At 46.1% G+C, this 72089-nt stretch overlaps 2 protein-coding genes across 2 annotated transcripts; both read right to left on the bottom strand.

The window, feature by feature from the left end:
- Window positions 1-33981: 33981 nt before the first annotated feature.
- On the bottom strand, window positions 33982-47087 carry LOC142913406 (heterogeneous nuclear ribonucleoprotein L-like; the record flags this gene model as incomplete). The annotated part of the gene is made up of 14 exons (XM_076060947.1): window positions 33982-34727; window positions 35184-35279; window positions 36130-36187; window positions 36799-37000; window positions 37679-37800; window positions 38156-38412; window positions 38900-38986; window positions 39379-39576; window positions 39831-40018; window positions 42239-42303; window positions 43721-43817; window positions 43947-44032; window positions 44427-44664; window positions 46897-47087. Coding segments are annotated over 14 exons (1941 nt in total), but the record flags the coding sequence as incomplete, so codon positions are not given.
- Window positions 47088-52734: 5647 nt separating this feature from the next.
- On the bottom strand, window positions 52735-57308 carry LOC142913376 (uncharacterized). Its single transcript, XM_076060917.1, has 4 exons — window positions 57232-57308; window positions 56851-56916; window positions 55996-56064; window positions 52735-54900 (listed from the first exon to the last, which is right to left on the bottom strand). The coding sequence occupies exon 4, from the start codon at window positions 54877-54879 to the stop codon at window positions 53632-53634; it is 1248 nt and encodes a 415-aa protein (XP_075917032.1). The 5' UTR covers window positions 54880-54900; window positions 55996-56064; window positions 56851-56916; window positions 57232-57308; the 3' UTR covers window positions 52735-53631.
- Between the last annotated feature and the right edge of the window lie 14781 nt (window positions 57309-72089).

Genomic DNA, 72089 nt, shown 5'->3' with positions numbered 1-72089 from the left:
TCGGCAGTGACCCAAGCGGAGGTGACGTCACGCTCATCCACAAGAGTGTGGATTCCTGCAGTCACGAAAGCTTCGAATCAAGATTGCCTACAAACTACACAACCGAGATGACGCATCAATCATCGCCCCCTACTGACAGGCTCTTGTCCACATGCAGGACGGTCCAGGGCCACCACCTTGTGCCACACAGGGGCAGCTGCTACTTGGGGATGCTCTTCGAGTGTTTCAGGCGAGGTACGACACAAAACTCCGAGTTGCTGAGGCGATTAAGCAAGCACCGTGTAAAAGCAATTATTATAACAGTGAATGCTTGGGAGCTTATTGGCTCTTGCTCCTGGTTAGAGATCTACCCAACCCACAGGCCCACAAAGTGTTCAACTTCACATTCTTGTCATTAAAGGCCTGTGAAAAAGGTGCATTTATTGTAGCGACATCGTCTCTGGCTTACACATCTACCGGGTCTCCACTTGACTTTGGATTGTCTCGGAGGAAGTCCACCCACACCTCCACTTCCACAAACTGCTGGGAGTTTCCTCGCTCTGCCTCACAGTCAGAATTCTCTTCCTGCTTCACGTTGCCTCCATTGATGTGAAGGTCCCATTTTGGAGTTGAATCTTCATCTTCACATTTCACCTTCACTTCTTCGCTCTTCACCATCACTTCTTCCCTCTTCACCATCACCTCTTCATATTTCACCTCGATACCTTTAAAAGTGTCCAAGCTGAGATTTTTGTCCGGTTCTTGTTTCATGAGGGATGGGCTTATTGTGGCACTTTGACTTTCACAAGCTGATTTCAGATTCCACTCCTTGCAGATCTTCTGATGCTTCCGTGTTCTCTGGTGTACTTGAAGATTTTATGACTGTGCAAACGCCTTCCCGCAGAGTGCACCTGAAGGGTCTCTCCCCCGTGTGTGTTCTCTGGTGTACTTTAAGATGTGATGACTGTGCAAACATCATCCCACACAGAGTGTACCTCAAGGGTTTCTCTCCTGTGTGTTCTCTGGTGTACCTGAAGATTTGATGAATGTGCAAATGCCTTCCCGCACACACTGCACTTGAAGGATTTCTCTCCCGTGTGTACTCTGGTGTTTTTTAAGAGCAGATGAATGTGAAAATGCCTTCCTACAAACACTGCACTTGAAGGGTTTCTCTCCCATGTGTGTTCTCTGGTGTGATTTAAGACCAGATGACTGTGAAAATGCCTTCCCACACACACTGCACTTGAAGGGGTTCTCTCCCGTGTGTTTTCTGGTGTGTTTTAAGAGAAGATGACTGTGAAAATGCCTTCACACACACACTGCACTTGAAGGGTTTCTCTCCCGTGTGTGTTCTCTGGTGTTTTTTAAGAGCAGATGACCGTGAAAATGTCTTCCCACAAATACTGCACTTGAAGGGTTTCTCTCCCGTGTGTGTTCTCTGGTGTTTTATTAGATGAATCTGGAAATGCCTTCCCATACACTCTGCACTTGAAGGGTTTCTCTCCAGTGTGTGTTCTCTGGTGTTTTTTAAGAGCAGACGAATCAGAAAATGTCTTCCCACACACACTGCACAAGGGTTTCTCTCCCGTGTGTTCTCTGGTGTGTTTTAAGAGCAGATGACCATGAAAATGCCTTCACACACACACTGCACTTGAAGGGTTTCTCTCCCGTGTGTGTTCTCTGGTGTGTTTTAAGAGCAGATGACCATGAAAATGTCTTCCCACACACACTGCACCTGAAGGGTTTCTCTCCCGTGTGTGTTCTCTGGTGTTTTAAGAGTAGATGAATCTGAAAATGTCTTCCCACACACACTGCATTTGAAGGGTTTCTCTCCCGTGTGTGTTCTCTGGTGTGTTTTAAGAGCAAATGAACCTGAAAATGTCTTACGACACACACTGCACCTGAAGGGTTTCTCTCCCGTGTGTGTTCTCTGGTGTTTTTTTAAGAGCAGATGACCGTGAAAATGTCTTCCCACAAATACTGCATTTGAAGGGTTTCTCTCCCGTGTGTACTCTGGTGTTTTTTAAGAGCAGATGAATGTGAAAATGCCTTCCTACAAACACTGCACTTGAAGGGTTTCTCTCCCATGTGTGTTCTCTGGTGTGATTTAAGACCAGATGACTGTGAAAATGCCTTCCCACACACACTGCACTTGAAGGGTTTCTCTCCCGTGTGTGTTCTCTGGTGTGTTTTAAGAGCAGATGACCATGAAAATGTCTTCCCACACACACTGCACCTGAAGGGTTTCTCTCCCGTGTGTGTTCTCTGGTGTGTTTTAAGAGTAGATGAATCTGAAAATGTCTTCCCACACTTCATTTGAAGGGTTTCTCTCCCGTGTGTGTTCTCTGGTGTTTTATTAGATGAATCTGGAAATGCCTTCCCATACACTCTGCACTTGAAGGGTTTCTCTCCCGTGTGTGTTCTCTGGTGTTTTTTAAGAGCAGACGAATCAGAAAATGTCTTCCCACACACACTGCACAAGGGTTTCTCTCCCGTGTGTTCTCTGGTGTGTTTTAAGAGCAGATGACCGTGAAAATGCCTTCACACACACACTGCACTTGAAGGGTTTCTCTCCCGTGTGTGTTCTCTGGTGTGTTTTAAGAGCAGATGACCATGAAAATGTCTTCCCACACACACTGCACCTGAAGGGTTTCTCTCCCGTGTGTGTTCTCTGGTGTGTTTTAAGAGTAGATGAATCTGAAAATGTCTTCCCACACACACTGCATTTGAAGGGTTTCTCTCCCGTGTGTGTTCTCTGGTGTGTTTTAAGAGCAAATGAACCTGAAAATGTCTTACGACACACACTGCACCTGAAGGGTTTCTCTCCCGTGTGTGTTCTCTGGTGTTTTTTTAAGAGCAGATGACCGTGAAAATGTCTTCCCACAAATACTGCATTTGAAGGGTTTCTCTCCCGTGTGTGTTCTCTGGTGTTTTTTAAGAGCAGACGAATCAGAAAATGTCTTCCCACACACACTGCACAAGGGTTTCTCTCCCGTGTGTTCTCTGGTGTGTTTTAAGAGCAGATGACCATGAAAATGCCTTCACACACACACTGCACTTGAAGGGTTTCTCTCCCGTGTGTGTTCTCTGGTGTGTTTTAAGAGCAGATGACCATGAAAATGTCTTCCCACACACACTGCACCTGAAGGGTTTCTCTCCCGTGTGTGTTCTCTGGTGTGTTTTAAGAGTAGATGAATCTGAAAATGTCTTCCCACACACACTGCATTTGAAGGGTTTCTCTCCCGTGTGTGTTCTCTGGTGTGTTTTAAGAGCAAATGAACCTGAAAATGTCTTACGACACACACTGCACCTGAAGGGTTTCTCTCCCATGTGTGTTCTCTGGTGTTTTTTTAAGAGCAGATGACCGTGAAAATGTCTTCCCACAAATACTGCATTTGAAGGGTTTCTCTCCCGTGTGTGTTCTCTGGTGTTTTATTAGATGAATCTGGAAATGCCTTCCCACACACACTGCACTTGAAGGATTTCTCTCCCGTGTGTGTTCTCTGGTGTGTTTTAAGAGTAGATGAATCTGAAAAAGTCTTCCCACACACAGTGCATTTGAAGGGTTTCTCTCCCGTGTGTGTTCTCTGGTGTTTTTTAAGAGCAAATGACTGTGAAAATGCCTTTCCACACACACTGCACTTGAAGGGTTTCTCTCCCGTGTGTGTTCTCTGGTGTGTTTTAAGAGCAAATGAATCTGAAAATGTCTTCCCACACACACTGCACTTGAAGGGTTTCTCTCCCGTGTGTGTTCTCTGGTGTCTTTGAAGATGAGATGAATCTGAAAATGCCTTCCCACACACACTGCATTTGAAGGGTTTCTCTCCCGTGTGTGTTCTCTGGTGTGTTTTAAGAGCAGATGAATCTGAAAATGTCTTCCCACACACACTGCACTTGAAGGGTTTCTCTCCCGTGTGTGTTCTCTGGTGAATTTTAAGAGCAGATGACTGTGAAAATGCCTTCCCACACACAGTGCACTTGAAGGGTTTCTCTCCCGTGTGTGTTCTCTGGTGTTTTTTAAGAGTCGATGAATCTGAAAATGCCTTCCCACACACAGTGCACTTGAAAGGTTTCTCTCCCGTGTGTGTTCTCTGGTGTTTTTTAAGAGTCGATGAATCTGAAAATGCCTTGTCACACACAGTGCACTTGAAGGGTTTCTCTCCTGTGCGAGTTCTCTGGTGCTGTGTCAAATTTCCAGTCCAATCCGTGCAGTATGCATGCTGGTCGCATTGTTGACTTGTCGTCCCGGCTTGCTGTGCTGAGTGCATTTGCTCCATCAGACCAGCGTGAGCTGCAGACAGAAAATAAGAATATCCACACCATCTACACGTCAGTATCGAGCCATGGAGGAATGAATATATACAGTCACACGTGACTTACACGTCTATATTCATTCATGTATTCATGACTAGGTGTACTACCCGGCTTCGACCGGGACTTGGATCCACCACGTCCGGCCGCCTTTGTCTCCCCAGTGGCGATGTTCACACCACGACAGTTACTCGTTTTAGGCTGAGTCTACCTAGGGGAGGCCCAGAAGCTGTTCAAATAATCGTCGCCGGTGGTGGCCGTGAGCGGGAATCGAACTCGGGTCGCCGGGTTCATAGCGCGGCGTAGCGCTAACCGCTACACTACAATGCGTTAGGCTTCCACACACACACAGACACACAGACACACACACAGACACACAGACACACACACAGATACACACACAGACACACACAGACAACGCTAACCGCTACACTACAATGCGTTACTCTTCCACGTGCGAGGGTCACGTGACAGATTTGACGTCACAGCTCACTTGCCGTGCAAAAAATCTATACATTATTGAGCTCCCCTCCCCCCCCCCAATAAAAACTAAAAGTGTATTTGTATAATGTTTGCACGGTGTACAGTCTGGAAAGTACCCACATGGCAAATTTCCAGTTTGTTGTATGTTGGGAAGTACGCTAAACATTTTGAACAGACACACACAATCACAACTTTGCCTTTTATATATATTTGGAGATGCAGTGAAAAACTTTCCCAAAATTCATCACGCGGTTTCAGTTTTTTGATTTTCAGTTTGATTTATTTTGGTTATAGTCCCGTGAGCCATTCGGCTCTTGAATCGGGTGCAACCACAACAAGCAACAAAACAAAAACACGACCAAGAAAAACATCTTACAGTGACTATGTGTGACTGTGCAAAGAGCACTGTCATGGCACGCAATGAGAGGGCAAATGTCATAAATATTCCTGTAAGCCCTCGCATCTTCAACATTAATGTTGCCATAGAAACGTTGTGGGGTTTTTTGCTTCATTGTAAAAAAGAAAAATTATTATCTGTTATTTTGTTATTTAATTTTCTATCTACGTGACTTTACCGAATAAACCAAGAATATTAATTCCTGCAGTCACCAAAGTTTTAAGTCAAAACATTCACACACGTTGACAAAGCCTCACCTTGTGTTGTTGTGGGCAGGTCGCTTCTGATAACAAGAGCGGTATAGCAGCTCAAGCGGGCTTGGCCTGGTGAAAACAAAAGAAAATAAAAACTGCGTGAATATTTACAATAAAACAAAGTTACAAAGTGGCGAGCCGGGTGAAGACAAATTCAACTTAAGCGAGATAATTAAAGTGAATGCAATCAGGCGAGGGCAGGAGGCAAGGCCCCGCGTGGCTAGGCCCCGCGTTGTAAAGTTCCAACCTGGACATCGATTCCCATGCTCGCTGCTACTCAACTGACATCCCTACGAGAGAGAGAGGCTCTACCTTGGTAAACAACAACAACAACCACCACCACCACAACAACCACGACCACCAACACGATAATAATTTTTCACCTCGGATTTCAGTGCAAGAGCGAAGCGATCGCTTCCTGTTACCTCGTGACGTCACGCAGCAGCAGAAGGTGACATGACGTCACGTCCGGGGTACAAGACACTCCCCTCCCACGAGCGGCTCCGTAACTGAATAAATTATGTTAATGAGCCAGGGCCATATGTTGGGATGGGGGCGTGGGTGCTGAACCCGTCGCAATAAACTCACGACGGCTTTCACGAACTCATTATGTTAATGAGCCACCAGTCAATGGGCGTAGCTTTGCCCAAATAAGGATTTTACCGGAACAGATATCAGCAGTGACCAAGCAGAGGTGACGTCACTCTCAAGGGCGCGGTGGACGGGGGTGGGGTGAATACCTTGCTGACATGACGTCACTATCGAGGCACACCTCCCCCTGGCATTTCAGACCGATGAGGTCATGCTGAGTGGTGATGTCACAGCAGGAATGGAGTTTAAGTTGATTTAGAATAATTTTCCATTGCTCCATCTCTTGAACAGAGACCCTTGCGTGCGTGAGCTCAGGAACTACAACGTGGACATTATTGTGTGTACACAATGTTTCTGTGTGTACACACTGTTTCTGTGTGTACACTGTGTGTGTGTACAGACTGTGTGTGTGTGTGTAAACTGTGTATGTGTGCACAGTGTGTGTGTGCACACTGTGTGTGTGTACACACTGTGTGTGTACGTACACACTGTTTCTGTGTGTACACACTGTTTCTGTGTGTACACACACTGTTTCTGTGTGTACACACTGTGCGTGTGTACACTGTGTGTACAGACTGTGTGTGTGTACACTGTGTGTGTGTGTACAGTGTGTGTGTGTGTGTACAGTGTGTATACACTCTCTACACTGTGTGTGTACCTGTATCTCTGTGTTTGCCTGTGTCTCTGTGTGTGTGCCTGTGTGTGACACCTGATGATGATTGCTTGTGTTGCAGTCGAAACGTCGTGAGAATGTAATTGTTTTATATTTTTGTTATTTTGTTTCCCTTCTACGGTACTTTACCGAAAGAACAAGAATAAATATCAGCTCCATGTTTTCAAGTCAATGCAGTTTGGGTAGTGAATAAATTATAGTCTAAATAAGCTACACATGACGAATTGTAGGCAATTATAGTTATAATCAAAGACATTTTTAAACAATCACGTGGTCCCTGTATTCTTAACTCTTTCGGTAAAGTCACGTTGAATGGAAACAATAAACACAAGATCCAGGTCCGTTTCAACACATTACATAAAATCCGTGATCTGGTTCCGTCTGTAAAAGATGTGATTCCGGACATACAGTACCCTGGCGTCTACAAACTAAGTTGCCTCTGTGGTAGTAGTTACATTGGAGAAACCAAACGACATGTCTCGGACCGCATTCGTGAACACAAAGCAGACCTGAAACACGGTAGGACCAACACCTCGGCCGTGGCAGATCACTGTTATAATTCAGTAGGCTCACATGACATTGACAGAGGTTCTTTGTAAGCCATCTGGCTACCATGAGAGATTCGTTCATGAGGCTATCCACATATACAAGCACAGAGACAATTTCAACCGGGAAGATGGATTCTGGCTTAGCAATCATTGGAAGGATTTGATAAACCATTTCGGGTCTTTTTATTTTTCACGCTTACGGTGGCTTTCAGGCAGCATACATTAATTTTTCGTCTCCCCCCTCCTCTTTTCAGAACATAGATGGACTAGTCCTTCTAAATAAACTGCCAAATCGCTGCGTGTAGCGCTGACGTTTTTTTATAAAAAAATACACCGTTTAAAAATAAATAAATTAATGCAAACCGACACACCTGATGACGACCGTTTGTGTTATGGTCGAAACGTCGTGAGAATTTTTATTGTTATATATATATATTTTATTGTTTCCCTTCAACGTAACTTTACCGAAAGAGCTAAGAATACGGAATATCATTTGGGTCATTTTTTTTGTAACTCAGATGAGATTTCTGATATTACCGCGTTTCATAAATATTTACATAACCAATAACTTTTTTTTTATTTTTTTATCAGACCGCGCTAATACCAACGCGAGTGTTTATTGTTGATGGTGAGTTTTGTAAATTCATCATACGGTTAAAAAGAATAAAGTTTTCCCGTAAAAAAAATAAAAATCTCTCCGCCTTGGAGCCAATCAGGTTCCAGTTTCTCCCCTCCCACGTGACGCGGAGTTTTCTGGCTCCTCTCCCTCCTCGCTCGCCGCCATTTTGAGAGTCGTGAGGGAGGTGAAGCCTGCGGCCTTGATAACGACGAAGATTCACCAGGGTCAGTGACAACCTCACACTCACACACACTGTGACAACCTCACACACACTGTGACAACCTCACACTCACACACACACTGTGACAACCTCACACTCACACACACTGACAACCTCACACTCACACACACTGTGACAACCTCACACACACACACTGCACTGACAACCTCACACACACACACTGACAACCTCACACACACTGACAACCTCACACACACACACACTGTGACAACCTCACACTCACACACACTGACAACCTCACACTCACACACACTGTGACAACCTCACACTCACACACACACACTGCACTGACAACCTCACACACACACACTGACAACCTCACACACACTGACAACCTCACACACACACACACTGTGACAACCTCACACTCACACACACACTGATAACCTCACACTCACACACACTGTGACAACCTCACACTCACACACACTGTGACAACCTCACACACACACTGTGACAACCTCAAACTCACACACACTGACAACCTCACACTCACACACACACTGACAACCTCACACACACACACTGACAACCTCACACTCACACACACTGTGACAACCTCACACACACACTGACAACCTCACACTCACACACTGACAACCTCACACTCACACACACTGACAACCTCACACTCACACACACTGTGACAACCTCACACACATACACTGACAACCTCACACTCACACACTGTGACAACCTCACACACACCCACTGACAACCTCACACTCACACACTGACAACCTCACACTCACACACACTGTGACAACCTCACACTCACACACTGACAACCTCACACTCACACACACTGACAACCTCACACTCACACACTGACAACCTCACACTCACACACTGACAAGCTCACACTCACACACACTGTGACAACCTCACACTCACACACATTGACAACCTCACACTCACACACTGACAACCTCACACTCACACACTGACAACCTCACACTCACACACTGACAACCTCACACTCACACACACTGACAACCTCACACTCACACACACTGACAACCTCACACTCACACACTGACAACCTCACACGCACACACTGACAACCTCACACACACACTGACAACCTCACACACACACACACACTGACAACCTCACACATACACTAACAACCTCACACACACACTGACAATCTCACACTCACACACACAGTGACAACCTCACAATCACACACACACACACTGACAACCTCACACTCACACACACACACTGACAACCTCACACTCACACACTGACAACCTCACACTCACACACACACACTGACAACCTCACACTCACACACTGACAACCTCACACTCACACACTGACAACCTCACACACACACACTGACAACCTCACACTCACACACACACACTGACAACCTCACACTCACACACTGACAACCTCACACACACAGTGACAACCTCACACTCACACACACTGACAACCTCACACTCACACACACTGACAACCTCACACTCACACACTGACAACCTCACACACTGACAACCTCACACTCACACACACTGACAATCTCACACTCACACACTGACCTCACACTCACACACTGACAACCTCACACTCACACACACACTGACAACCTCACACACACACACTGACAACCTCACACTCACACACACTGTGACAACCTCACACTCACACACTGACAACCTCACACACACACACTGACAACCTCACACTCACACACTGACAACCTCACACACACACACTGACAACCTCACACTCACACACACACTGACAACCTCACACACACACACTGACAACCTCACACTCACACACACACTGACAACCTCACACACACACACACAACCTCACACTCACACACTGACAACCTCACACTCACACACTGACAACCTCACACTAACAAACACTGACAACCTCACACTCACACACACTGACAACCTCACACTCACACACTGACAACCTCACACGCACACACTGACAACCTCACACACACACTGACAACCTCACACACACACACACTGACAACCTCACACACTGACAATCTCACACTCACACACTGACCTCACACTCACACACTGACAACCTCACACTCACACACTGACAACCTCACACTCACACACACTGACAACCTCACACTCACACACACTGTGACAACCTCACACACACACACTGACAACCTCACACTCACACACTGTGACAACCTCACACACACACACTGACAACCTCACACTCACACACTGACAACCTCACACTCACACACACTGTGACAACCTCACACTCACACACTGACAACCTCACACTCACACACACTGACAACCTCACACTCACACACTGACAACCTCACACTCACACACTGACAACCTCACACTCACACACACTGTGACAACCTCACACTCACACACACTGACAACCTCACACTCACACACTGACAACCTCACACTCACACACTGACAACCTCACACTCACTGACAACCTCACACTCACACACACTGACAACCTCACACTCACACACACTGACAACCTCACACTCACACACTGACAACCTCACACGCACACACTGACAACCTCACACACACACTGACAACCTCACACACACACACACACTGACAACCTCACACATACACTAACAACCTCACACACACACTGACAATCTCACACTCACACAGTGACAACCTCACAATCACACACACACACACACTGACAACCTCACACTCACACACACACTGACAACCTCACACTCACACACTGACAACCTCACACTCACACACACACACTGACAACCTCACACTCACACACTGACAACCTCACACTCACACACTGACAACCTCACACACACACACTGACAACCTCACACTCACACACACACACTGACAACCTCACACTCACACACTGACAACCTCACACACACAGTGACAACCTCACACTCACACACACACTGACAACCTCACACTCACACACACTGACAACCTCACACTCACACACTGACAACCTCACACACTGACAACCTCACACTCACACACACTGACAATCTCACACTCACACACTGACCTCACACTCACACACTGACAACCTCACACTCACACACACACTGGCAACCTCACACACACACACTGACAACCTCACACTCACACACACACTGACAACCTCACACACACACACTGACAACCTCACACTCACACACACACTGACAACCTCACACACACACACTGACAACCTCACACTCACACACTGACAACCTCACACTCACACACTGACAACCTCACACTCACACACACTGACAACCTCACACTCACACACACTGACAACCTCACACTCACACACTGACAACCTCACACTCACACACTGACAACCTCACACTCACACACACTGTGACAACCTCACACTCACACACACTGACAACCTCACACTCACACACTGACAACCTCACACTCACACACTGACAACCTCACACTCACACACTGACAACCTCACACTCACACACTGACAACCTCACACTCACACACTGACAACCTCACACTCACACACACTGTGACAACCTCACACTCACACACACTGACAACCTCACACTCACACACTGACAACCTCACACGCACACACTGACAACCTCACACACACACTGACAACCTCACACACACACACACTGACAACCTCACACATACACTAACAACCTCACACACACACTGACAATCTCACACTCACACACACACAGTGACAACCTCACAATCACACACACACACACTGACAACCTCACACTCACACACACACACTGACAACCTCACACTCACACACTGACAACCTCACACTCACACACACACACTGACAACCTCACACTCACACACTGACAACCTCACACTCACACACTGACAACCTCACACTCACACACACACACTGACAACCTCACACTCACACACTGACAACCTCACACACACAGTGACAACCTCACACTCACACACACACTGACAACCTCACACTCACACACACTGACAACCTCACACTCACACACTGACAACCTCACACGCACACACTGACAACCTCACACACACACTGACAACCTCACACACACACACACTGACAACCTCACACATACACTAACAACCTCACACACACACTGACAATCTCACACTCACACACACACAGTGACAACCTCACAATCACACACACACACACTGACAACCTCACACTCACACACACACACTGACAACCTCACACTCACACACTGACAACCTCACACTCACACACACACACTGACAACCTCACACTCACACACTGACAACCTCACACTCACACACTGACAACCTCACACTCACACACACACACTGACAACCTCACACTCACACACTGACAACCTCACACACACAGTGACAACCTCACACTCACACACACACTGACAACCTCACACTCACACACACTGACAACCTCACACTCACACACTGACAACCTCACACACTGACAACCTCACACTCACACACACTGACAATCTCACACTCACACACTGACCTCACACTCACACACTGACAACCTCACACTCACACACACACTGACAACCTCACACACACACACTGACAACCTCACACTCACACACACACACTGTGACAACCTCACACTCACACACTGACAACCTCACACACACACACTGACAACCTCACACTCACACACTGACAACCTCACACACACACACTGACAACCTCACACTCACACACACACTGACAACCTCACACACACACACTGACAACCTCACACTCACACACACACTGACAACCTCACACACACACACACAACCTCACACTCACACACTGACAACCTCACACTCACACACTGACAACCTCACACTAACACACACTGACAACCTCACACTCACACACACTGACAACCTCACACTCACACACTGACAACCTCACACGCACACACTGACAACCTCACACACACACTGACAACCTCACACACACACACACTGACAACCTCACACACTGACAATCTCACACTCACACACTGACCTCACACTCACACACTGACAACCTCACACTCACACACTGACAACCTCACACACACACACTGACAACCTCACACTCACACACACTGTGACAACCTCACACACACACTGACAACCTCACACTCACACACTGACAACCTCACACTCACACACACTGACAACCTCACACTCACACACACTGTGACAACCTCACACACACACACTGACAACCTCACACTCACACACTGTGACAACCTCACACACACACACTGACAACCTCACACTCACACACTGACAACCTCACACTCACACACACTGTGACAACCTCACACTCACACACTGACAACCTCACACTCACACACACTGACAACCTCACACTCACACACTGACAACCTCACACTCACACACTGACAACCTCACACTCACACACACTGTGACAACCTCACACTCACACACACTGACAACCTCACACTCACACACTGACAACCTCACACTCACACACTGACAACCTCACACTCACTGACAACCTCACACTCACACACACTGACAACCTCACACTCACACACACTGACAACCTCACACTCACACACTGACAACCTCACACGCACACACTGACAACCTCACACACACACTGACAACCTCACACACACACACACACTGACAACCTCACACATACACTAACAACCTCACACACACACTGACAATCTCACACTCACACAGTGACAACCTCACAATCACACACACACACACTGACAACCTCACACTCACACACACACTGACAACCTCACACTCACACACTGACAACCTCACACTCACACACACACACTGACAACCTCACACTCACACACTGACAACCTCACACTCACACACTGACAACCTCACACACACACACTGACAACCTCACACTCACACACACACACTGACAACCTCACACTCACACACTGACAACCTCACACACACAGTGACAACCTCACACTCACACACACACTGACAACCTCACACTCACACACACTGACAACCTCACACTCACACACTGACAACCTCACACACTGACAACCTCACACTCACACACACTGACAATCTCACACTCACACACTGACCTCACACTCACACACTGACAACCTCACACTCACACACACACTGGCAACCTCACACACACACACTGACAACCTCACACTCACACACACACTGACAACCTCACACACACACACTGACAACCTCACACTCACACACACACTGACAACCTCACACACACACACTGACAACCTCACACTCACACACTGACAACCTCACACTCACACACTGACAACCTCACACTCACACACACTGACAACCTCACACTCACACACACTGACAACCTCACACTCACACACTGACAACCTCACACTCACACACTGACAACCTCACACTCACACACACTGTGACAACCTCACACTCACACACACTGACAACCTCACACTCACACACTGACAACCTCACACTCACACACTGACAACCTCACACTCACACACTGACAACCTCACACTCACACACACTGACAACCTCACACTCACACACACTGACAACCTCACACTCACACACTGACAACCTCACACGCACACACTGACAACCTCACACACACACTGACAACCTCACACACACACACACTGACAACCTCACACATACACTAACAACCTCACACACACTGACAATCTCACACTCACACACACACAGTGACAACCTCACAATCACACACACACACACACTGACAACCTCACACTCACACACACACACTGACAACCTCACACTCACACACTGACAACCTCACACTCACACACACACACTGACAACCTCACACTCACACACTGACAACCTCACACTCACACACTGACAACCTCACACACACACACTGACAACCTCACACTCACACACACACACTGACAACCTCACACTCACACACTGACAACCTCACACACACAGTGACAACCTCACACTCACACACACACTGACAACCTCACACTCACACACGCTGACAACCTCACACTCACACACTGACAACCTCACACACTGACAACCTCACACTCACACACACTGACAATCTCACACTCACACACTGACCTCACACTCACACACTGACAACCTCACACTCACACACACACTGACACTGAGTGACAACCTCACAATCACACACACACACTGACAACCTCACACTCACACACACACACTGACAACCTCACACTCACACACTGACAACCTCACACTCACACACTGACAACCTCACACACACACACTGACAACCTCACACTCACACACACACACTGACAACCTCACACTCACACACACACTGACAACCTCACACACACACACTGACAACCTCACACTCACACACACACTGACAACCTCACACACACACACTGACAACCTCACACTCACACACTGACAACCTCACACTCACACACTGACAACCTCACACTCACACACACTGACAACCTCACACTCACACACACTGACAACCTCACACTCACACACTGACAACCTCACACTCACACACTGACAACCTCACACTCACACACACTGTGACAACCTCACACTCACACACACTGACAACCTCAAACTCACACACTGACAACCTCACACTCACACACTGACAACCTCACACTCACACACTGACAACCTCACACTCACACACACTGACAACCTCACACTCACACACACTGACAACCTCACACTCACACACCGACAACCTCACACGCACACACTGACAACCTCACACACACACTGACAACCTCACACACACTCACAACCTCACACATACACTAACAACCTCACACACACACTGACAATCTCACACTCACACACACACAGTGACAACCTCACAATCACACACACACACACTGACAACCTCACACTCACACACACACACTGACAACCTCACACTCACACACTGACAACCTCACACTCACACACACACACTGACAACCTCACACTCACACACTGACAACCTCACACTCACACACTGACAACCTCACACACACACACTGACAACCTCACACTCACACACACACACTGACAACCTCACACTCACACACTCACAACCTCACACACACAGTGACAACCTCACTCACACACACACTGACAACCTCACACTCACACACACTGACAACCTCACACTCACACACTGACAACCTCACACACTGACAACCTCACACTCACACACACTGACAATCTCACACTCACACACTGACCTCACACTCACACACTGACAACCTCACACTCACACACACACTGACAACCTCACACACACACACTGACAACCTCACACTCACACACACACTGACAACCTCACACACACACACTGACAACCTCACACTCACACACACACTGACAACCTCACACACACACACTGACAACCTCACACTCACACTCACACACTGACAACCTCACACTCACACACTGACAACCTCACACTCACACACACTGACAACCTCACACTCACACACACTGACAACCTCACACTCACACACTGACAACCTCACACGCACACACTGACAACCTCACACACACACTGACAACCTCACACACACACACACTGACAACCTCACACATACACTAACAACCTCACACACACACTGACAATCTCACACTCACACACACACAGTGACAACCTCACAATCACACACATACACTGACAACCTCACACTCACACACACACACTGACAACCTCACACTCACACACTGACAACCTCACACTCACACACTGACAACCTCACACACACACACTGACAACCTCACACTCACACACACACACTGACAACCTCACACTCACACACTGACAACCTCACATACACAGTGACAACCTCACACTCACACACACACTGACAACCTCACACTCACACACACTGACAACCTCACACTCACACACTGACAACCTCACACACTGACAACCTCACACTCACACACACTGACAATCTCACACTCACACACTGACCTCACACTCACACACTGACAACCTCACACTCACACACACACTGACAACCTCACACACACACACTGACAACCTCACACTCACACACACACACTGTGACAACCTCACACTCACACACTGACAACCTCACACACACACACTGACAACCTCACACTCACACACACACTGACAACCTCACACACACACACTGACAACCTCACACTCACACACACACTGACAACCTCACACACACACACTGACAACCTCACACTCACACACACACTGACAACCTCACACACACACACTGACAACCTCACACTCACACTCACACACTGACAACCTCACACTCATACACTGACAACCTCACACTCACACACACTGACAACCTCACACTCACACACACTGACAACCTCACACTCACACACTGACAACCTCACACGCACACACTGACAACCTCACACACACACTGACAACCTCACACACACACACACTGACAACCTCACACATACACTAACAACCTCACACACACACTGACAATCTCACACTCACACACACACAGTGACAACCTCACAATCACACACACTGACAACCTCACACTCACACACTGACAACCTCACACTCACACACCCTGACAACCTCACTCACACACACTGACAACCTCACACACACACTGACAACCTCACACACACACACTGACAACCTCACACTCACACACACACTGACAACCTCACACACACACACTGACAACCTCACACTCACACACACACTGACAACCTCACACACACACACTGACAACCTCACACTCACACTCACACACTGACAACCTCACACTCATACACTGACAACCTCACACTCACACACACTGACAACCTCACACTCACACACACTGACAACCTCACACTCACACACTGACAACCTCACACGCACACACTGACAACCTCACACACACACTGACAACCTCACACACACACACACTGACAACCTCACACATACACTAACAACCTCACACACACACTGACAATCTCACACTCACACACACACAGTGACAACCTCACAATCACACACACTGACAACCTCACACTCACACACTGACAACCTCACACTCACACACCCTGACAACCTCACTCACACACACTGACAACCTCACACACACACTGACAACCTCACACACACACACTGACAACCTCACACTCACACACACTGACAACCTCACACACACACACTGACAACATCACACTCACACACACTGACAACCTCACACACACACACTGACAACCTCACACTCACACAGGCTGACAATCTCACACACTGACAACCTCACACTCACACAGACTGACAATCTCACACACACACTGACAACCTCACACTCACACACTGACAACCTCACACTCACACACACTGACAACCTCACACTCGCACACTGACAATCTCACACTCACACACACTGACAACCTCACACACACACACTGATAACATCACACTCACACACACTGACAACCTCACACACACACACTGACAACCTCACACTCACACACTGACAATCTCACACTCACACACACACACTGACAACCTCACACTCACACACACACTGACAACCTCACACACACACACTGACAACCTCACACTCACACACACACTGACAACCTCACACACACACACTGACAACCTCACACTCACACACTGACAACCTCACACTCACACACTGACAACCTCACACTCACACACACTGACAACCTCACACTCACACACACTGACAACCTCACACTCACACACTGACAACCTCACACTCACACACTGACAACCTCACACTCACACACACTGTGACAACCTCACACTCACACACACTGACAACCTCAAACTCACACACTGACAACCTCACACTCACACACTGACAACCTCACACTCACACACTGACAACCTCACACTCACACACACTGACAACCTCACACTCACACACACTGACAACCTCACACTCACACACCGACAACCTCACACGCACACACTGACAACCTCACACTCACACAGGCTGACAATCTCACACACTGACAACCTCACACTCACACAGACTGACAATCTCACACACACACTGACAACCTCACACTCACACACTGACAACCTCACACTCACACACACTGACAACCTCACACTCGCACACTGACAATCTCACACTCACACACACTGACAACCTCACACACACACACTGATAACATCACACTCACACACACTGACAACCTCACACACACACACTGACAACCTCACACTCACACACTGACAATCTCACACTCACACACACACACTGACAACCTCACACTCACACACACACTGACAACCTCACACACACACACTGACAACCTCACACTCACACACACACTGACAACCTCACACACACACACTGACAACCTCACACTCACACACTGACAACCTCACACTCACACACTGACAACCTCACACTCACACACACTGACAACCTCACACTCACACACACTGACAACCTCACACTCACACACTGACAACCTCACACTCACACACTGACAACCTCACACTCACACACACTGTGACAACCTCACACTCACACACACTGACAACCTCAAACTCACACACTGACAACCTCACACTCACACACTGACAACCTCACACTCACACACTGACAACCTCACACTCACACACACTGACAACCTCACACTCACACACACTGACAACCTCACACTCACACACCGACAACCTCACACGCACACACTGACAACCTCACACACACACTGACAACCTCACACACACACACACACTGACAACCTCACACATACACTAACAACCTCACACACACACTGACAATCTCACACTCACACACACACAGTGACAACCTCACAATCACACACACACACACTGACAACCTCACACTCACACACACACACTGACAACCTCACACTCACACACTGACAACCTCACACTCACACACACACTGACAACCTCACACTCACACACTGACAACCTCACACTCACACACTGACAACCTCACACACACACACTGACAACCTCACACTCACACACACACACTGACAACCTCACACTCACACACTCACAACCTCACACACACAGTGACAACCTCACTCACACACACACTGACAACCTCACACTCACACACACTGACAACCTCACACTCACACACTGACAACCTCACACACTGACAACCTCACACTCACACACACTGACAATCTCACACTCACACACTGACCTCACACTCACACACTGACAACCTCACACTCACACACACACTGACAACCTCACACACACACACTGACAACCTCACACTCACACACACACTGACAACCTCACACACACACACTGACAACCTCACACTCACACACACACTGACAACCTCACACACACACACTGACAACCTCACACTCACACTCACACACTGACAACCTCACACTCACACACTGACAACCTCACACTCACACACACTGACAACCTCACACTCACACACACTGACAACCTCACACTCACACACTGACAACCTCACACGCACACACTGACAACCTCACACACACACTGACAACCTCACACACACACACACACTGACAACCTCACACATACACTAACAACCTCACACACACACTGACAATCTCACACTCACACACACACAGTGACAACCTCACAATCACACACATACACTGACAACCTCACACTCACACACACACACTGACAACCTCACACTCACACACTGACAACCTCACACTCACACACTGACAACCTCACACACACACACTGACAACCTCACACTCACACACACACACTGACAACCTCACACTCACACACTGACAACCTCACATACACAGTGACAACCTCACACTCACACACACACTGACAACCTCACACTCACACACACTGACAACCTCACACTCACACACTGACAACCTCACACACTGACAACCTCACACTCACACACACTGACAATCTCACACTCACACACTGACCTCACACTCACACACTGACAACCTCACACACACACTGACAACCTCACACACACACACTGACAACCTCACACTCACACACATACACTGTGACAACCTCACACTCACACACTGACAACCTCACACACACACACTGACAACCTCACACTCACACACACACTGACAACCTCACACACACACACTGACAACCTCACACTCACACACACACTGACAACCTCACACACACACACACTGACAACCTCACACTCACACACACACTGACAACCTCACACACACACACTGACAACCTCACACTCACACTCACACACTGACAACCTCACACTCATACACTGACAACCTCACACTCACACACACTGACAACCTCACACTCACACACACTGACAACCTCACACTCACACACTGACAACCTCACACGCACACACTGACAACCTCATACACACACTGACAACCTCACACACACACACACTGACAACCTCACACATACACTAACAACCTCACACACACACTGACAATCTCACACTCACACACACACAGTGACAACCTCACAATCACACACACTGACAACCTCACACTCACACACTGACAACCTCACACTCACACACCCTGACAACCTCACTCACACACACTGACAACCTCACACACACACTGACAACCTCACACACACACACTGACAACCTCACACTCACACACACTGACAACCTCACACACACACACTGACAACATCACACTCACACACACTGACAACCTCACACACACACACTGACAACCTCACACTCACACAGGCTGACAATCTCACACACTGACAACCTCACACTCACACAGACTGACAATCTCACACACACACTGACAACCTCACACTCACACACTGACAACCTCACACTCACACACACTGACAACCTCACACTCGCACACTGACAATCTCACACTCACACACACTGACAACCTCACACACACACACTGATAACATCACACTCACACACACTGACAACCTCACACACACACACTGACAACCTCACACTCACACACTGACAATCTCACACTCACACACTGACAACATCACACTCACACACACTGACAACCTCACACACACACAAACTCACACACACTGACAATCTCACACACACAGGCTGACAATCTCACACTCACACAAGCTGACAATCTCACACTCACACACACTGACAACCTCACACACACACACTGACAACATCACACTCACACACACTGACAACCTCACACACACACACTGACAACCTCACACTCACACACTGACAATCTCACACTCACACACTGACAACATCACACTCACACACACTGACAACCTCACACACAAACTCACACACACTGACAATCTCACACACACAGGCTGACAATCTCACACTCACACAAGCTGACAATCTCACACACACACAGACTGACAACCTCACACTCACACACACACACTGACAACCTCACACTGACACACTGACAACCTCACACACAGACTGACAATCTCACACACACACACACTGACAACCTCACACACACACTGACAATCTCACACTCACACACACACATTGACAATCTCACACTCACACATTGACAATCTCACACTCACACAGGCTGACAATCTCACACTCACACAGACTGACAATCTCACACACACACACACTGACAACCTCACACACACACTGACAATCTCACACTCACACACACATATTGACAATCTCACACTCACACATTGACAATCTCACACTCACACAGGCTGACAATCTCACACACACACACACTGACAATCTCACACTCACACACACAGGCTGACAATCTCACACTCACTCACACAGGCTGACAATCTCACACTCACACACACAGGCTGACAACCTCACACACACACACTGAAAATCTCACACACACACACACTGACAATCTCACACTCACACACACTGACAATCTCACACACACACAGGCTGACAACCTCACACACACACACTGATAACCTCACACTCACACACACACTGACAACCTCACACTCACACACTGACAACCTCACACTCACACACACTGACAATCTCACACTCACACAGGCTGACAACCTCACACACACACTGACAATCTCACACTCACACACACTGACAATCTAACACACACACACTGACAATCTAACACACACACACACTGACAATCTCACACTCACACACACTGACATCTCTCAGGGACATGATCTAACCCACGACCTCCTGTAGACCGGGCGAGGTAGTTAACATCTCTCAGGGACATGATCTAACCCACGACCTCCTGTATACCAGGCGAGGTAGTTAACATCTCTCAGGGACATGATCTAACCCACGACCTCCTGTAGACCAGGCGAGGTAGTTAACATCTCTCAGGGACATGATCTAACCCACGACCTCCTGTAGACCAGGCGAGGTAGTTAACATCTCTCAGGGACATGATCTAACCCACGACCTCCTGTAGGCAGGCGAGGTTGTTTTGTTAACAAAGTAAATAATCTCCTCATCGTGTACATGTACACACACGTGTGTGTAGAGAGAGAGTGAGAGTCACGAGTGATAGATAATTAATAATTAAGCTGAAGTTAGCCGTCCAAGTGGGAACGTGAAGAGTTTGCGGTGTTGGTTTTGGTGACGGTTTGTTTTTGGCGGGAAAAGTGGAAACGGCTGCGCTGGGGGCTCGCGTGAGGTAAACTTTTAATTAAACACAACTCTTAAATTACTCGCCTAATGTTTATTTTATCATCGTAATATACACGGCCTTTAATGTTTGCGCAGGTTGAGCACGTTTCGGGCAACGGGGGGAGCGGTGGCACAATGGTTAGCACGCATTGACCAGAGTGGTGAAGTATGGTCAGTACACATTGACCAGGGTGGTGAAGTATGGTCAGTACACATTGACCAGCGTGGTGAAGTATGGTCAGGTCACATTGACCAGGGTGGTGAAGTATGGTCAGTACACATTGACCAGCGTGGTGAAGTATGGTCAGTCCACATTGACCAGAGTGGTGAAGTATGGTCAGTACACATTGACCAGGGTGGTGAAGTATGGTCAGTACACATTGACCAGCGTGGTGAAGTATGGTCAGGTCACATTGACCAGCGTGGTGAAGTATGGTCAGGTCACATTGACCAGCGTGGTGAAGTATGGTCAGTACACATTGACCAGGGTGGTGAAGTATGGTCAGTCCACATTGACCAGGGTGGTGAAGTATGGTCAGGTCACATTGACCAGGGTGGTGAAGTATGGTCAGTACACATTGACCAGCGTGGTGAAGTATGGTCAGTCCACATTGACCAGAGTGGTGAAGTATGGTCAGTCCACATTGACCAGAGTGGTGAAGTATGGTCAGGTCACATTGACCAGCGTGGTGAAGTATGGTCAGTACACATTGACCAGAGTGGTGAAGTATGGTCAGTACACATTGACCAGAGTGGTGAAGTATGGTCAGTATACATTGACCAGAGTGGTGAAGTATGGTCAGTACACATTGACCAGAGTGGTGAAGTATGGTCAAGCAAATCGCTCCTCAACCTCTCACCGGGAGACTAGCATGATGTTTTGTGTTTCTCACTCGTGATGGGACTTTGTAGTATGAACGCTGAGATGTATAAGGGGCACCGAGGGGTGATCAATAAGTTCTGAATTACTCATTGGTTTTGTCGGTAAAGTCACGTATGTAGAAATATAAAATTATATTAAAACAAAAAAACAATCACGACGTTTCGATCACAACGCAAGCGATCTTCATCAGGTGTCAAGAACAAATCGCGGAGGTAAATACAGCAAAAAGATGAGAGACGAGAATTCAACAAACCTGAAAAACCATTATGTGAAGCACATCGAGTCAGGCCAACGACACAGTTAGACACTTCCTGGCGGACCACGAATTTCAGAAGAGTGTTACATTTCGTGTTCAACCTTTGGATTGCACATACCACCTGATGAAGATCGCTTGCGTTGTGATCGAAACGTCATGATTGTTTATTGTTTTAATAGATTTTTATTGTATTTCTACATACGTGACTTTACCGAAGAAACCAATGAGTAATTTCATGCAGTCACGAAAGCTTTAATACTTTATTAAGTTCTGAATTGGCCCGTAGTAAGGTAGGGGCAACTGATGAGCGGTTGACAGCTGCGCCATCGAGAGGGAATCTTGATGGTGACGGTGTTTGTCTTTGTGGGTGAAGGACGCCAGTGGGAGAGCCTCGCCATGGACATGTCAGGTGGCGAACTTGGCCGTGGTGGCAGCAGCAGCAAGGCCGCTTCTGACAGCCGGTGATGGCTCTGTGGTGATCGTGATGGGGTTGGTGGTGGTGATTGTGAGGGTGGTAGTGATGGGTGGTGATCGTAATGATTGTGGTAATGGTGGTGATCGTGAGGGTGGTTATCGTGATGGGGTTGGTGGTGATCATGATGATGGTAGTGATGGTTGGGGATCGTTATGGTGAATGTGAGGATGGTAGTAATGTTCATAATAAAGGTTTTTGGGTTAGATCGCGTTTATTTATGAATGTGTCGTAACCCTCCACCACCCGACACGGCCAATCAGCAAAAAAAAGTGTGACGTTGACAAAAGACAAATAGTTCACTACTTTAGCCCACCGGTGTGTTGAAGAGTGAATCCACATTTACAGTTTGAGTACGACGTTTCGCTGGTAAATACATCCAGCATCATCAGGCAATTCGCCAGAATGGTAAAGCCCTCGCTTGCTCACGGTTTTATATAGAGCAGCAGGGTGACGTCATCACTTAACTCATATCAGGTGCAGTGATTAGAGGCGGGGGGGGGGGGGGTATTGTAATTATATAATCGATTAGTAATCAGTCATTGGTTATGATTAGTAATGAGTTGTAGATTAGTAATTCTTTAAATCAAAATGTAATGTGTATTATTTAATAATACGCTTCCAGGCCGCACTAAGCCGGTAGCTGTCAGAGCGATTAAAGTTATTCTTGTTCCTCTCAATTTCAATGGATTCTCTAATTAGTCTTTGCCAGTAATAATTAGTTTTACACACCACTGCAACATTGTCAAAATCAATTGAGTGTCCTTGTTGACAAGCATGTTCTGCCACTGCCGACAGTTGTGTTTGAGATAATTTAATATTTCTCTGATGTTCTTTTAGTCTTACGCTATGTTACGTCCCGTCTGCCCAATGTAGCAGCTGCCACATGAACAATTAATCCGATATACACCTTCTGTTGATAGTTTAGGTAATGCGTCTTTAGTGCAAGATACTAGTTTTTGAATTTTGTGTACTGTACCAAATCTTACTGTAATGTTTTGCTTTTGCAAAACACGGGCTAATTTGTCAGTTACTCCTGAGATGTATGGAATTTTTATTGTTTTAACAATCAGGTCGCTTTCAGCAGTATTGCTTTGCGATCGTGATTTGGCATTCAGTGCTCTGTTAATTTGAGCATTATTGTAGCCATTCTGTCGTAGTGCGTCTTTAACGTGTTTAATCTCTCTCACTAGACTCTCACCATCTGACACTGTTTTAGCCCGATGTCAGATGGTGAGAGTCTAGTGAGAGAGATTAAACACGCTAAAGACGCACTACGACAGAATGGCTACAATAATGCTCAAATTAACAGAGCACTGAATGCCAAATCACGATCGCAAAGCAATACTGCTGAAAGCGACCAGATTGTTAAAACAATAAAAATTCCATACATCTCAGGAGTAACTGACAAATTAGCCCGTGTTTTGCAAAAGCAAAACATTACAGTAAGATTTGGTACAGTACACAAAATTCAAAAACTAGTATCTTGCACTAAAGACGCATTACCTAAACTATCAACAGAAGGTGTATATCGGATTAATTGTTCATGTGGCAGCTGCTACATTGGGCAGACGGGACGTAACATCAGCGTAAGACTAAAAGAACATCAGAGAAATATTAAATTATCTCAAACACAACTGTCGGCAGTGGCAGAACATGCTTGTCAACAAGGACACTCAATTGATTTTGACAATGTTGCAGTGGTGTGTAAAACTAATTATTACTGGCAAAGACTAATTAGAGAATCCATTGAAATTGAGAGGAACAAGAATAACTTTAATCGCTCTGACAGCTACCGGCTTAGTGCGGCCTGGAAGCGTATTATTAAATAATACACATTACATTTTGATTTAAAGAATTACTAATCTACAACTCATTACTAATCATAACCAATGACTGATTACTAATCGATTATATAATTACAATACCCTCCCCCCCACCTCTAATCACTGCACCTGATATGAGTTAAGTGATGACGTCACCCTGCTGCTATATATAAAACCGTGAGCAAGCGAGGGCTTTACCATTCTGGCGAATTGCCCGATGATGCTGGATGTATTTACCAGCGAAACGTCGTACTCAAACTGTAAATGTGGATTCACTCTTCAACACACCGGTGGGCTAAAGTAGTGAATTATTTGTCTTTTATATTCTTAGTTTTTTCGGTAAAGTCACGTTGAAGAGAAACAAAAAATATATAAAACAATAAAAAATTCTCACGACGTTTCGACCATAACTCAAACGGTCGTCTTCAGGTGTGTTGGTTCGCATAAATTTATTTTTAAACGGCGCATTTATTTATTTATAAAAAACGTTAGCGCCACACGCAACGATTTGGCAGTTTACCCAGGACTAGTCCATCTATATTCTGAAAAGAGGAGGGGGGAGACGAAATTTTTTATAATGTATGCTGTCTGAAAGCCACTGTAAGCATGAACAATCAATTATAAATAAATAAATGCGCCGTTTAAAAATACATTTATGCGAACCAACACACCTGAAGACGACCGTTTGAGTTATGGTCGAAACGTCGTGAGAATTTTTTATTTTATATATATATTTTTTGTTTCTCTTCAACGTGACTTTACCGAAAAAACTAAGAATATGAATTACTGCAGTCACGAAAGCTTGAAATCAAAATTTATTTGTCTTTTGTCAACGTGACACTTTTTTTTTGCTGATTGGCCATGTCGGGTGGTGGAGGGTTACGACACATTTATAAATAAACGCGATCTAACCCAAAAACCTTTATTATGAATAATATTGGTCGCGAAAGCCTACGTGTTAAACTGATGGTAGTAATGGTGGTGATCGTGAGGGTGGTTATTGTGAGGGTGGTTATCGTGATGGGGTTGGTGGTGATCATGATGATGGTAGTGATGGTTGGAGATCTTTATGGTGATTGTGAGGGTGGTAGTGATGGTGGTGATCGTGAGGGTCGTGGTGATGGTGGTGATTGTGAGGGTGATGGTGGTGATCGTGATGATGGTGGTGATCGTGATGGCGATGATGTTCATGACGATGGTGCACGTGATGGGGATGGTTATGATCCCGATCGTGGTCATCAGGGCCATAGAAAGTCATAGACGACAGTTAGGCAATACAAAAAAAGATGTATTCCTGACCAGGGAGTATACATTTTGTGAAGTATAATTACCTTCTCAGGGAGTATAATTTCCAACAGTTTTGCACTATTGGACATTGTGCTCCCTAGTTGGATCGTATTCTCCCCGTACAGAAATTCACGATCACATTGTGTCTCGTACATTTTCTCTCCCACCTGTCACAATCCCAACACCAGTTACGATTCCAACACCAACTATGACCCTTCCACCCAATTATCTTCAGCCGCCGAGGAAGCCTCGACCCTGCTCTCAACCCCCTTGGGCAGGCCCACCTCTGACGATCTGACAAACGAGCTGGAAGCACTGGTGCAGGAGATTAACGATAAACGCGCCAGGGACTTGGAGATGTTGAACGAGTTCCAGAATTCACTATTATTCGAGGTGAGAGGATGTTACTACGACCCAGGGTCGCCTTAATCTGGCTCTCTTGAGCCTCTGGGCTCAAGACAAAACACGATCATATGAGGAATTGAAAACATTTCCCTCCATTATTGCTTGTAAAATTGCCCTTTCGCCCCCCCCTCCCCCCACTGTAGGTGTCTCAGGTGTGCGATGCTATCCGCTCCTCCATCAACCCCCAACCTTAGGATTTTATTGGTTTTTACTAAGCTATTAATTCCATAATTGGATGTTATAAATTTGAGCGCTTTTCAGATTTGTTGCATAGATAGTATGAGTTTTCAGATTTTAGTTAGACCTTTTCGGCAATGTTAATTGTAAAATGTTGTGAAATGTATTCTAATTTATGCTTAGCTGTTACTGCAACCGCTTTTAAAATTGCTTTGTACTTGCTGTGCTTTCGTGATGTTTCATGAGTGTTGACCCAGGGCTCACTGAAATAAAATACATCGAGACTCTGGGCTTACACTTGGTTATAAAGTTGATACTGGTATGAACCTCCTGGTTATTACACCACCAGCCCACAGGGGATTATTGTTGTGTCAGTCCGTCGTGCATCCAAAAATGGGAGGGGTGGGGCTGGGTGGAGAGGGGAGGGTGGGGAGGGGCTGGGTGGGGAGGGGAGGGTGGGGAGGGGAGGGTGGGGCTGGGTGGGGTGGGCAGTGGAGGGGCTGAGTGGGGTGGGTGTGGCGGGGTGGGGAGGGGAGGGAGGGGAGGGTGGGGCTGAGTGGGGATGGGTGGGGCTGAGTGGGGAGGGGCTGGTCACCCCGTGGTGCCCTTATAAAACTCAACGTGTAACCTACTCACACCGGCTCATGCCCGCCCTCACAGAATCAGGCCAGCAGCAGATGGGAAGAAACTGTTTTTATGGCGTGAGGTTTTGGTCCTGATGGACCGAATGCCTTCTGCCGGAGGGGAGTAGCTAAAACAGAGAGTGTCCAGGGTGGGAGGAATCGGCCATAATCTTCCTCGCTCGCCTCATGGTCCTTGTCGTGTGCAGGTCCTCGAGGGTTGGTAGATTGCAGGCAATTACCTTCTCAGCAGTGTGGATGATACGCTGCAGTCTGCTCTTGTCCTTGGCAGTGGCAGCAGCGTACCAGACGGTTATGGAGGAGGTGAGGATGGATTCAATGATCGCTGTATAGAATTGCACCATCATTGTCTTTGGCAGGTTGAATTTCTTCAGCTGCCGTAGAAAGTACATCCTCTGTTGAGCTCTCTTGGTGAGGGAGCTGATGTTCAGTTCCCACTTGAGGTCCCGGGAGAGAATAGTGCCCAGGAAGCGGAAGGACTCTACAATTTTGACTGGGGAGTCTAACAGGGTGATGGGGGTGAGGGGGGCTGTATTCTTCCTGAAGTCCACAACCATCTCAACTGTCTTTAGAGCATTTAGCTCTAAATTGTTCTGGCTACACCAGGTCACCAGGTTGTCAGCTTCCCACCTATAGTCAGACTCATCCCCACCAGAGATCAGCCCAATGAGGGTGGTGTCGTCCGCAAACTTCAAGAGTTTGACGGACAGATGATTGGAGGTGCAGCTGTTGGTATACAGGGAGAAAAGCAGTGGGGAAAGGACGCAGCCCTGAGGAGTTCCGGTGCTGATGGACCTGGAGTCAGAGATTTGTGTTCCCAGCTTAACGCACTGCTTCCTGTCAGACAGGAAGTCTGTGATCCATTTACAGGTGGTGTAGGGCAAGTTCAGCTGGAAGAGCTTGTCCTGAAGCATGGTGTTGAAGGCAGAGCTGAAGTCCACAAACAGGATCCTGGCGTAGGATGCTGGGGCGTCCAGATGCTGTAGGGTGAAGTGGAGGGCCATGTTAACTGCGCCGTCCACAGATCTGTTGGCTCTGTAGGCGAACTGAAGGGGGTCCAGGAGAGGGTCTGTGATGGCTTTGAGGTGTGCCAGGACCAGGCGCTCAAAAGACTTCATTACCACAGATGTAAGGGCGACCGGTCTGTAATCATTTAGTCCTGTTGGCCTTAGCTTTTTGGGCACAGGGATGATGGTGGAGGACTTGAGACAGGCTGGTACATGGCATGTCTCCAGGGAGGTGTTAAAGATGTTGGTGAACACTGGAGACAGCTGGTCAGCGCAGTGTCTGAGGGTCGCTGGAGAGACAGATCCGACCCGGCTGCTTTGCGTGGATTCTGCCTCTTGAAAAGTCTATTAACTTCTCCCTCCTGAAAGGACAGAATCGTCTCTGTAGTATGGGTGGGGCCTCTCGGGTGGGAAGGGGTGGTTCAGGATAGTCCAATTGTCTTTCAAATCTAACGTAGAACTCGTTCAGGTCGTTGGCTAGGCGGGAGTCGTTAGTGGTGTGGGGGGTTCTGGGTTTGTAGTTGGTGATCTGCCTGAGCCCTCTCCAGACAGAAGCAGCGTCGTTAGTAGAGAACTGGTGTTTTAGTCTCTCTGAGTAGTCGTTTAGCCTCTCTCACCGCTTTGCTAAACCTGTTCATCGACTCCTTGAATCTGTCTCTATCCCCACTCCTAAACACTTCCTCCTTCTCCAACCTCAACCTTCTGAGCTTTGCTGAGAACCAGGGCTTATTGTTGTTAAAGTTCACCCTGGTACGTGTTGGGATACAGCAGTCCTCACAAAAGCTGATGTCGAGCATATTTACGGAATACACCACGTGATGGTGCCGCCGTTGACCCTGGCCATTGACCGAGCAGCCCAATGTTCCTACTACCAGCTCCCTCCGCAGGAGAATGTGTTATGTTATCTTATGGTTGTGCCTCTACGTGCCTTTGGCCTTGCTTTACATACCCTTTAACGCTCTAAACATTGGGCCTCGCTCTTTGGTTCTTTAGGTAAAGTCACGTGGTAGGTATAAAATAAATTAAATCCGCGACGTTTCGGGCGCAGCACAACAAGCGTCCGCCGTCAGGTGGGACAACCACAGCAAGAAAACAATTGGTGAAGTGGGCAAAAGGGCTGCCGTGACAAGAGGCTATGTAGGTAAGAGAGGGGGGAGGAGCCAGGGAGGAGAGAGTGGAGGGGGTGTGGAGTAGGGGCAGTGGAGTGCTGCAAGTGAGTCACATCTAGATTGGGTCTTGCGTTTCATTATCAAGTTACATTTTCCAAAAGCACACCAACCTGCTCTCATCCGCTTATTTTGTAAGTTTGATCCCAGGCGGCCTTCAGTTTTATGTGAGTCTGTTATGGCGCTCAGGATGCGTTCTTGATAAACGGAACACTTCGTGAAACAGCGCTGTAGGAGGTCATCATAACATGCTTCCAATGGAGATGCATTACCGAATGAGCATTGGTTTTCCTCTGACCAAATATGAGCACTACTTCATTGGGGTATCAGTACCCGCCTATATTACAATACTGTGCACATGATAAATGTTTAGAGCATTTTATATATATTTAAAACAAGTTCAATGGTTAAAGACGTAAGAGCTATGCCTGTACATGTGTAATGGGTTCTTTAAGACGGCGTAGAGACGAATCGGTAGAGGCAACGCTTATTTATTACAAAGGTGCTTAACAATACAATACAGCCTTCTACTTGAAGGGGTAACGGCCCCTTCACCGGCTGCTAGCTGAGGAGGTACGGCTTCGGTCTAACTCGCCCTATTCCTGGGCTAGGGTCTCGGGGTCCTCCGGCTAAGGGGGTCCTTGGGGAGGCTAGTCTGACCTGACCCAGCCAAGGTACAGGTCTCGACCACTGGCCACACGGGACCCGTCCCTGATAAGTCACCCACACAGACCCACAGTCACTCACCTAGCCACCCACACACTCAGTCACTCACTCACCTAACCACCCACACACACACACAGTCACTCACCTAGCCATCCACACACTCAGTCACTCACTCACCTAGCCACCCACACACACACAGTCACTCACCTAGCCACCCACACACTCACTCACCTAGCCACCCACACAGACACACAGTTACTCACCTAGCCACCCACACACTCAGTCACTCACTCACCTAGCCACCCACACACTCAGTCACTCATTCACTCACTCACCTAGACACCCACACACTCAGTCACTCACTCACCTAGCCACCCACACACACACAGTCACTCACCTAGCCACCCACACACTCACTCACCTAGCCACCCACACAGACACACAGTTACTCACCTAGCCACCCACACACTCAGTCACTCACTCACCTAGCCACCCACACACTCAGTCACTCATTCACTCACTCACCTAGACACCCACACACTCAGTCACTCACTCACCTAGCCACCCACACACACAGTTGCTCACCTAGCCACCCACACAAGTCACTCACCTAGCCACCCACACACACACTCACCTAGCCACCCAGACACTGTCACTCATTCACTCACCTAGCCACCCACACACTCAGTCACTCACCTAGCCACCCACACACTCAGTCACTCACCTAGCCACCCACACACTCAGTCACTCATTCACTCAGTCACTCACCTAGCCACCCACACACTTAGTCACTCACCTAGCCACCCACACACTCAGTCACTCATTCACTCAGTCACTCACCTAGCCACCCACACACTTAGTCACTCACCTAGCCACCCACAGTCACTCACCTAGCCACCCACACAGTCACTCATTCATGCAGTCACTCACCTAGCCACCCACACAGTCACTCATTCACTCGTTCACTCACCTAGCCACCCACACACTCAGTCACTCACTCACCTAGCCACCCACACAGTCACTCATTCACTCGTTCACTCACCTAGCCACCCACACACTCATTCACACACTAACCTAGCCACCCACACACTCAGTCACTCACCTAGCCACCCACACACTCAGTCACTCACCTAGCCACCCACACACTCAGTCACTCATTCACTCAGTCACTCACCTAGCCACCCACACACTTAGTCACTCACCTAGCCACCCACACACTCAGTCACTCATTCACTCAGTCACTCACCTAGCCACCCACACACTTAGTCACTCACCTAGCCACCCACAGTCACTCACCTAGCCACCCACACAGTCACTCATTCATGCAGTCACTCACCTAGCCACCCACACAGTCACTCATTCACTCAGTCACTCACCTAGCCACCCACACACTCAGTCACTCATTCACTCCGTCACTCACCTAGCCACCCACCCACACACTCAGTCACTCACCTAGCCACCCACACACTCAGTCACTCATTCACTCAGTCACTCACCTACCCTATGCCCAACTTCCTTCATGTCTCCAAGCTCATGTTCAATCGATTCCAGTTCGATGTCAAACATGCATCTCTCCATGCTTTTATTTTCAAACACTGTTCTATTTTCTCTTGGGGTTTATATTTGCAAGCGTATTAACCTGCTAAATACACGCACTGTACAGAATGCCAACCCATGTTTTTCAATGGGATTGTCAATGAGTCGGGGTATATTTTTACCAGCCCCCCCCCAAAATGGTCTCTTTGGCATTTATTTCAGAGCTCTCCGTTATGAAATTAAATGGGCAATATTAGTGCCATGGGCTACAGCAAGAAAGGAGCATCACTCGTGGTGGGAGCAAAAACTTTGGCTATGAGCAAGTTGAGAACCCCCCCAAATTGTAAATTAATTGGAGCCGCTAAAGTTACGGCACCCGAGGACTGCCAAGTGAAATCTGGTTTGGGGCTCATGGACAAAATGGCAATGCACACGGCAGACAAACTCGGCAGGTTAAGGAGACTAACCATAATTATTTTAATTTCAACATTCTTCATTTCCACTGCAACCTTTAAAATCTTTCGGTGCAGTCAATATAGAAATCTAAATTAATCCTCCAAAAAATGACAACTAAAATGTAAACGCGTCAAATTGCACTTTCGACCTATACCCACGGTTAACTTTCAACAAGAGTGATGGGACATTCACAAATAATACACAAAGTGACAATGATGTTGACACCGACGTTCAATACGGCATGAAACATGTTGAGTTGTCTTCTATGAAGGCTGGGCAGTGGAGAAGCACAGTTTGAGGGTGTAGAAGTATGGAACATCTGAGAAAATAAAAACAGGGGAGCCACATGACGTCTTCACTGGAGCACACAAAAACTTAAAACAATGAAGCGATTCTTAGGAGGGTCTTTGTCGATGTCGACAAACTCGTTCAGGGAGCTAAGATAACGTTGAGTTGTGATAAGTGAAAGTGCTTGGCTATGTCAACTTTCAATTCCATTCTGTATATGCAAACAACAACGAAATCCAAATCGCCCATAAATAACAACCTGTTAATATATAATACAACAATCTACAACTGCTTTCACTTCCTGCAATTTCACCCAAGGCTGCTAGGCAGCCAGTGTACACAGATGGTGCTATGGTAATAACAAGCACCCCCCCCCAAATCTGAACATTAGGTGCTCAACAGAGCGTGCGACCAAAGATTTGCCGATAATGCAGCACCGCTTCAATGTCATCGCACCAACACAAATGGCCAACACCCCACAACTTACTTGCGTTCTTCAGGGGGTGATGGTTAATGCACGCCAGAGCCTCCATGGCATCGTTCTTGGTTTCCCACTCCGTCAGGCCGGACACGCTCCTATCGGCTGGACACGTGGACGGACCGTTGCTCATGGAGTCATTTGGGTTGTGTAAAACGCAACACCCTTCACCATTTTGATTTAAAGCTTTCGTGACTGCAGGGATTCATATTCTTGGTTCTTTCGGTAAAGTCACCACCACGTAGAAGGGAAACAATAAAATAATAAAAATATAAAACAATAAAATTCTCACGACGTTTCGACTGCAACACAAGCAATCATCATCAGGTGTGAAAACCACAGCAAGAAAATTTGAAAAAAGTGGCGGTTATTTTTAACGTTAGCACCACGGAGAGTGATTTGGCAGTTGTTCAGATGGACGAGTCCATCTATGTTCTGAAAAGAGGAGGGGGGAGACGAAAATAATGGATGCGGTCTGAAAGCCACCGTAAGCGTGAACAATCAATTAAGACCCGAAATGGTTTATCAAATCCTTCCAATGATTGCTAAGCCAGAATCCATCTTCTCGGTTGAAATTGTCTGTGTTTGTATATATTTATTATTTTGTTGTTTCCCTTCTACGTGACTTTACCTAAAGAACCAAGAATATGAAACCCTTTGCCGTGTTTAAAGGGTGGTGTCAGTCGTCGGTGAATTTCTGCAGCAGGAAGGCTTCAGTCCGAAGCCTTGGCTACGCTAACACGCTTCAGTCAGCTTGGGCGCGAGTGAATAGCAAGGATTGCTCTCGGGAGAGAATTTCTCACAGGGTTTCTTGAGCATGGCCTCATAGCACACGTTGCAGATCATCTGGTGTCGTGCTGTAAATCAAGCGACGATTGCATGGAGAATACAGTACACGATTTATTCTGTGCCATGACACGTAAGATAAATAATAAACATACTTTGCGGGACTTACTTTTTCCAGAAAACACTTTGAAAGAGCGGGGCTTCGCAATCGACATTTCGTCGCACAGCTGCGGGGACAGAACGGGCGGCGTTCACGTTATAGTTGGTAACAGTTAACGTGCACCGGTAAAGCATTCGGGAGATGTCATTTTAATTGCAGGCACAAATCCCGTTGTCCATTTTTAAATTTACATTCGCCAGCTTTGGAGCAGTCTTTTAAAGTGCTCAGATTATTGTGAACACCAAGCATAGACTCAGGGGGAATGCAACCATTTGCAGAAACAATGTCCAAAGACTGAAATGTAAACCTTTCGAATACGAATGAATATGAATCGTAATGTATTAAACAGGACAAATTAACGCGAGGTGTTGTCTAGTCTGTAACAAAAAAGTCCCTTTGGAACATCGACTGCATTATTTATACATCTTATGTTTTAACCGCTGAAAGGAAACTACATTACACCGTTTTACATTTGTCCCGTCACAGGAAACGTGTCATGGGCCACCACAAACTCCACAACATCAATAGGCTCATCTTAAAAACCCACGATTGTTTCACGTGCAAACTTTGGACTTGAATATTTATAAAAGCTTCACCTGGGAAAACTTTTAAAGAAACCGAACGCGCTCCCCTTCTGCGCTGCTGGCAGCAGGCTGAAGGGGCGGCGGGGGCACGGACCTGCGCGAACATCTCGGCCGTGATGTCCGTGGGCGCGTTGAAGAAGTGCAGCACCGCGGTGGGATGCTGGTTGCGGTTCTTCGCCGCCTTCTCGCTGTCGGCGTAGCGGTGGTTGTGAGAACCTGCGTAGTCCCTGTAGCTGTCGGTGCCGTCCGGCAGCTCGAACGCCTGGCCCGGCACAATCGACCGCTGCCTCGACACGCTGCCGAGACGAGGGCGGAAGGGAGGGAATAGCGCGAAGAAACTGTTTTTAGTTTTTATTTTATCACGTTCCAAATTTCACGTGCTCTTTGGTTCGATTCGGTAAAGTCACGTGGGTAAAAAATAAAATAACAAAAAATCACGACGTTTCGGCCACAACACAAGTGGCCTTCATCAGGTGAAGGGACCGGACTGTCCAGAGGACAGCGTTGGAGTGAAGACAGCAAGCCCAGGTCGCGTCCTTTAAGCTTGTTGTCGCGGCATCTTTTGAGGAAGGTCAGCGTCTCGATGAGCTTTGACTTCTTGTCCCGTTGTCTGTTGAAAGCTCTAACAGATAGGTGAAAGCCCTCCCCGTAGAGCTTCAAATCTAGAATCCAAATTTCACGTTCGCTATTTCAATAAAGGCCCTCCCCGTAAAGCTTCAAATCTAGAATCCAAATTTCATGTTCGCCACTTCAATAAAGGCTCTGGAAAGCAAGTCACCGGGGTCCTCGTGAGCTGTGACGAGTGTTTCGTTCACGGTATTCATCAGCTCTCTTTTTCACCGTCCTAAAATTTAGTCACTTGCACTAAATATTTACTAAAGTTGTCTTCTCTAAATGGAAAGCAGTATCCAATTACATTAACAGGATATGACGAGTTACATTTACCAATTTAACACGGGAACAAAAAGGCTCACCAGAGGTTGATTTTATTTCCAAAGATCTGAGACATATTGAGGTGAAAAACCGCCCTGTGCACGGCGTACTGATCTCCCATCTCGACCATGGCGGCTCCCGGCTTGCTCTTCAGGAACTTAACCTACAAAAATAACAACCCGTAAGATGGTTCAGCATCGCGCAATCTTGCACGAAAATATCTACAAGTTTCGTTGTAACGCATTGTTGAAATGTGAAGTGTTGGCCGAGGGGCCATTAGAAAACATGCACAAAGAACACTTCGCATTGGGTACATTTTTGTAAAGAAAATTACCAAATGTGTATGTTGTCAATCGGTGAACAAATTTGGTCGTGTGAATCTCCCACTTTATATAACACGATCAGCGCACGACGTGCACCACACGCGTGCGTACGCATTGCACCGCGGTTGAACCTTTGGAAGAAAAAAAACGGGGACTCATTTCAAAGCAGGTGCGCGCAACACCCAGCGAAGGCACCTTCTCCACGTCGCCGAAGAGGCAGAGGATGTTAAACACGCGGTCGCAGTTGAAGCGTTCGGCGTCCAAGTCGTACACAATGAGGACATTGTTGTCGGCCTGCTGGTTCATCATGGCCTGCACGTGCTGGCCCTGGGTACCACCCTGGGGCCCAACCTGGTTGCCCATGCCTACTCCCATGCCCATTCCTCCCCCACCGCCCATGCCGTCGCCGCCAGATCCGTAGTCGACGCCCGGTGGTGGTGGCTGCTGGTGGCCTGTGACGCAAACACACAAGAGGGGGAAACGCATCGTGAACTAGCTGAAACTCTCTAAACTTCTCTGAAAAACAGATTTATGACAACCATCATCTTACACACGTGTGCCCTTTCCTATAAGGTCAGGTAACCCAGGAATCACCACTCTACTCCTTGGAGACACTGGAAAACATTGGTCCAGAAGACTCAGTTGCCTAGGGAATAGACTAAACTAGTTTTTATTTTAGGTTGAGGGCCACCAAGCTAGAGCTCTTATTCAGCATAGCTTGTTTTAAATACCCAATACATCTGATAGCTATTGGAAATATCGTCTCTTAAAACACAAAGCAACTCATACGTTGCAATTGTTAATCGCAAAAAAAGGTTTTTAGGATGCACCTTAACACTAATTCCAAATAAGAAATGTTCTCAACAGGCAGCAGGTTCTTTCAATCTGACAGCAAGCTGAAGGAAACCGAAATTATAGCATTCGCAACAAGGGGATTACCTCCACAGTCGCCACCACCGCAAGCGTGTGCTTTGGGATGGTCGCCAAGGAGAGACGTTTGCTTCGCTGGCATCATTGCATTGTCCTCTGAAAACAACAAAAAAACGATCACCAAATTCACCCATGGGAAACATAAGCGCTCATTGCTGCACAAAATAAGGACAATCCAAAAAATGCATTCTGCACCCAGAACATTCACATGACCAACACATTAAGAAATTCCGGGCACACTCCACACGGGGGCGCGCTGCGTCTGTCGATAAAAACAATTGGCGGTATTTTTTAAAATGCAGATTTCACACGGCGCAACATAAATAACGAGCACCATACAAAATACAGCGCGTAAAGAAACGCTCATCGCAAGAAGAAGAAAAAACAAAATTTATTGGAGGTGTACAGATGCACGCGACAAATTGTTCCGAGGTGCGGCGTCAGCGAGTGTCCGTGGTTGCCGCCTGCGATGCCCGCTCATTTCTTACCCAGTCTACGCTTCGACGGGAACACAAAGTTGCCCAGAGTCGGGCGGCGGCTGACGACCCATCGCGAGGAGGATGCAACAGAAAGGCCGGCGCCTTCTTTCCTGCGCCAACAGCAGTCACGCTTGGCACAAATGCACCCCCCCGCGTTGTCCGTGCCACCGCACCTCTCGCTCTCCGGCGACCCTTTTTGGTTTGGGGCTTAAAATTGGGACGCTTGAAGTGGGCGACGGGGCCTTACGAACCTTTAAAATGAAAAAGATCGCCGCTTATAAACCGATGCGAAATGCGTTGTGTCTGGCATCTGCAATGTCAAAATCCTCGTTTGCAAACAAAACTTTAGCAAGGCAGTCTAAACGTACGAGCGTCGAGGTAAATTCTCACCAACGGAGCGATTTTAAGCCCCAAACGCATCGGCACGCGTTCCGTTCGGCTTATTTTCAAGTCCCGTTCACGGTGAATGCGGGCTTTCGTCGCTCCCGGCTTCTTCGCGGCGGTGCCGGTGCTTTGCCGGTCTGTCAGCGCCGTGTCCCCCGGTGCCTGCGGCTGGACGCGGGTTATCCGATGGCCTCTGCCAAGCGGCACGTGGCGGTTGCGGTGCAGCGGACGCGGCGTGCTGCGCCGAGTGTTCCGTGACGTGGCGCTGCAGGCGTGGGGGGGCGCGGGTCGGCCGTGCGTGTCACAGCGGCGGCGGCGTGTTGGTTGCTTGGTCCCCGGTGCCTCCCAAGTGCCGACGAGGATGTCGCCAATGTCGCCGTTCGTGTCGTCGCCGTTCACGTCGGTGGCTGTTGGCTGCCGGGCGCTTGATTGCTCGTGTGTTGCTTGCAAATTGCCTCCGTGTGCTTCTGTGTGCGGCAATGCTCGCAGATGCTCCTTGTAGCGTTGATGTTTGGAGTGAGGAAAATACTCTTCGAAGCGTTTACGGAAATTTGGCAATAAAATCAAACCGCACCGTGTCCCTGAAGCTCCCTTGATAAAGTGGCGAGACTTACCTCTTCGGAAACTAATATCTGTGCGTACGCACAATGTACTCGGGACAAAGATACCATTTTCCTGTTCAGGCTCAATCGTACCAAATTAAAAGGGTTACTTTATAATAAGTGATATTTTCAATCGTAAATATCGGCTTTTCTGACATCCTCTAAGCTTCTCCGCTTAGTATCCAGACACCACATAATGCAGTCAAGGTTTCTCAACCCTACAAAATATAAAAACGCAACGTGCAATGTCCACCTCAAATATGCCAGTGAAAGTTGGCACCTACTTCTGATCCAACAGACACACACCCTGGTAAGTCTAAATATAAAAGTAAAACCTTGGATTGCGAGTAACTTGGTCTGCAAGTGTTTTGCAAGACGAGCTAAAATTGTAAATAAATATTAACTTGATAAACGAGCGAGGTCTTGCAATACGAGCAGTGTACGTGTAGACACACTTTGTACTGCCGTGAGTCACGTGATCACACAACTGATAGACGAGTGCTTTGATGTACGAGCGCTTTGGATTACAAACACGTTCCCGGAACGAATCATGCTCGCAATGCAAGGTTTTACACTGTAGTGTAAAAATGCCCAGCCTTGATACACCCCGAACAACCGAGTACCCGCCTATGGGCCACATGCACTTGACGTTGGGAAAATCTTCAAAGCTGATCAAAATCTAAAACGCCACCAACTTAATGGCAATGTCTATCGCATGTCCAGTACCAGGGCAACAGCTTTAATGGTAACAAAAAAATTCATCCAATGGATTATTGAACACTCCAGCAGCCACATGCCTCCTTGTGAATCCTGTTCTTCACAACATTCACTTATACTGCCACATTGTTGTGAAGGGTAAACTGGAAAAACAAAGTACACGGGCAGGAGTTTAAAACCAATCTGCCCAGAGTAAACTACGCAAGCTTAGCATGGGCTAAAAAAACACAAAGATTATTTAGTTATATGTTGCGCTAGCTGTTACTATCCGGCTTCGCCCGGGACTTGGATCCACCACGCCCGGCCGCCTTTGTCTCCCCAGTGGCGATGTTCACACACCACAGCAGTTACTCGTTTGAGGCTGAGTCGACCTAGGGGAGGCCCAGGACCGGTTAAAATAATCGTCACCGGTGGTGGCGGTGAGCGGGAATCGAACTTGGGTCGCCGGGTTCGTAGCGCAGCGTAGCGCTAACCGCTACACTACGGGTCACGCGACAGATTTGACGTCACAGCTCACTTGCCGTGCAAAAAATAAATGCATTATCGAGCTCCCCCCCCCCCCCCCAAAAAACAAAAGTGTATTTGTGTAATGTTTGCACGGTGTACAGTCTGGAAAGTACCCACATGGCAAATTTCCAGTTTGTTGCATGTCGGGAAGTACGCTAAACATTTTGAACAGACACACATATTCACAACTTTGCCTTTTATATATATGGAGAAGATAGGTATAAACGAAAATAACCTTGACCAGCTCTACACAATTGCAGTGATTGTATGATTGATACAAAAGAGGGGAATGGCGTTTCAAATAACTTCCTGTGACAACGACCAAGTTCTGTAGATTGTAAACAGTACACCAATGTGCTTCAAGACAACCAAGTGTCTGCAGGTGTGACATTTTTCTGCAACCAAAATCTCAAGTGCAGAAGCTGCATTATCCTCTTGAGAACGCTCCAAACTTCCCCTTCTACTTGGCCAGGGATCTTCAAGTATAACACGGCAAAGCCGGCGGCGTACAGAAATAGTCAATGCTTGTTTCATCACGCCGTGCACACCCCCCACCCCTTGCGTTAAAAACGTCACCCCCCCCCACACACCGAGGGCTCACCACCACCAGCTGTTGAGAGAGCGCGGCTCTGATATGCTCAATATTGATCTTACCTTGCTTGAGGCCAGGGTTGGTGAAGTCCCAGGTCTCAGAGTCATTTTTAAACACATCCAGACGCGTCGCCTGTAAAGAGGACACAGCAGGGAGAAAAGATACACATTATTCGTGGCCAGCATATAGGGCATAGATGCTCGGAAAAAAATTATATAACTTTAGAACCTTCTTTGGTTCTTTCGGTAAAGTCACCACGTAGAATGAGAATAAAATAAAACAATAAAATTCTCACGACGTTTCGGCCACAACACAAGTGGCCTTCTTCAGGTGAAAGGAACAGACCTGTCGTCCCAACCTTGTGTTGTGGCCGAAACGTCGTGAGAATTTTATTGTTTTATTTTATTCTCATTCTACGTGGTGACTTTACCTGAAAGAACCAAAGAAGATTAATCCTTGCAGTCACGAAAGCTTTAAATCGAAACTTTAGAACCATTTAAAATTTACAAGCATAATTATTAAGCGGTCATTACCCCCGAGACAATTACGGCATGCAACTTGCGGTGAAGTCGAGGTACTTAACGCAACCCTTAACCTCCTGGGAGATGAATGAATAAGAGCTGCCACACGTAGGAAGTCAACGGGAAGCTAAACTTTTGCGCCGTACGTAGTAAAAGCGTGCTTATCGGAGTTGTGGGAAAACAGTGGCCTTCTGCCACCGGTTTTTTGTTTAAGATCAAGTGTTGATTATCCCTCTTCGTTAGAACAAGCTCCCTTCGTGTTTGCAGATAAAATCGCTATCCCTCGGTGACCTATTTAAATTCCAAACTTGTTTAATCGCACATAAGTTTGGCATGCTCTGCCTAACTCGGTATTATTTATTCGCGGTGTTCCTCGTGTACTGTAAAGCGTTAGCCTTGATCGTATACCTCAAAAATGTTGAAGTGCCATAACCCCGTTATGAAAATGATGCATTCGTTATTACTGTTCTGTAATTTTATTTCCTGCTAACAATGTAACATCTCCCCTCAGGTACTCTGCAGGTCTCGCAAAGCAGCCTATGGCTGAATGTTAATCACCCGTCACCAAATAAAATTGAATTAAAAACCAACTCTACCCTTCCCACTGGATGCGAATTTTCCACTAACTGGCTCAGGGCACTGGCTCAGATGAGAACCACCCTCACGGTAATATCAATTAGGAAAAGTTTGACTTTAGACAACGGCAAGGATGACCGTCATGCACAATGGGTTGTTGTAGGTTGTGGGGCTGTGTGGTGGGCAGCTGTAAAACCCATTGGGTGCATTGTATTTCTATGCTGCCACAAAATATGCTACACTCCTTTACCCCGCACACAAGTCAAATAACCCCACAACAGGCGTCGAGTGCGGAAGCCCTCATCTGGTAATGAATTGCCGTGTGTATTCAGCATTATTTGCTCACCAAAGTGGTCAATTCAGAATATTAAATTAATCTTTGGTCTGCGGGTGAAAAAACCCAGGTTGTGGTGCACACACTTGTGAATGTACAAAGTATCGGTTGTACTTGCCCTCGCATAGTCCACTATAAGAGTACAGCAGCCCGAATAGATGTCTGCTCCATTCAGAGATGAGTTCGCTCTCTCGGCGCTCTCAACCGAAACAAACGGCCAAAAATTAAGGAAAACACGACCATTTCATTTTAAAAACAATACATTTAGCATTTCCAAAATAACACGTAAAATTACGTGAATGGCGGACATGTCGTTACGGTTATGCATCTCGTTGAAAGGATATTCCACAAAGGCCTGCAGGCCATTCTTCCTGAAGATCACAATGCGTTGCAGAGGCCCAAATGGTTTGCAAATGTTGTAAAGCACATCCTGCAGGACCACATGGAGCACACAAACGCAGCGAGGTGATTTTGCACGCATTACCAAGTAAATTTGAAAAGCTTTTTTTCCAGTGAATTTTTAAGATCGAGCCATACAGGACATCAACGCTTTCCAAAATCAACATTAGGTCTATATATTTTTTTTTTATTCAATGCCATTGGTAGACTTCAAAGCACAAACAAAAAACCCGACTTCAATTGCCTCAAATGAACCAAAGGATCGATGTAATTTCCTTAGCAAAGCCATTCACTGTAATCCAAAACGGACATAATTTCACTCGTAAAAATGAAACACGCGTGTGTGTGCGTGCGTGTGCGCATGGCACACCCGACAAATTATTCACGCGTGAATGTCCAGCTGCTGTGAGCGTAACAATGCCCACCGTGGTGATGGGGTAGATGGGGTTGAGGATGGTGAAGAGCAGGACGTGGTTGCTTTTGCCGTTATCCCCCGGGACGCCAGGGCGCCAAAGCTTCTGGCTGGTAGAGAAGTTAATATAGGCCGGCTGCCCGCACACGTAGACGGAGCCCGTGGACGAGTAGTCGACGCAGCTGCGGGAGCTCTCCGAGTCTTCAAACTCCACCAGCGCCTGCCGCGTCTTGGGCATCATCACCACGTAGCTGCACGGAGGGAGCGATTCAAACGAGTGCCGTTATTCAAAGATGTGGCCGACTTTAAAACGCGTGCCTGTTGTTGATGTTAAACACGAGGTTGGTCTGCTCCAAGTCACCTCATTTGATCTCAAGAAATGTTTCAATGCATGCAACGGAGTGGAGACTGGTTGGATGCAGGTTAGATGCCACGCCCCATTTCAGTTTGGCAGTGTAGTGCGTTGGAATTGAATGTACTGTAACAATATAATTAGATTTAGAATACATCTTGAGGGTAATGTAGTCTTCTTCTGTCGATGTATCACCTGATAAAGGAAGCTTCTTCAAACGTACATAAACAAGGTATGTGTGCACCATTTCAATACAAGATATTAATTTTTTACACGGTTACTAATCACATTTGAACGTGTGCCGCTTTTGTCAGACGGCACAACAAAAGCAGCAGCGGCACTTTAATTCGGAGGGAATTCGTGACTTGGGAAAATTGAAAAACAAACGGTTTTTTGTTTCGATTTAAAGCTTTCGTGACTGCAAGGATTAATCTTCTTTGGTTCTTTCGGTAAAGTCACCAACACGTAGAAAATAAAATAATACAATAAAATAACACAATTCTCACGACGTTTCGGCCACAACACAAGTGGCCTTCATCAGGTGAAGGGACGAGACTGTCCCATTTCAGTTTGGCAGTCTCGTCCCTTCACCTGATGAAGGCCGCTTGTGTTGTAGCCCGAAACGTCGTGAGAATTTTATCGTGTTATTTTAAGTTTTATTAATTTATTATTTTATTCTCATTCTACGCGGTGGTGACTTTACCGAAAGAACCCCAAAGAAGATGAAGCAGTTTTTGGTTGGTCACTTCAGGCTGTAAAGGCCCCGAGTAAGCCACGCACGGCGTCGCCGATCACGCCGTGACGTGGGCAACGCCGCGCCCTCTCGTCCACCGCCACACGCGGCCACGGCTTTTTATTTACGGAAGTGGTTCTTGAGCTTTAACCTGCAGCCTTGCCACCCCCCCTTTGGTTCTCAATATTTTTTTTAAAACGTACAATGTTTATTAATTTAGAGGTTTGATGGAACAAAGTAGCGGTGCTTACGTGCCCGTGCTCAATGTGTTTCGATGATTTACCTTGTTAAAAATAATCTGGCACGTCTTGCACCCCCAGAAAGGGCATCTCCCACCCCGTGCTTAAGAACCATCGAGTATTTTCGTGTTATGCAATTTCTTGAGTTGTCGAAGCGAAAATCGGTAATATTCGAATTTCCAAGGTCTACGTTCACTCCACGTCCGCAAACACCACCACCACAACAATAATAACAATAACAACAATAATAACAACAATAATAACAACAATAATAACACCAATAATAATAACAACTATAATAACAATAATCTTTGTTTTTTTCGGTAAAGTCATGTATAAATAAGAATTAATAAAATAACATAATAGCGTACGACGTTTCGGTTGCAACACAAGCAGCCATCATCAGGTACAGAAGAGCTAAATTTACGAGAGAGGGGAGACACATAACCTCAGATGTATATACAGACACCCAAGTAGGGGGGAACTAACACCGACACAATAGGGGACACAGAGAGAGAAGCATACCAAACAGACAAGAGTTTAGCAGAATTTGGAAACCAAATAAAGCAACACAGACGGTCGGTCAAAACACAATTAACGCAAAGCCTGGTTGATTACGTTATTTCAAAGATTGCTAAATTGCAAGTTAAGTATGAAATTTAAGATACAGACGGCACACACACACATAGACATTCAAGTAGAGCGGACCAGCACAGGTACAAGCACACAGTGAAGTCGCCTTAAATAGGCAGAGAAGGCAAGGCTGAGAGACAATGGGATATATTAGCATGAGAAGGCAAGGCTGAGAGACAATGGGACATTTTAGCATGAGGTATGCATAGAGCAAAGTGGAGCACGGCAGCAAACATTCGGAAGCACCAAGACCGACACACAGGCAGAGACAGCACAGATAAACAAATCCAAGCACAGACACAAAGGCAGATACACAAGCAGAGACAACACACAGACAACACAAGACAACACAAAGACAGACACAAAGATACAGACCTTATACCTCCCCGTAGAGGCGGTTTAAACTTGGTTCAAAGCTTTCTTGACTGCAGGAATTAATCTTTGGTGTTTTCGGTAAACAACAATAATAACAATAATAATACAGCTTCCTTCCCCATGCGGGCAACGGTCACCACCGACTGGTCACCTGACTAGGCCAAAGTGCCGCACGGCCTCCACGAGGTCCGACTCGAGGGCTGTGTCCAAGAGTCCCCGCACGTGAACCACAGCCGACGGTGGGGGCTTGTGTGGGTCCTCAAACGTGTCCTGTGCACGTCGGCAAGGAAGCAAACTCAACACGACTATTGTGCAAAGCTGTTGTTTCCTCCTATACCGAGAAGACAGTTTTCAGTTTCATTTATTTGGTATAGCCCTGTGAGCCATTCGGCTCTTGAATCGGGTGCAACCGCAACAAACAAAAACATGAACAAGAAAAACATCTTACAGTGATTATTTGACTGTGCAAACAGAAAATCCAGGAAAAAACAGCAAAATAATCCTTGAAATAGCACCGTACACCAACGCTGTGTGCAAAAATCCCAGTGGGATGCAAGTCAAACAACAACAACAACCACAAGACAACTTAGATTAAGGCCATCAGTCTAACTCCGTACTACAACAAAACAAACATGGCCAAACCATAAAACTATTTCAAAATCACCAAAATAAAGCCACGGCTAACATCGCCGGCAAGTGATATCGGAGCAGATGCAGACACTGGCATTAAAGGGGTTTTTAAATCTGCATCCGTTTGGCAAAAAATGGCCATAGCTCAGTGCCATCATTTCAGTAATCGCTAAGAACGTTCGCGAGTTTAACTTTAAATCTAAACGGCCCTCGAGTTACAAACTCTGGAACTCGCATCCCCCACCGCCAGGCGCGCTTTTGTAGCGCTGTAAAGTTTTATTATTCCGCAAAGTTTTTAATCACATTGGGGAGGGTCGAAGAGCTACCCCACGACGCCATCGCGTGGGACATTTAACATATCGGTATTTTAACTTAATTAGTATTTTAAATTTTGATTTAAAGCTTTCGTGACTGCAGGGATTAATATTCTTGGTTCTTCCGGTAAAGTCACCACGTAGAAGGGAAACAATAAAATAATAAAAATATAAAACAATACAATTCTCACGACGTTTTGACTGCAACACAAGAAGCAATCATCGTCAGATGTGAAAACCACAGCAAGAAAATTTGAATAAAAGTGGCGTTTTTTTAACGTCAGCGCCACGGAGAGCGATTTGAGAGTTTGTTCAGATGGACGAGTCCATCTATGTTCTGAAAAGAGGAGGGGGGAGACGAAAATAATGGATGCGGTCTGAAAGCCACCGTAGGCGTGAACAATTAAGACCCGAAATGGTTTATCAAATCCTTCCAATGATTGCTAAGCAAGAATCCATCTTCTCGGTTGAAATTGTCTCTGTGCTTGTATACTGACGCTCACCATCTCTCCTGGTAGGCAATGTTTTTATTCGTGGTCCGCCAGGAAGTGTCTAACTGTGTCGTTGGCCTGACTGGATGTGCTTCACGTAATGTTGTTTCAGGTTTGTTGAATTCTCGTCTCTCATCTTTTGCTGTATTTACCTCCGTGATTTGTTCTTGACACCTGATGAAGATCACTTGCGTTGTGATCGAAACGTCGTGATTGTTTTTTGTTTTAATATAATTTTATTGTATTTCTACATACGTGACTTTACCGAAAAAAAACAATGAGTAATGTTTTTATTGTTTCATATTTTTATTATTTTAGTTCAGTGCAAAGAGAATACACACCCTTAGAAGAGAAAACGCCGTCTAAAAAAATTACACTGGAAATAGCCCAAAGTGTTAACGAACACGAAATCCACGTTTACCAAAACGCGTTTTACTGAACGTAAGCAGAGCCTAGCGATGCTGTGGTCCGCGTGGTCCATCCCCAACACCAACAACGAGAAGCTCTTCGCAACGGCACTGGAATCTGCGAGTTACAAAGCTAAACAATCACGTTAAATAATATAAACACGGCTGGTGGTGGTGGTGGTACGTCGCCTGAGTGAAGCCTCTGGCCCAGGCCTCACAACGAGGCTCTGGGCGAGGTGTAAAATAAACATCTTCTCGTTATAAAAACACCTCGTCAAGTCGCGCCCGCCTGGACGCGGTCGTTGCCTTCGCCATTGACTCCCAGGCGCTTGGCCGCGTGCCGGGCGGCGGAGGCGGCGGTGGTCAACATCGTCGTGATGGCGTGGAGCGCCGGAGGGAATCGATTCGCGATCCTGTCGCAAAAATCGACGCCTGCGCGGATCGCCGAGCGTCAGCGGCAGCAGCGGGCGGCGGCGGCGGGGCGATTCCAACGCGTGACATCGATTCTCGGATCGATGTGTCCTCTGGCGATGTTCGCGCGGCTTGGTGTGACCCCACAGCCACTCGTCACGTGACGCCTCTCTCGGCCGACTGGGGCCGGCGACGGAGATCTGAAGCAGTCGTGGGCCTCCCCCTAGGTCGGACTCGGACTACAATTAAATTTGATTATATTTTTATAATATTAAATAAATAATAAATGCTAAATCATAAATGATAAATAAAAATAATCAAATTTGATTATTGTAAAATCATTATAAAAAAATAAAAAAATAGAATAATCAAATTTTATTACTTTTAAATAAGAATAAATAAAAACCAAATTTTATTATTTTCAAAATAAGATTAAATAAATAAAAAATATAAATTAAAATAATAAAATTTGATTATTTTAAATAATAAAGAAATATACATTATAAGTTAAAATAATCAAATTGGATTATTTTTAAATAATAATGAATAAATAATAAAATAATTGACCTATTTCGATCACTTTTACATAATAAATAAAGTCAGAAATATTTAATTAATAATTTAGCCTTTCTTTATAACCACATTTTTATATTTTAAAATAATAATAAATAAAACTTACAAATAATCACATTTGATTATTTTAAATAATAAGTAAATAAAATTTCGTTTAAAATTTAACTAATCAAATTTGATTATATTTAAATAAGAATAAATTAATAAAAATAATGAAATCTGATTATTATATGAATTAAAAAAAGAGGGATGACATTGTCATCCTCTCAGCCGACAAGGTCAATGCCACTGTCATCATGGATAAAATAGAATATAACAACAAAATTAAAAAATTACTCAATGATGGTAGCTATACAAAAATAAAGAGATCCCACCAACAGCCTCGTCATACAAACCAAAATCATTTCTGATTCAACCACATTAATTGATCAAACCAAACAGTTCTCGTTGAAACCTTCTGCTGCCAGGCCACCAAGATTATACGACTTACCAAAAATACATGAAGTAGATACACCCCTTCGTCCCATCGTCTCTACTACAGTGAGGGAAAAAAGTATTTGATCCCCCGCTGATTTTGTACGTTTGCCCACTGACTCAACACTGCCCATAGACTCAACACTGCACCACCATAGACTCAACACTGTACCATAGACTCAGCACTGCACCATAGACTCAACACCGCACCATAGACTCAACACTGCCCGTAGACTCAACACTGCCCATAGACTCAACACTGCCCATAGACTCAACACTGCCCATATACTCAACACTGCACCATAGACTCAACACTGCACCATAGACTCAGCACTGCACCATAGACTCAGCACTGCACCATAGACTCAACACTGCACCATAGACTCAGCACTGCACCATAGACTCAGCACTGCACCATAGACTCAACACTGCACCATAGACTCAGCACTGCACCATAGACTCGACACTGCACCATAGACTCAGCACTGCACCATAGACTCAACACTGCACCATAGACTCAGCACTGCACCATAGACTCAACACTGCACCATAGACTCAGCACTGCACCATAGACTCAGCACTGCACCATAGACTCAGCACTGTACCATAGACTCAACACTACCCATAGACTCAACACTGCAACATAGACTCAACACTGCACCATAGACTCAACACTGCACCATAGACTCAGCACTGCTACCCATAGACTCAACACTACCCATAGACTCAACACTGCACCATAGACTCAACACTGCACCATAGACTCAACACTGCACCATAGACTCAACACTGCACCATAGACTCAACACTGCACCATAGACTCAACACTACCCATAAGGGGATCCCTGCCTAGGGGGTGTGAGGGGTCAAGGGGATCCCTACCTAGGGGGTGTGAGGTGTCAAGGGGATCCCTGCCTAGGGGGTGTGAGGGGTCAAGGGGATCCCTACCTAGGGGGTGTGAAGGGTCAAGGGGATCCCTGCCTAGGGGGTGTGAGGGGTCAAGGGGATCCCTACCTAGGGGGTGTGAGGGGTCAAGGGGATCCCTGCCTAGGGGTGTGAGGAGTCAAGGGGATCCCTGCCTAGGGGTGTGAGGGGTCAAGGAGATCCCTGCCTAGGGGTGTGAGGGGTCAAGGGGATCCCTGCCTAGGGGTGTGAGGGGTCAAGGGGATCCCTGCCTAGGGGGTGTGAGGGGTCAAGGGGATCCCTGCCTAGGGGGTGTGAGGGGTCAAGGAGATCCCTGCCTAGGGGTGTGAGGGGTCAAGGGGATCCCTGCCTAGGGGGTGTGAGGGGTTTTACTGGCACGAGGTTTTCGCCGAGGCTTCGCGGTCCGCCTCCCTGGGCCGCTGTAACTTTAGTGACACCGCGTGGTGGCTGTAACTTTATTGACACCACGTGTGTCACTGTGTGTATCGCTGTGTGTGTGTACGCTGTGTGTCACTGTGTCACTGTGTGTGTCGCTGTGTCACTGTGTGTGTACACTGTGTGTGTGTACACTGTGTGTGTGTACACTGTGTATACACTGTGTGTGTACACTGTGTGTGTGTACACTGTGTGTGTACACTGTGTGTACACTGTGTGTGTGTACACTGTGTGTGTGTGTACACTGTGTGTGTGTACACTGTTTGTGTCCGCATTGAACCGAACCCCCGGCAAGGCCATCTACTTAACGACGAGAGAAAATTCACGCGAAATCTCCTTTTCAATGAAGTCTTCCAGATGTAAATTGAAACAAGCTTTTAATGAGGAAATAAAATCATCTAATTCAAAACACAACACAATTCAAAGATGTTTCATTTTAAAACTTCAAAACGGAGCATGGGGTACTTGCGTGAATGCGTCCTTCATGTGCAAATGTTGTGACTTTCCTGGCCTGAAGGCCGTCAATGTGTTGGACCCTCATTGGTGCACAGTGTCTCAACAACAGCAGTGGGGTTTGCTTCAACCGATAGGTACGAACATCCAGACGTGAATCAGCAAGGTGCATTTCTAGTCCCAGTTAGACAAAATCTACGTCAACACGTAAGACAAAACTACAATTCGTGTTGTAGAGAATGTACCTCCTCCTATACGTGTAACTTTCAAGTGGTATGCCTTGTAACTGATGAATGATCCGAGCGTGCTCCCTATTTCAAAGACGATGAGTTGCTCCAGAGGCAGACGCTTCGTGAAACACAAAAGCACCCTTTGACCTCTATCACAAGAACAACGGGTTTCACCTGACTTCTCTGTACAGGTTACTTCCAAAACACACACACACTTTGTCCTAACATCACTTATTCAATGTTTGACCCTCAGACAACATGATACATGCACGCGCACAATCAGACAAGTATTCATTCTAAATCATTGACGGGCATATTAACATCGAATTACTGCAGCGAAATTGACTGCATCACGTTACATCGTATTAACAAGAAGTTATTTTACAAATATGCACCGTCTGCTTAACAGTGTATGTACAACGTACTATTGTTGCGTCATTCAAAACGAGTAGGCCGTTGCATGCTGGCGTCTGGGTCAAAATGTAGCAAGTTATAAACATTACGCTACAAATAATAGATCACGGCGCTTCGATGGCAACACAAGCAATCGTCATCAGGTGGGACAAGCAAGCAACAAGAAGAAACTACTGGAGTAGGCGCCTACTACTTCAGCAGTTTCTCTTGCTGTGGTTGTCCCACCTGATGACGATTGCTTGTGTTGTGATCTAAACGCCGTGGTCTGTTATGTTTCTACCCATGTGGTGACTTTACCGAAAGAACTCAAGAGTGTGGATTCCTGCAGTCACGAAAGCTTCGAATCAAGATTACCTACAAACTACACAACTGAGATGACGCATCAATCATCACCCCCTACTGACAGGCACTTGTCCACATGCAGGCTGGTGCAGGGCCACCACCTTGTGCCACACAGGGGCAGCTGCTACTTGGAGATGCTCTTCGAGTGTTTCAGACGAGGTACGACACAAATCTCCGTGTTGCTGAGGCGGTTAAGCAAGCACCGTGTAAATGCAAATATTATAACATAGTGAATGCTTGGGAGCTTATTGTCTCTCGCTCCTGGTGAGAGATTGACCCAACCCACAGGTCCACAAAGACTGGCCGCTCTTACTCTGCAGGATGAACCAAGGAGCTGAGTGTTCAACTTCACATTCTTGTCATTAAAGGCCTGTGACAAAGGTGCATCTATTGTAGTGACATTGTCTCTGGCTTACACATCTACCGGGTCTCCACTTGACTTTGTATTGTCTAGGAAGTCCACCCACACCTCCACTTCCACAAACTGCTGGGAGTTGCCTCGCTCTGCCTCACAGTCAGAATTCTCCTCCTGCTTCACGTTGCCTCCATCGATGTGAAGGTCCCATTTTGGAGTTTCATCTTCATCTTCACATTTCACCTTCACTTCTTCACTCTTCACCATCACCTCTTCCCTCTTCACCATCACTTCTTCCCTCTTCACCATCACTTCTTCCCTCTTCACCATCACCTCTTCATATTTCACCTCGATACCTTTAAAAGTGTCCAAGCTGCGATTTTCTTCCGGTTCTTGTTTCAAGAGGGATGGGCTTATTGTGGCACTTTGACTTTCACAAGCTGATTTCAGACTCCACTCCTTGTGGATCTTCTGATGCTTGTGTTTTCCGGTGATCTATAAGATGTGGTTTCTGTGCAAACGCCTTCCCGCACGGAGTGCACCTGAAGGGTTTCTCTCCCGTGTGTGTTCTCTGGTGTGTTACAAGAGTAGATGAAAGTGTAAACGCCTTCCCACACAGAGTACACTTGAAGGGTTTCTCTCCCGTGTGTGTTCTCTGGTGTAATACGAGATTACATGACTGTGTAAACGCCATCCCACACATCGTGCACCTGAAGGGTTTCTCTCCCGTGTGTGTTCTCTGGTGTATTACAAGAGCAGATGAAAGTGTAAACGCCTTCCCACACAGAGTACACTTGAAGGGTTTCTCTCCCGTGTGTGTTCTCTGGTGCACTACAAGAGCAGATGACTGCGCAATAGCCTTCCCACACACACTGCACTTGAAGGGTTTCTCTCCCGTGTGTGTTCTCTGGTGTTCTACAAGAGCAGATGACCGTGCAAATGCCTTCCCACACACAATGCACATGAAGGGTTTCTCTCCCGTGTGTGTTCTCTGGTGTTCTACAAGAGCAAATGACCGTGCAAATGCCTTCCCACACACACTGCACTTGAAGGGTTTCTCTCCCGTGTGAGTTCTCTGGTGTATTACAAGAGCAGATGAGCATGAAAATGCCTTCACACACACACTGCACTTGAAGGGTTTCTCTCCCATGTGTGTTCTCTGGTGTATTTTCAGAGCAGATGAATTTGCAAACACCTTTCCACACACACTGCACTTGAAGGGTTTCTCTCCCGTGTGTGTTCTCTGGTGTATTTTCAGAGCAGATGAATTTGCAAACGCCTTCACACACACACTGCACTTGAAGGGTTTCTCTCCTGTGTGTGTTGTTCTCTGGTGTGTTTCAAGAGCAGATGACTGTGAAAATGCCTTCACACACACACTGCACTTGAAGGGTTTCTCTCCCGTGTGAGTTCTCTGGTGTTCTACAAGAGCAGATGACTGTGAAAATGCCTTCACACACACACTGCACTTGAAAGGTTTCTCTCCCGTGTGTGTTCTCTGGTGTATTTTAAGAGCAGACGGCCATGCAAAAGCCTTCCCACACACACTGCACTTGAAGGGTTTCTCTCCTGTGCGAGTTCTCTGGTGCCGTGTCAAATTTCCAGTCCGATCCGTGCTGTATGCACGCTGGTCGCATTGTTGACTTGTCGTACCGAGCTGTGCCGACTGCCTTTTCTCCATCAGACCAGCGTCAGCTGCACACTGAAAAAAATAATATCCACACCATCGACACGTCAGTATCGATGCACAGAGGAATGCATATATAGTCACATGTGACTTATACGTCTATACTTATTAATATATTCATGATGTAGTAAAAACGTTTCCCAAATTCATCACACGGGCTGTGATGGCACACAATGAGAGGGCAAATTATTATAAACATGCCTGGAAGCCCTCGTATCTTCAAAATGAATGTTCACCCAAAACTCTGAGTACACAATTTCAGCTGTCTGGCTACAAAAGGAATATTTATGAGAGCTAAATTCAGCTGACATAGCAAAGGGTGTTGAAAACAATACTATTTGTGTTAGGCATACATGCATAAATTAATGTTCAATCGCAACTTAGAGGTGTGAATCCAGGCTCAGATGTCCTTGAATGCTGGGATGAACAGTTCCGACTTCAGCTGAATGTGTGTGCTGTGTTCACCTCCTGTTTCCATTCTTATGAAGAGTTCCAGAGGAAAACAAAAGTAAACTATTGTTATGCTATAACCTCCGTGTTCAACAGAGTTAATAGACGTTACTGCAAACACAAACTTGACACTGTCACTGAGTAAACAGGCGGTGGCGTGTCTAGAATCACGCCTGGTCACCTTCATCTGCTTGGCATGAATGCTTCCTCACTCCACCAAGTAATTAATTGAGGATCAACGAACATAGCCGAGGCTAACTGGAGTTTGCGTGTCTCTCTCCTTGGTGAGATGTTAACTACCTCACCTGGTACAGGAAGTCGTGGGTTCGATCCCGACCCTGACGCCTGCTGTATATTTGGAGTTTGCACGTCACTCCGTTTAGCGTCTTTGACCGATAGACATTGACACACGTATTCTTGTTGATTTCGGTAAAGTTACGTAGATAGAAAATAACAATAATTGATAATACAATTACATTAAATAAAGACCACTTGTGTTGCGATCAAAACGTGAGTTTTTTGCTTTATTTACAATTTATTTTTATTTATTTTCATTTTATTTTCTATCTACGTGACTTTACCGAAAGAACCAAGAATATTAATTCCTGCAGTCACCAAAGTTTTAAGTCAAAACATTCACACACGTTGACAAAGCCTCACCTTGTGTTGTTGTGGGCAGGTCGCTTCTGATAACAAGAGCGGTATAGCAGCTCAAGCGGGCTTGGCCTGCTAACAAAAGAAAATAAAAACGGCGTGAATATCTACAATAAAACAAAGTTACAAAAATGTAGCTCAGATGTCCTTAAATGCTGGGATGAACAGTTCCGACTTCAGCTGAATGTGTGTGCTGTGTTCACCTCCAGTTTCCATTCTTATAAAGAGTTCCAGAGGAAAACAAAAATAAACTATTGCTTTGATATAACCTCCGTGTTCAACAGAGTTAATAGACGTTACTGCAAACACAAACTGTACACTGTCACTGGGTAAACAGGCGGTGGCGTGTCTAGAATCATGCCTGGCCACCTTCATCTGCTTGGCATGAATGCTTCCTCACTCCACCAAGTAATTAATTGAGGATCAACGAACACAGCCGAGGCTAACTGGAGTTTGTGTGTCTCTCTCCGTGGTGAGATGTTAACTACCTCACCTGGTATACAGGAAGTCGTGGGTTCGATCCCGACCCTGACGCCTGCTGTATATTTGGAGTTTGCGCGTCACTCCGTTTAGCGTCTTTGACCGATAGACATTGATACACGTATTCTTGTTTCTTTCGGTAAAGTTACGTAGATAGAAAATAACAATAACAGATAATACAATTACATTAAATAAAGACCACTTGTGTTGCGATCAAAACGTGGGTTTTGTTGTTGCTTTATTTAATATATTTTATGTTTATTATGTTATTGTTATTTTATTTTCTATCTACGTGACTTTACCGAAAGAACCAAGAATATTAATTCCTGCAGTCACCAAAGTTTTAAGTCAAAACATTCACACACGTTGACAAAGCCCCACCTTGTGTTGTTGTGGGCAGGTTGCTTCTGATAACAAGAGCGGTATAGCAGCTCAAGCGGGCTTGGCCTGGTAACAAAAGAACGAAAATAAAAACTGCGTGAATATTGACAATAAAACAAAGTTACAAAGTGGTGAGCCGGGTGAAGACAAATTAAACTTAAGCGAGATAATTAAAGTGAATGCAATCAGGCGAGGGCAGGAGGCAAGGCCCCGCGTGGCTAGGCCCCGCGTTGTAAAGTTCCAACCTGGACATCGATTCCCATGCTCGCTGCTACTCAACTGACATCCCTACGAGAGAGCGAGGCTCTACCTTGGTAAACAACAACCACAACCACCACCACAACCACCACAACAACCACAATCGCAATGAGAATTTCTTACCTCGGATTTCAGTTCTGGAAGCGATAGCTTCCTGTTACCTCGTGACGTCACGTGGCAGCAGGTGACGTGACGTCACATCTGGGGTACGAGACACGCTCCTCCCACAATGAGCGGCTCCGTAACTAAATAAATTAGAGAATGAATAAATTATGTTAATGTACCTCCCATATGTCGTGGGCAATGAACCCGTCGCAATAAACTCGCGACGGCTTTAACGAACACATTATGTTAATGAGTTGCCGTCACTGGGCGTAGCTTTACCCAAATAAGGATTGGCACTGGAACGCAATCGGTAGTGACCCAAGCGGAGGTGACGTCACGCTCAAGAGCGCGGTGGACGAGAGAGGGGTGAAGACCTTGGTGACATGACGTCTCTAGCGAGGAACACCTCCCCCTGGCGTTTCACGCCGATGAAGTAATGCTGAGAGGTGACGTCACAGAGCGGGGGTTGGAGTATAAGTTGATTTAGATTAATTTTACATTGCTCCCTCCCTTGGGTGCGTGGGCTCAGCTACAACAACGTGGACATTATTGTGTATACACTATGTGTGTATACTGTGTGTGTGTACACTGTGTGTGTATACTGTGTGTGTGTACACTGTGTGTGTACGCTGTGTGTGTGTGTGTACACTGTGTGTGTGTACACAATGTGTGTGTGTACACTGTGTGTGTACACTGTGTGTGTGTACACTGTGTGTGTACACTGTGTGTGTGTACACTGTGTGTGTGTGTGCAATGTGTGTTTACACTGTGTGTGTGTACACTGTGTGTACAGTGTGTGTACACTGTGTGTGTGTACACTGTGTGTGTGTACTCTGTGTGTGTACAATGTGTGTATACACTGTGTGTGTGTACACTGTGTGTGTGTACACTGTGTGTGTGTGTACACTGTGTGTGTACACAATGTGTGTGTACACACTGTGTGTGTACACTGTGTGTGTGTACACTGTGTGTGTACTCTGTGTGTGTACACTGTGTGTACACTGTGTGTGTACACTTTGTGTGTACACTGTGTGTGTACACTGTGTGTGTGTACAGTGTGTGTACACTGTCTGTGTACACTGTATGTGTGTGTACACTGTGTGTGTGTACACTGTGTGTGTACAATGTGTGTGTACACTGTGTGTGTACAATGTGTGTATACACTGTGTGTACACTGTGTGTGTACACTGTGTGTGTACACTGTATGTGTGTACACTGTGTGTGTGTACACTGTGTGTGTACAGTGTGTGTACACTGTGTGTGTACACTGTATGTGTGTGTACACTGTGTGTGTGTACACTGTGTGTGTGTACAATGTGTGTGTACACTGTGTGTGTGTACAATGTGTGTATACACTGTGTGTGTACACTGTGTGTGTACACTGTGTGTGTGTACACTGTGTGTGTGTACAGTGTGTGTACACTGTGTGTGTACACTGTATGTGTGTGTACACTGTGTGTGTGTACAATGTGTGTGTACACTGTGTGTGTACAATGTGTGTATACACTGTGTGTGTACACTGTGTGTGTGTACACTGTGTGTGTACACTGTGTGTGTACACTGTGTGTGTGTACACTGTGTGTGTTTACACTGTGTGTGTGTACACTGTGTGTGTGTAGTGGGAGGCACAGGTGGTGCATTGGCCAGTCATCTCAATCGACACATGGCATCTTTTCATCAATTTTTTTCAATTTATAATTTTTATTTGTTATTTTATTATTAAAATGTTAATTTATTCTTATTTTTCTATCTACGTGACTTTACCGAAAGAACCAGAAATATGGTAGCACATTCTCTATTTATTGCCGAGTTTCCAGGTTCAAATCCGACAGGCATATCTGGCTACCCCAGTAACATTCACCACAACATGCGCAGTCTGCTTAACAGCGGATGTCAAACAAACCACTGTGTCACTCACAACGCACATTGCATGTTGGTGTCACGGTCAAAGTTGTGGTAATTCCAGACACTATCCAGAAACTCCACAAGGGAGATGACGCGTCAATGATCGCCCCCTACCGACAGACTCATGCCACGTGCAGGCCGGTGCAGGGCCACCTTGTGCCACACAGGGGCAGCTGCCACTAAGGGGCGCCCTTCGATTGTTTGAGATGAGGTTCGATACGAAACACCGAGTTGCTGAGGCAATTAGGCAAGCGACTTATGAGTGCAAATATGTTGTTTATAACGTAGTGAATGCTTGGGAGCTTGTCTCTCTCTCCTGCTCACAGATTTACCCAGCCCACAGCTCCACAGATACCAGCCGCTCCTCCTGGGCAGGTTCGGTTACGTACGGTGCGAAATAAGTTCCAGATACACACACAGAGACTCACACAGATACACACACAGATACACACACAGACACACACACAGAGACTCACACAGAGACCCATGGATTAACACGGTTGTCTAGGTATGGTGCGAAATAAATTACAGATAAACACTCCTTTGAGCAAGTTTGAGTCACGGGCCATGCAAGTTGACCGGGCGCGTGTTGCTACTGACAGTCGTTGAATACGGTTGGATAGACGCTGATAGAGAGACACACACACAGACAAGACAGGCGGATAGACACAGACAAGAGGAACACAGAGACGACAGAGAGACAGGCAGAGAGAAACACAGAGGCAAACAGATGACACAGACGGACAGAGACAGAGAGATGTTGAATCGAACACACTGAACTCGCTCCATTGAAAGAGATTCCTCGATCTTCGCAATGCCCGGAAGTCGTTCTTATTTTTATTGATTTAATTGCGTGTGGTGTGTACGTGCAAGCAATGTGGGATATCGATGTACACAGATATGAAGAAGATCAGCAGACAAGACGTCTTTAATTTAATCGGTCTCTCCACAAAACAAAGGAATGTTGAACACAAAATATAAATCCCACGGCCTTCGTGCGAGTCCATAATTACTGCAGCATTGATTCAGTGCAAGCCAACTGTGGACCAGTTTTGGTGGACACTGTGTGTGTACACTGTGTGTGTGTGTACACTGTGTGTGTGTGTACACTGTGTGTGTACACTATGTGTGTACACTGTGTGTACACTGTGTGTGTGTGTACACTGTGTGTGTGTACACTGTGTGTGTGTACACTGTGTGTGCAAGCCAACTGTGGACCGGTTTTGGTGGACAATGTCTCAACAGTAGTGGGGCTTGCTTCAAGCCATGGTTGTGAACATCCAGACGTGAATCAGCAAGGAGCATTTCTAGTCCAAGTTCGACAAAATCTACGTCAACACGTAAGACAAAATTATAATTCGTGTTGTAGAGAATGTATCTCCTCTGCGTGTAACTTTAAGGTGGTATGCCTTGTAACTGATGAATTATCCGAGTGTGCTTCCTGTCAAAGCCAATGAGTTGCTCCAGATGCTTCCTGAAACACAAAAATACCCTTTGACCTGTATCACAAGAACATCGGGTCTCACCTGAGTTATCTGTACAGGTTGCTTCCAAAACACACACACACTTTGTCCTAACATCACTTATTCAATGTTTGACCCTTATAAAAAAAAGTGATGCACGTACACACAAAATCAGACAAGTGTTTATTCTAAATTTCGATTTAAAGCAATCGTGACTGCAAGGATTCATCTTAAGTCACGTAGAATGAGAATAAAATAATAAATTAATAAAATAACAAAATAAAGCAATTTCTATGACCAGTCTATTTCTATGACCAGTCACAAACTAATCACTCAGCTATTTCAATGCTAAATTCTCCTGTTTTATATGTAAACCCCTTTGTCAAGGTGCCTCACCTCTCTAAACCAGCTTAAAAGACGCTACGAATCTTAACAGCGTTCATTGAAGCTCTGTCGTCCCGACAGGTCTGTTCCTTTCACCTGAAAGCCACTTGTGTTGTGGCCGAAACGTCGTGAGAATTTTATTGTGTCATTTGATTTTATTATAATCTCATTCTACGTGACTTTAACGAAAGAACCAAAATAAATGTTCATTCTAAATTATTGACTGGAATTTTAAGAAAATTTAATTACTGCAATGAAATCTACTGCATCAGATAACATCTGATTAAAAAGCTATTTGAAAAAATATGCACCGTCTGCTTAACAGTGGATGTAAAACATACTATTGTGTCATTCAAAACGAGTAGGCCATTGCATGCTGGCGAATTCTAAACATTAGCGACAAATTACACAACTGAGATGAAACATCAATCATCGCCCCCTACTGACAGCCTCTTGTTAACATACTCTTTGGTTCTTTCAGTAAAGTCACGTAGGCAGAAAAAATAATAATAGATCACGACGTTTCGATCGTAACACAAGCGGTCGTCCTCGGGCGGAAAAAAATAATAAATGCAGGCCGGTGCAGGGCCACCACCCTGTGCCACACAGGGGCAGCTGCTACTTGGGGATGCTCTTCGAGTGTTTCAGACGAGATACGATACAAAACTCGGAGTTGCAAAGGTTATTAAGCTAGCACCGTGTAAATGCAATTATTTAGTGAATGCTTGGGAGCTTCTTGGCTCTCGCTCCTGGTTAAAGATCTCCCCAACCCACAGGTCCACAAAGACTGGCCGCTCGCTCTTACTCTGCAGGTTGAACCTAGGAATTGAGTGTTCAACTTCACATTCTTGTCATTAAAGGCCTGTGACAAAGATGCATCTATTGTAGCGACATCGTCTCTGGCTTACACATCTACCGGGTCTCCACTTGACTTTGTATTGTCTAGGAAGTCCACCCACACCTCCACTTCCACAAACTGTTGGGAGTTGCCTCGCTCTGCCTCACAGTCAGAATTCTCCTCCTGCTTCACGTTGCCTCCATCGATGTGAAGGTCCCATTTTGGAGTTGAATCTTCATCTTCACATTTCACCTTCACTTCTTCACTCTTCACCATCACATCTTCACATTTCACCTTCACCTCTTCATATTTCACCATCACCTCTTCATATTTCACCTCGATAACTTTAAAAGTGTCCAAGCTGGGATTTTCTTCTGGTTCGTGTTTCATGAGGGATGGGCTCATGGCGGCACTTTGACTTTCACAAGCTGATTTTAGACTCCACTCCTTGTGGATCTTCTGATGCTTCTGTGTTCTCTGGTGTACTTGAAGATTTGATGAATTTGCAAACATCTGCCTACACACAGTGCACTTGAAGGGTTTCTCTCCCGTGTGTGTTCTCTGGTGTACTACAAGAGCAGATGAATGTGCAAACGCCTTCCCACACACACTGCACTTGAAGGGTTTCTCTCCCGTGTGTGTTCTCTGGTGTACTTTAAGATGTGGTGACTGTGCAAACGCCATCCCGCACAGAATGCACCTGAAGGGTTTCTCTCCCGTGTGTGTTCTCTGGTGTCTTTGAAGATGTGACACATGTACAAACGCCTTCCCGCACAAGGTGCACCTGAAGGGTTTCACTCCCGTATGTGTTCTCTGGTGGGTCTGAAGAACTGATGGCCAGGCAAATGCCTTCCCACACACAGTGCACTTAAAGGGTTTCTCTCTAGTGTGTGTTCTCTGATGTTTTTTAACAACAGATGACTGTGCAAATGCCTCCCCATACACACTGCACTTGAAGGGTTTCTCTCCCGTGTGTGTTCTCTGGTGTTTTTAAGAGCAGATGACCGTGAAAATGCCTTCCCACAAACACTGCACTTGAAGGGTTTCTCTCCCGTGTGTGTTCTCTGGTGTCTTTGAAGATTAGATGAATCTGGAAATGCCTTCCCACACACACTGCACTTGAAGGGTTTCTCTCCCGTGTGTGTTCTCTGGTGTTTTTTAAGAGCAGATGACTGTGAAAATGCCTTGTTACACACACTGCACTTGCAGGGTTTCTCTCCCGTGTGAGTTCTCTGGTGTATCTCAAGAACTGATGGCCATGCAAATGCCTTCCCACACACTGTGCACTTGAAGGGTTTCTCTCCCGTGCGAGTTCTCTGGTGCTGTGTCAAATTTCCAGTCCGATCCGTGCTGTATGCACGCTGGTCGCATTGTTGACTTGTCGTACCGAGCTGTGCCGACGGCCTTTGCTCCATCAGACCAGCGTCAGCTGCAGACAGAAAAAAATAATATCCACACCATCGACACGTCAGTATCGATGCACAGAGGAATGCACATATAGTCACATGTGACTTACACGTCTATACTTATTCATATATTCATGATGTAGTGAAAAAGTGTCCCAAATTCATCACACGGGCTGTGATGGCACACAATGAGAGGGCAAATGGTTATAAACATGCCTGGAAGCCCTCGTATCTTCAAAATGAATGATAACCCAAAACTCTAAGCACACAATTTCGGCTGTCTGGCTACAAAAGGAATATTTCTAAGAGCTAAATTCAGCTGACATAGCAAAGGGTGTTGAAAACAATACTATTTGTGTTATGCTGAAATGCATGAATTAATGTTCAATCACAACTCAGATGTCCTTGAATGCTGGGATGAACAGTTCCGACTTCAGCTGAATGTGTGTGCTGTGTTCACCTCCTGTTTCCATTCTTATTAAGAGTTCCAGAGGAAAACAAAAATAAACTATTGTTTTGATATAACCTCCGTGTGCAATAGAGTTAATAGACTTTACTGCAAACACAAACTGTACACTGTCACACACTGCCATGAGTAAAAAGGTTGCGGTGTGACCAGAACCATGCCTGGCCACCTTCATCTGCTCAGCATTAATTCTTCCTCACTCCACCAAGTAATGAATCGAGGATCAATCAACATAGCCGAGGCTATCAGTGTCTCTGTCTCTCTCTCTCCCCGTGGTGAAGGTGTTCCCCTCCACACATTCAGAGTCAACAGCGGCACGCGCTTAGCGTCTTTGACCGATAGACATTGACGCACGTATTGTTGGTTCTTTCAGTAAAGTCACGTAGATAGAAAATAAAAATAACAGATTAAATTCAATAAGATAAAGACCACTTGTGTTGCGATCGAAACGTCGTGGGTTTATTACTTTATTTAAAAAATTGTATTTTTCATTTATTTTATTATTTTATTTTCTATCTACGTGACTTTACCGAAAGAACCAAGAATATTAATTCCTGCAGTCACCAAAGTTTTAAGTCAAAACATTCACACACGTTGACAAAGCCTCACCTTGTGTTGTTGTGGGCAGGTCGCTTCTGATAACAAGAGCGGTATAGCAGCTCAAGCGGGCTTGGCCTGGTGAAAATAAATAAAAACTGCGTGAATATTTTCCCATGCTCGCTGCTACTCAACTGACATCCCTACGAAAGAGAGAGGGGCTCTACCTTCTGTAAACAACAACAACAACCACCACCACCACAACCACCACCACAACCACAATCGCAATGAGAATTTCTCACCTCGGATTTCAGTGCAGGAAGCGATAGCTTCCTGTTACCTCGTGACGTCACGCAGCAGCAGGTAACGTGACGTCACATCCGGGGTACCAGACACGCTCCTCCCACAATGAGCGTTTCCGTAACTGAATAAATTAGAGAATAAATAAATTATGTTAATGTAACTCGTCCCATATGTCGTGAGCAATGAACTCGTCGCAATAAACTTGCGACGGCTTTAACGAATACATTATGTTAATGAGTTGCCGTCACTGGGCATAGCTTTGCCCAAACAAGGATTGGCACTGGAACGCAATCGGCAGAGACCCAAGCGGAGGTGACATCATGTTCAAGAGCGCGGTGGAATACCTTGGTGACCTGACGTCACTAGCGAGGTACACCTCCCCCTGGCGTTTCACGCCGATGAAGTAATGCTGAGTGGTGACGTCACACAGCGGGGTTGGAGTTTAAGTTGATTTAGATTCATTTTCATTGCTCCCTCCCTTGGGTGCGTGGGCTCAGCTACAACAACAACGTGGACATTATTGTGTATACACTGTGTGTGTGTACACTGTGTGTGTGTACACTATGTGTATACACTGTGTGTGTGTATACTGTGTGTGTATACACTGTGTGTATACACTGTGTGTGTGTATACTGTGTGTGTATACACTGTGTGTATGTGTACACTGTGTGTGTGTACACTGTGTGTGTGTCCACAATGTGTGTGTGAACACTGTGTGTGTGTACACTGTGTGTGTACACAATGTGTGTGTGTGTACACTGTGTGTGTGTACACTGTGTGTATACACTGTGTGTGTACACTGTGTGTGTGTACACTGTGTGTGTATATACACTGTGTGTGTACACTGTGCGTGTATATACACTGTGTGTGTGTACACTGTGTGTGTGTACACAATGCGTGTGTGTGTACACTGTGTGTGTGTACACTGTGTGTGCGTACACTGTGTGTGTGTGTACACTGTGTGTATACACTGTGTGTGTGTACACTGTGTGTGTGTACACAATGCGGGTGTGTGTACACTGTGTGTCCACTCTGTGTGTATACACTGTGTGTGTACACTGTATGCACACAATGTGTGTGTGTGTACACTGTGTGTACACTGTGTGTGTACACTGTGTGTGTGTACAGTGTGTGTACACTGTGTGTGTACAGTGTGTGTACACGTACACAGTGTGTACACTGTGTGTACACTGTGTGTGTACACTGTGTGTGTACACTGTGTGTGTGTGTACACTGTGTGTGTACACTGTGTGTAGTGGGGGGCACAGGTGGTGCATAGCCAGTCATCTCAGTCAGTCGACCCATGGCATCTTTTCATCAATTTATTTTCAATGTATTATTTGAAATTTTATTATTTTATTATTAAAATGTTTAATTATTTTTATCTTTTATTGTTCTATCTACGTGACTTTACCGAAAGAACCAGGAATATGGTAGCGCATTCTCTATTTATTGCCAAATCCGACAGGCATATCTGGCTACCCCAGGAACCTCCTGGTGTACACACACACAGTGTACACACACAACATGCGCAGTCTGCTTAACAGCGGATGTCAAACAAACCACTGTCACTCACAACGCACATTGCATGTTGGTGTTACGGTCAAAGTTGTGGCAATTCCAGTAACACTATTTAGAAACTCCACAAGGGAGATGACGCATCAATGATCGCCCCCTACCGACAGACTCATGTCCACGTGCAGGCCGGTGCAGGGCCACCTTGTGCCACACAGGGGCAGCTGCCACTAGGGGGCGCCCTTCCATTGTTTGAGATGAGGTTCGATACGAAACACCGAGTTGCTGAGTGCAATTAGGCAAGCGACTTATGAGTGCAAATATGTTGTTTATAACGTAGTGAATGCTTGGGAGCTTAATTGTCTCTCGCTCCTGCTCACAGATTTACCCAGCCCACAGATACCAGCCGCTCCTCCTGGGCAGGTTCGGTTACGTACGGTGCGAAATAAGTTCCAGATACACACACAGAGACTCACACAGAGACTCACACAGATACACACACAGATACAAACACACAGAGACTCACACGGATACATACACAGAGACTCACACAGATACACACACAGAGACTCACACAGATACACACACAGAGACTCACACAGATACACACACAGATACACACACAGATACACACACACAGAGACTCACACAGATACACACACAGAGACTCACACAGAGACTCACACAGATACACACACAGATACACACACAGATACACACACAGAGACTCACACAGATACACACACAGAGACTCACACAGAGACTCACACAGATACACACACAGATACACACACAGAGACTCACACAGAGACTCACACAGACACACACACAGAGACTCACACAGATACACACAGAGACTCACACAGATACACACACAGAGACTCACACAGATACACACACAGAGACTCACACGCAGAGCCTCACACAGAGACACACACAGAGACACACACAGATACACACAGATACACACACAGATACAAACACACAGAGACTCACACGGATACATACACAGAGACTCACACAGATACACACACACAGACTCACACAGATACACACACAGAGACTCACACAGATACACACACAGATACACACAGATACACACAGATACACACACAGAGACTCACACAGATACACACACAGAGACTCACACAGAGACTCACACAGATACACACACAGATACACACACAGAGACTCACACAGAGACTCACACAGACACACACACAGAGACTCACACAGATACACACACAGAGACTCACACAGAGACTCACACAGATACACACACAGATACACACACAGAGACTCACACAGAGACTCACACAGACACACACACAGAGACTCACACAGATACACACACAGATACACACACAGATACACACACACAGAGACTCACACAGATACACACACAGAGACTCACACAGAGACTCACACAGATACACACACAGATACACACACAGATACACACACAGAGACTCACACAGATACACACACAGAGACTCACACAGATACACACACAGAGACTCACACAGAGACACACACAGATACACACAGATACACACACAGATACACACACAGAGACTCACACAGATACACACACAGAGACTCACACAGAGACACACACAGATATACACACAGAGACTCACACAGATACACACAGAGACTCACACAGAGACTCACACAGATACTCACACAGAGACTCACACAGACTCACGCAGATACACACACAGAGACTCACACAGATACACACACAGATACACACACAGATACACACACAGAGACTCACACAGAGACTCACACAGACACACACACAGAGACTCACACAGATACACACACAGATACACACACAGATACACACACACAGAGACTCACACAGATACACACACAGAGACTCACACAGAGACTCACACAGATACACACACAGATACACACACAGATACACACACAGAGACTCACACAGATACACACACAGAGACTCACACAGATACACACACAGAGACTCACACAGAGACACACACAGATACACACAGATACACACACAGATACACACACAGAGACTCACACAGATACACACACAGAGACTCACACAGAGACACACACAGATATACACACAGAGACTCACACAGATACACACAGAGACTCACACAGAGACTCACACAGATACTCACACAGAGACTCACACAGACTCACGCAGATACACACACAGAGACTCACACAGATACACACACAGATACACACACAGATACACACACAGAGACTCACACAGATACACACACAGAGACTCACACGGATACACACACAGATACACACACAGAGACTCACACAGAGACCCATAGATTAACACGGTTGGCTAGGTATGGTGCGAAAGAAGTTATATACACACAGACCCATGGATTAACACGGTTGGCTACGTACGGTGCAAAAGTTACAGATAAACAAGTTTGAGTCGCGGGCCGTGGAAGTTGACCGGGCGCGTGTTGCTACTGACAGTCGTTGAATACGGTTGGATAGACGCTGATAGAGAGACACACACACAGACAAGACAGGCGGACAGACAGACAAGAGGAACACAGAGACGACAGAGAGACACAGGCAGAGAGAAACACAGAGGCAAACAGATGACACAGACGGACAGGGACAGAGAGATGTTGAATCGAACACACTGAACTCACTCCATTGAAAGAGATTCCTCGATCTTCGCAATGCCCAGAAGTTGTTCTTATTTTTATTGATTTAATTGCGTGTGGTATGTACGTGCAAGCAATGTAGGATATCAATGTACACAGATATGAACAAGATCAGCAGATAAGACGTCTATAATTTAATCGGTCTCTCCACGAAACAAAGGAATGTTTAAAACTAAATATAAATCCCACGGCCTTCGTGCGAGTCCATAATTACTGCAGCATTGATTCAGTGCAAGCCAACTGTGGACCGGTTTTGGTGGACACTGTGTGTGTACACTGTGTGTGTGTACACTGTGTGTGTGTACACTGTGTGTGTACACTGTGTGTACACTGTGTGTGTGTACACTGTGTGTGTGTACACTGTGTGTGCAAGCCAACTGTGGACCGGTTTTGGTGGACAATGTCTCAACAGCAGTGGGGCTTGCTTCAAGCCATGGTTGTGAACATTCAGACGTTAATCAGCAAGGAGCATTTCTAGTCCAAGTTCGACAAAATCTACGTCAACACGTAAGACAAAATTATAATTCGTGCTGCAGAGAATGTATCTCCTCTACGTGTAACTTTAAGGTGGTGTATGCCTTGTAACTGATGAATGATCCGAGTGTGCTTCCTATTCCAAAGACAATGAGTTGCTCCAGATGCTTCCTGAAACACAAAAGTACCCTTTGACCTGTATCACAAGAACAACGGGTCTCACCTGAGTTATCTGTACAGGTTACTTCCAAAAACACACACACACTTTGTCCTAACATCACTTATTCAATGTTTGACCCTCATAAAAAATAAAGTGATGCATGTACACACAAAATCAGACAAGTGTTCATTCTAAATTTCGATTTAAAGCTTTCGTGACTGCAAGGATTCATCTTAAGTCACGTAGAATGAGAATAAATTAATAAAATAATATAACACAATAAAGCAATTTTTATGACCAGTCTATTTCTATGACCAGTCACAAGCTAATCACTCAGCTATTTCAATGCTAAATTATCCTGTTTTATATGTAAACCCCTTTGTCAAGGTGCCTCACCTCTCTAAACCAGCTTAAAAGACGCTACGAATCTGAACAGGGTTCATTGAAGCTCTGTCGTCCCGACAGGTTTGTTCCTTTCACCTGAAGGCCACTTGTGTTGTGGCCGAAACGTCGTGAGAATTTGATTGTGTTATTTTATTAATTTATTATTTTATTCTCATTCTACGTGACTTTACCGAAAGAACCAAAGAAGATGTTCATTCTAAATTATTGACTGGAATTTTAACAAAATTTAATTACTGCAGTGAAATCTACTGCAGCAGATAACATCTGATTAAAAAGCTATTTGAAAAAAATATGCACCGTCTGCTTAACAGTGGATGTAAAACATACTATTGTGTCATTCAAAACGAGTAGGCCATTGCATGCTGGCGAATTCTAAACATTAGCGACAAATTACACAACTGAGATGAAACATCAATCATCGCCCCCTACTGACAGCCTCTTGTTCACATACTCTTTGGTTCTTTCAGTAAAGTCACGTAGGTAGACAAAATAATAATAGATCACGACGTTTCGATCGTAACACAATCGGTCGTCCTCAGGCGGAAAAAATAATAAATGCAGGCCGGTACAGGGCCACCACCATGTACCACACAGGGGCAGCTGCTACTTGGGGATGCTCTTCGAGTGTTTCAGATGAGATACGAAACTCCGAGTTGCCGAGGCGATTAAGCAAGCACCGTGTAAATGAAATTATTATAACATAGTGAATGCTTGGGAGCTTCTTGGCTCTCACTCCTGGTCAGAGATCTCCCCAATCCACGGGTCCACAAAGACTGGCCGCTCGCTCTTACTCTGCAGGTTGAACCTAGGAATTGAGTGTTCAACTTCACATTCTTTTCATTAAAGGCCTGTGACAAAGGTGCATCTATTGTAGCGACCGTCTCAAGCTTACACATCTACCGGGTCTCCATTTTACTTTGTATTGTCTAGGAGTAAGTCCACCCACACCTCCACTTCCACAAACTGCTGGGAGTTGCCTCGCTCTGCCTCAGTCAGAATTCACCTCTGGCTTCACGTTGCCTCCATCAATGTGAAGGTCCGATTTTGGAGTTGAATCTTCATCTTCACATTTCACCTTCACTTCTTCCCTCTTCACCATCACCTCTTCCCTCTTCACCATCACCTCTTCATATTTCACCATCACCTCTTCATATTTCACCTCGATACCTTTAAAAGTGTCAAAGCTGGGATTTTCGTCCGGTTCTTGTTTCATGAGGGATGGGCTTATTGCGGCACTTTGACTTTCACAAGCTGATTTCAGACTCCACTCCTTGCAGATCTTCTGATGCTTCTGTGTTCTCTGGTGTACTTGAAGATTTTATGAATGTGCAAACGCCTTCCTGCAGAGTGCACCTGAAGGGTTTCTCTCCTGTGTGTATTCTCTGGTGTGTTACAAGAGGAGATGACTGTGCAAACGCCTTCCCACACACACTGCACTTGAAGGGTTTCTCTCCCGTGTGTGTTCTCTGGTGTACTTTAAGATGTGGTGACTGTGAAAACGCCTTCCCGCACAGAGTGCACTTGAAGGGTTTCTCTCCTGTGTGTGTTCTCTCGTGTACTTTAAGATGTGATGAATGTGCAAACATCATCCCGCACAAAAATGCACCTGAAGGGTTTCTCTCCTGTGTGTATTCTCTGGTGTTTTTTAAGAACAGATGACAGTGAAAATGCCTTCCCACACACAGTGCACTTGAATGGTTTCTCTCCTGTGTGTGTTCTCTGGTGTTTTTTAAGAACAGTTGACTGTGAAAATGCCTTCCCACACACAGTGCACTTGAAGGGTTTCTCTCCCGTGTGTGTTCTCTGGTGTACTTTAAGATGTGGTGACTGTGGAAACGCCTTCCCGCACAGAGTGCACTTGAAGGGTTTCTCTCCCGTGTGTGTTCTCTCGTGTACTTTAAGATGTGATGAATGTGCAAACATCATCCCGCACAAAATGCACCTGAAGGGTTTCTCTCCTGTGTGTATTCTCTGGTGTATTTTAAGAACAGATGACAGTGAAAATGCCTTCCCACACACAGTGCACTTGAATGGTTTCTCTCCTGTGTGTGTTCTCTGGTGTTTTTTAAGAACAGTTGACTGTGAAAATGCCTTCCCACACACAGTGCACTTGAAGGGTTTCTCTCCAGTGTGTGTACTCTGGTGTCTTTGCAGACTTGATGAATGTGCAAACGCCTTCCCACACACAGTGCACCTGAAGGGTTTCACTCCCGTGTGTGTTCTCTGGTGTTTTTGCAGATTTGATGAATGTAAAAATGCCTTCTCACACACAGTGCACCTGAAGGGTTTCTCTCCCGTGTGTGTTCTCTGGTGTCTTCGCAGATTTGATGACTGTGAAA

The sequence above is a fragment of the Petromyzon marinus genome, unplaced genomic scaffold, assembly GCF_048934315.1.
Source record: "Petromyzon marinus isolate PM22_M1 ecotype Great Lakes invasive population unplaced genomic scaffold, UKy_Petmar_22M1.pri1.0 PM_G_Scaffold_25, whole genome shotgun sequence".
In the NCBI taxonomy this organism is placed as follows: Eukaryota; Metazoa; Chordata; class Hyperoartia; order Petromyzontiformes; family Petromyzontidae; genus Petromyzon; species Petromyzon marinus.
The sequence above is the reverse complement of the archived record's forward strand: the minus strand, read 5'-3'. Positions and strand labels throughout refer to the sequence as shown.

Excerpts from the sequence above, each read along its gene's own strand:
- LOC142913376 (XM_076060917.1), bottom strand. The coding sequence starts at position 54,879 with ATGGAGAAAAGGCAGTCGGCACAGCTCGGTACGACAAGTCAACAATGC.